Source organism: Achroia grisella, unplaced genomic scaffold, assembly GCF_030625045.1.
Source record: "Achroia grisella isolate CSIRO2021 unplaced genomic scaffold, CSIRO_AGI_Agris_v1 utg2904, whole genome shotgun sequence".
Lineage (NCBI taxonomy): Eukaryota > Metazoa > Arthropoda > Insecta > Lepidoptera > Pyralidae > Achroia > Achroia grisella.
The window spans coordinates 176,540-248,628 of record NW_026712779.1 but is presented as its reverse complement, the minus strand read 5'-3'; the positions used below and the strand labels follow the sequence as shown (position 1 = coordinate 248,628).

Below are 72,089 nucleotides of genomic sequence, written 5' to 3'. Positions count from 1 at the left end.
AAGGAGTATAAAGATACCCTAACCTTATCTTTTTTTTTTTTTTTTTTTTTTTAACGGGTGGAAAAACATCAAAAGACCGTCACCCCGCCGGAGGGATGGCGAGGTGGTGTGTGGGACTTGTACCCACTAACCCCCCACACGGTGTACCTACGAGCGCCTATGCCGGAGCCAGGGGATTCGCAAGTGCATTCTACCCCAGCTCCGACGGCGACGGCCCGCCCTGTAGATGTTGTAGGGCAGGCCCCATCTCGTTTTGTGGTTAGGGCGACCTATTTCGCCCTACTCCATTGTGGAGGCGTGTGGGTACACGCGCACACCTCCGGGGCCTTTGGATTGGGGGACTGCCTCCCTCAAGGCAGTCACCCCGGCCCCAGTGGGGGATAGAGGGGGGCGGAGTTGGGTACGCCCCCACCTCTAGGCCTGGCTCTTCTGCGGCGGAGGGAAGCGGGACGATCTGACTCCCGCTCCCTTTCCGCCGCCTCCTTCCGCGAGATGACTTCCTCGCAGAAGGAGCTCACCGCCAGCCACGATCTCTCGCTACTGACCATCCTCCGAACTAAATTCGGCAGCGAGAGATCGTCCCCCACTATTCGTGTGAGGACACGGCGCTCACTCTCAAACGCTGGACATATTTCCAGCGTGTGTTGCGCCGTGTCCTCTACACCTCCGCATTCGTGGCAGCCGGTCGTCGGCTCCTTCCTCGCCACATGACACAGATACCGCCCAAAGCAGCGGTGCCCGGACAGTATCTGTGTCATGCGGTACGTCAGTGGCCATATCCTATTCATCCACCTTTTGAGGGTGGGACGGACAGCCTCGATGGTCCTCAGGCCGGCTGACGGGTTCATCAACCTCGCCCGCCATTCGATCCTGAGGATCCGCCGAGAGTCGGACCTCCGCGCCACTGACGCGTGGAGCTCCCCGCCAGCAGACCCGCCGCTTCCCCGGATATGGTGCGGTAGCGTCTGATGGCCCTGATGGCCATGGCCCTGTGTGGCCTGTTAAGGCAGGCCACATTTTCCCTCGCCTTCAACACCCTGCCCTTTGCGACTATTAGGGAGGCGCTGAAGTACCATCGCGCACCTCCCTATATTCGGGACGTGATCGGGGCCTATCTCGAAGACAGGTCTGTGCTATGCACGGGGCGGAACGGCGTTGTAGTGCCGAGGGAAATGCAACGCGGTGTTCCACAGGGGTCGGTTCTGGGCCCGATCCTGTGGAACATCGGGTATGATTGGAACCTGCGGGGCGCCCTTTTAACGGGCACTGACCTCGTGTGTTACGCGGATGACACCTTGGTCACTGCCCGGGGGCGGGACCTACTGGAGGCTACCCGCTTTGCCACGGCATGCGTGGCGCTGGTCGTCGGTCGTATAAGAAGGCTTGGGCTCCAGGTGGCGTTGGAGAAGACCGAGGTCCTGTGTTTTCATGGGCCTCGGCGTGCGCCACCTCCGGATGCCCAGCTGGTCGTCAGTGGCCAGAGGGTGGGGGTCAAGCCCTGTATTCGATACTTGGGGCTTGACCTGGACAGTCGTTGGAGCTTCCGCGTTCACTTCCGGAACCTGGTCCCTCGCCTCATGGCAGCCGCCGGCGCTCTTAGCTGGCTGCTGCCAAATGTGAGGGGCCCGGGAGAAGGTTCCCGCCGCCTATACCTCGGCGTGGTGCGGTCCATGGCCCTGTACGGGGCCCCCATCTGGGTGGGGGCCCTAGGTAGGGAAAATGTGGCCTGCCTCAACAGGCCACACAGGGTCATGGCCATACGGGCCATAAGAGGCTACCGCACCATAACCGGGGAAGCGGCGGGTCTGCTGGCGGGGTCTCCTCCGTGGGACTTGGTAGCGGAGCTCCACGCGTCAGTGTATCACTGGCGCGCGGAGCGACGTTCCATGGGGAGGCACCCGCTGGCCACGAGATTGGAGCGCGGAGGTCCGACTTTCGGCGGATCCTCAGGATCAGGTGGAGAGAAAGGCTGGCCAGTCCATCGGCCGGCCTGAGGACCGTCGAGGCTGTCCGTCCCATCCTCAAAAGGTGGATGAGTAGGCGATGGCCACTGACGTACCGCATGACGCAGATACTGTCCGGGCACGGATGCTTCGGGCGGTATCTGTATCATGTGGCGAGGAAGGAGCCGACGACCGGCTGCCACGAATGCGGAGGTGTGGAGGACACGGCGCAACACACGCTGGAAATATGTCCAGCGTTCGAGAGTGAGCGCCGTGTCCTCACACGAATAGTGGGGGACGATCTCTCGCTGCCGAATTTAGTTCGGAGGATGATCAGTAGCGAGAGATCGTGGCTGGCGGTGAGCTCCTTCTGCGAGAAAGTTATCTCGCGGAAGGAGGCGGCGGAAAGGGAGCAGGAGTGGACTCGTCCCGCTTCCCTCCGCCGCAGAAGAGCCAGGCCTAGAAAAGGGGGCGTACTCAACTCCGCCCCCCTCTATCCCCCACTGGGGCCGGGGTGACTGCCTTGAGGGAGGCAGTCCCCCCAATCCAAAGGCCCCGGAGGTGTGCGCGTGTACCCACACGCCTCCACAATGGAGTAGGGCGAAATAGGTCGCCCTAACCACATAACGAGATGGGGCCTGCCCTACAACATCTACAGGGCGGGCCGTCGCCGTCGGAGCTGGGGTAGAATGCACTTGCGAATCCCCTGGCTCCGGCATAGGCGCTCGTAGGTACACCGTGTGGTTTTTGGTGAGTACAAATCTCACGCACCGCCCCGCCCTCCTTCCGGCGGGGTGACGGTCTTTTGAAGATTTTCCACACGATAAAAAAAAGAAAAGGCCACATTTTCCCTAACTAGGGCCCCCACCCAGATGGGGGCCCCGTACAGGGCCATGGACCGCACCACGCCGAGGTATAGGCGGCGGGAACCTTCTCCCGGGCCCCTCACGTTTGGCAGCAGCCAGCTAAGAGCGCCGGCGGCTGCCATAAGGCGAGGGACCAGGTTCCGGAAATGAGCGCGGACGCTCCAACGACTGTCCAGGTCAAGCCCCAAATACCTAATACAGGGCTTGACCCCCACCCTCTGGCCACTGACGACCAGCTGGGCATCCGGAGGTGGCGCGCGCCGAGGCCCATGAAAACATAGGACTTCGGTCTTCTCCAGCGCCACCTGGAGCCTCCTTATTCGGCCGACGACCAGTGCCACGCTTGCCGTGGCAAAGCGGGTAGCCTCCCGTAGGTCCCGCCCCCGGGCAGTGACCAAGGTGTCATCCGCGTAACACACGAGGTCAGTGCCCGTTAAAAGGGCGCCCCGCAGGTTCCAATCATACCCGATGTTCCACAGGATCGGGCCCAGAACCGATCCCTGTGGAACACCGCGTTGCATTTCCCTCGACACTCCAACGCCGTTCCGCCCCGTGCAGAGCACAGACCTGTCTTCGAGATCGGGACCTACCTGAGACAGGTGTTGGACGAGTCGGCCCGCCAAGATTCTCTCGAAGAGCTTGCCGATCTCGTCCAACAGCACTATGGGGCGGAACGCCGAGGGAACCACCGAACCTGCGGGGTGCTCCGCAAAGCGGAGCACCCCGCAGGTTGCAAAAACGTTATCTCGGTGCAAAAACGTTATCTCGAGCAAAAACGTTATCTCGAGCAAAAACGTCATCTCGAGCAAAAACATTACTAGAGACTAATATCGGTTGTTGTTCTTTAAGATTCAAATTTTCACATGTTAGTCCTTTACAGTACCTTTCATATCATAAAAATATTCAAACAGCTAAATTTAAAAAATACGGAAGACCTTTGGGGCCTGTCTGTAAAAGTAGTTAGTTCTTTCATAGATATTGTTGCTCCATATCTAGCCACTATTTTTAATAAATGTATTGATAATGGCGTTTTTCCACAATTCATGAAATTTAGCAAATTAATCCCACTATATAAATCAGGAGATAAATTTGAGCCAGGGAACTATAGACCTATATCTATTTTGCCAGTTCTAAGTAAGGTGTTTGAAAAGAAAATGTTAAATCAAATGTTACAACACTTCAGGGTTAACGGACTGACTGACTTGACGGCTTCACAGTCAGCAATATGCCTTCACCGCCGGCAAGTCTATCACTGACGCAGGTGTAGCGCTAATAACACATATTTTCGAATCTTGGGAGAAGTCACAGGATGCACTCGGAGTTTTTTGTGACCTATCAAAGGCATTTGATTGCGTGGATCATAAAACGCTTTTGTACAAGCTCGAACATTATGGTATAAGAGATAATGATCTAAAATTAATGAAAACTTATTTAGAGGATAGGGTCCAAACTGTAGATATTGACGGTGTAAAATCTAAGGGAGCTAATATTAAGATGGGCTTTCCACAAGGGTCAATCTTAGGCCCCTTTCTCTTTTTAATCTACATAAATGACCTTCCCTTTATGGTAGAGAAAATTGCAGATATAGTGCTGTTTGCGGCTGATACTTTGTTAGTGTTTAAAATTGGACGTCAAAGAAATCAATTAGACGATGTAAATTGTGCTATGTCTGCAATATTAAATTGGTTCACATGTAATAACCTATTATTAAATTCCAGCAAAACAAAGTGTATAAAATTTACACTTCCTAATGTAAGACTAATAAATACACAGTTATTGCTTAATGACGAAATAGTAAATTTTGTTAATGATACAGTTTTTTTAGGTATAACAGTGGACTCGAAATTACAATGGGGGCCCCATACTTCAGAATTGGACAGTAGACTCAGTTCTGCTGCATATGCAATTAGAAGAATTAGGCAATTAACAGACGTGGCGACGGCTAAACTTGTATATTTTAGTTATTTCCATAGCATAATGTCTTATGGCATACTGCTGTGGGGTAAAGCAGCCGATATAAATACTATATTTGTTTTATTGTTTTACAACAGAGAGCCATACGTTTTATTTATGCTATGGGTTCAAGAGAGTCATTACGTCAGTGCTTTAAAGAATCAAATATCCTCACCGTCACTTCACAATACATTTATGAAAATATCATGTATGCACGGAAGAACTTAGAGAGTTTTAAAAAACTCAAAGACTGTACAAGTAGAAACTTACGCAATATAAATAAGCTAATTTTACCTAAATGCCGTCTGCACAAAATTAGTAACTCATTCTATGGTAATTGCGTAAGATTTTATAATAAACTGCCAGAATCTGCATTAAATCTGACAGAGAGGCAATTCAAATCTTATATTAAACAATTTTTATGTAAGAAAGCCTATTACAGGATAGAAGAATTCATAGATGACAACATATCAAGTAAATAATTAGTTTATTAGCATACAACGTTATAATTTAATTTTCTCATTGCTTTCTTGATTTAATTGATTGATTTTAGAAATATGAAAGCGTAGCGGTTTTTGTATTGATTGCCGCATGCATTCTTATGTAAAATGTGAATACTATAACTATCAGATAGCAATTGTGAGTAGCTTTGACATAGTCTAGTGTTTTGAGTAGTCATGCTCACTAAAATGTCCAGACTTGTGGCGGCGTGGTGGGCCGGGTCAGTGGGCTCCCTAAGATATGGTCGAGCACAGTGATGGCTGGCTCATCCGTCATACTCGTGAACGGGTGCTGATTGTAGAGACTGTTCTGCTCTAATCACTATGACTGATTTCCTCTTATTAATTGTTGGTTATATATTCAATATTTTTTCTATTTGAGTATTTAATAGAATTAGTGCTAATTGGTGGTTTGTATTCACACACTTAAACTTAAAAATGTAAAGTAATAATAAAATTATTTAAAAGAGCAACACGCAAGTTTCTTGCTCGTTCTTCTTGTGATGAGACAGCTTTCCGAACGAGCGGTAGATTAAAAAATGTAATGACTATTCAAAAGTGCTTCAATGTAAGTTTATTTGAATAAATGATTTTCTATTCTATTCTATTCTATTCATATAGTCGGGCAGCTTGAACAGTAAAAGATTTAGTGTACCGGTGACTAGTATGAGAAGGAATTGTAAGTAGTAACTCTTGACAAGAGCGTATATGCTCACCGGTTCGAAACCGGAATCTCTCTTGCAGGTAAGAGGGCGAACAGGGGTTAAAAAGGATTTGGAACAAAAGGGTAAGGATATGAATATTTCGACGAACACGGATAGGAAGCCAGTTGAGCTGCTCGCGGTAGGCCGAGACATGATCAAACTTACGCAGTCCAAAAATAAACCTGATGCATAGATTTTGGAGTCGTTCCAGCTTGTCCAGTAACTCCTCAGATGGGTCCAGAAAGGCACTATCGGCATAATCCAACAAGGGAAGAAGGAGAGATCGAGCCAGCAACAATTTAGTGCCCAAAGGCAGAAAAAACTGCAGGCGTCTGAGAGAGTGGAGAGATGAAAATAATCTACGGCTTATCTCACCTATGTGAGGCCCCCAAGTTAAAGTCTGATCCATGATTATTCCCAGATTCTTGACGGTGCAAGAGAAAGGAATATGGTTGCCGTCGAAGACAATATTAGGAACATGCACAGATCGCAAACTTGAGATGAAGTGGTGACTGCCGACAATAATAGCTTGCGACTTCGCTGCATTGATTAAAAGACCGAAATTTTTAGACCAGGCAGCGATAGAGCATAGATCATCATTAATACAATTGATTGCATGAGCTATATTGTCAACAGGAGCAGCGGCATATAACTGAAGGTCATCGGCATATAAATGAAAAGAAGAGGAGAGAGAAGCCGTGATACTGTTAATGAAAAGAGCGAAAAGAATAGGTGATAATACTGCACCCTGTGGGACACCTGCCCGAACATCAGCCCAGTCTGAGCAGGAATCGTCTACCTTCACCAGCTGACGCCGGTCAAACAGGTAAGATCTGAACCAAGAAAGAGCAGGAGATGAAAAATTCAATGAACGGAGGATAGCAAGCAGTAGGTCAAAATCAACTGAGTTAAAGGCACTAGTGAAGTCGAGTAGAACAAGAACTGTTAAATCTTTATTTTCGATACTATGCCTCATATCATCAGTGATCTTGACAAGTGCAGTAACAGTGCTGTGAGCATGCCGGAACCCGGATTGGTAGCGCCTCAAAAAGTTAATATTGTCAACAAACTCAGACAGTCGCAGAAGAACAAAGTGTTCAAGAATTTTGGAGAGGAATGGGAGAATAGATATAGGACGAAAATCGGATATAGAAGCTGGATGGGATGTCTTAGGAAGGGGAATTACGTGACCATCCTTCCATGAAGAAGGAAAGGTGGCGGTGGGTAAGGAACAGTTCAGTATGTCCACAATAAGAGGTGCTAGCAAGTTCTTATTAAGATCAATCATATCCAATCCGATACCGTCACTGCCGAGAGCTCTAGACTTGATAGAACTTAGAATCTTTATGAGATCATCGACAGATATTTCCCCCAAAGTGAATGGGTCATCATGTGAATGAGGAAAGTCAGTTTAATTATGGGATTTAGATTTACAGGAGGAGAAACAAATGACAGGTTGATCTCATTAAGATTGGGAAAGTTGATACCACACTGACGCTTCCTGATGCAGATAGTACGCAAGTAATTCCAGAGCCTACCGGGAGGGCAGTTTTCAATATTGGAGTGGATATGCCTGCGCCTAGCCTGCCGACACAACTTATTGCACCTATTACGTAAGGTTATATAGCTTTGGCGATCACTGTCGGTAGAACTACGGCGCAACCTGATTTTGGCTCTATCCCGTCTGCTCATGAGAGCTTTCAGATCCATCGTTAGCCACGGAGCAGGACTATGTTTAAGGCGCACTTGTTGTACAGGAGCATGCTTGTCATAAATACTTAGAATCAAGTGTTCAAATGCAGCCACTTTAGAGTCGACATCGCTTGCTGTGAAGATGGGACTCCAGTCTGCAAGACGAAGATCGTTCTGCAAGGCCTCAATGTTTACAGCATCGAAATTGCGACGCAAAACGACCCTATGACGGCGTTTAGGAGTACGGAGTTTAAAGGATGCGTAAATAAGATCATGACTCGAGAAAGCGACAGCACAAAACTGACCATGGGATTGAACTAGGTCAGGAGAAGATGTAATAATAAGATCAAGAAGGGAAGGTGGGCCGTTGTGTGGAAAGTGAGTAGGAAGGAGAGGGAGTAAATTAAGATTAAGAGAGTGGAGTAGAGATAGCAGCATTTTCGAACGGCAGTCATTTTGATGAGGCATGTGTTGAAATAACCCATAATAATAAGATGATCAAAATTGGATCTAAGTTCTGAAATAATGTTATCAAAAGAATCAAAATAATTGACATGTAAGGATGGGCTATAGTAAACACCCAACAGAACTTTAGTGTGATGTAAAGAAATTTTGATAAATAAATGTTCCGGGCCATTAAGATTAGGAGAAGACTGAGACAATCATCCTTTGCGCTGGAAAAACTGTGTGTTGAAGAAGAGAGAGAGAAATATTCGTTATCCGATTCGCTATTTAGTGTATGTGACATGACTACAAATATACATATAAAACTAATAAATATATACAAAAACAAAATATATCAAATTATACAACTAATATAATAAATTCCGCATCAGTCCACTCGCCGGCAGCTGAATAAAGTTAAAAAGGCGAAACCGATCATACATGTATGGATATGAAGAGCATGAATATAAGAAAAAAGTAAAAAAAAAATCCAATCTAACTACCTACTACAATAGCAGTTGTGCAGTGACAAACACTACTAGAATAAATACAACCATTATTAATATGAAAGTAAAAGTACTAATATTGAAGAATTAAAATTAAGTGCTCATAAGTGACGATTGTTTTAATAAAATAGTTAGTATGCTTCCAAGATCGTAAAATTATGTATAGATTATTTAAAGCTGATAAAACATTGTCACTTGTCATTACGGTAAAATAAGATGTAAACAAATTATGACGGCTACAAAAAATAACTCACCAATTATAGAAACCACATACAAAGAAAATTAACATTACAATTACCCGCAAGTGTGAAAACGCTGCTCAAAAACTTTTTTAAGATGTAGAAAACTACAAATATATAAGTTACGGCGTCTACAATTGAGCATTCAAATAAAAATAATAATTATGAAATATGAAAAACAGTGCCAACAGGTGTTATTTACCACCATGTATTGGCTTGCTCTGGGCACGGGATCTGGTTTGAGGTGGCTTGTTTCCAATTCGTGTATATGAGGCACTCGCAAACTTGGTCTTCGCTCCGTGGCTTCCTGTGATTGACTCCGTCTCACCAAAAAGAGCTTTAATAGAACTGAATTCCTCCATTGTAGTGATCTTCTTGCGTGAGCCATCTGGGCACACCACTATGACTTCGCCATTTCCAGTCCAGCAGCCTTTGATTCCTAGGGTCTTGCGAGCCTCCAAGAACACAGCATGTCGTGTACTTGTTAAAAATTCTGATAGCGTCAAACCACTGCCACAAAGACACTTTTTAGCGGACCAAACTTGAGAACGGTCAGAATTGTTATTAAACCGCACAAGGATTGGTTGGTGTTTGTCTTGTACCTTCTTGCCTAGACGCATGCAGCTACCAAATGATGCCGAAGATATAGTGTTCAGCTGAAGTTTGTGCTTACATAAACTTTGGAGGTATTCTGAGATGTTCTCATCATCTGCCTCGACTACACTATGAAGCAATAAGATATTAGATCTGGATCTCATTTCAGAATCGTCAAGAGTCATCATGACAAGTTCCATCTGAGCCTTTAAACTGGACACGGTTTTCCAAATAAGACTTTTAAAAGTGTGAAACTCACTTGACAATGATGCAATATCAGTTGATGAGCTGCGGGCATTCAAATCATCTTCAAATGATGCTAGTTTGGTGGAAAACAGCTGAGTGAGGTCGTCCATATTCTTGCGAAGTAGTAGTAGGTGATCCATAGTGAAAAGTGATTGTTACTTTTAGAGAATTATAAAGTGAAAATGTGGGTGAAAGAAATATAGCTGCCGGTGTGAACTAATAAACTAACAGGTATTCGTACGTCACGAAAAAAGGTGACTAAGAGATATTTATGGGCTAGTATGAATCGCGACATTAACTTATGGGCTAAGATCTGCATTCATTGTCATAAATCGAAGATAGGTCGTCATACGATAGCATGATTATGTAATTTTTATACTTGTAATCGATTAGAACATATTCATGTAGATCTTATAGGTCCTTTGCCGATAACCGACGAAGGTTATAGATATTGTTTAACAATGATAGATCGATTTACTAAATGGCCGGAAGCTATACCAATTAAAGATATGATCGCTGAAACGGTCACTAAAAACGTTTATGACCACTGGATCGCTCGTTTCGTTGTCCAATTAAGCTTACCAGTGACCAGGGTCGTCAGTTCGAAAGTACATTATTTACAGAGCTTATGAAATTGTTAGGTATTAAAAGGGAACGTACTACTCCTTATCATCCACAGAGCAATGGGATGGTAGAGAGATGGCATAAGTCGCTTAAAACTTCTCTTACAGCACGCCTTAGTTCTAAAGGGCATAGCTGGGTCGACGAGTTATTCACAGTAATGTTAGGTTTACGTAAAGTGAGGATCGCTGCATATGGAGTTTTTGCCACATTTTATTGTTTCTTTCTTCGTTTATTAATGGTATTTTTAGTTATTTAGTTAGGTTAGTTACGTTAGTTATCTTAGTTAGGTTTAAGTAGGTTAGTTAGGTTAAGTAGGTTAGTTAGATTAGTTCTGTTGATTCTTTTATTGTGTTGTGCAGAGGTGTTTTTTTTTTTGTGTGGTGGAGTTTCTCCGGTCCGCTCCAGGTAAACCCTGGAGCAGCTCGTGGAGGCACTAGTCCCCACAGTACCCGCCCGACTTAGGTCGGGCGTGGCACCGCTGTTGCCGTTGGGTTAAGGGAGTTGGCTGATCGTAACAGCCCCTTCCTTTTCCCGTCCCCCGCCGGGGGGACGAGGAGTGTCTGTCCCTGCCCAGGGACCTCGCGTTTTGGTCCATGTCGGACTCAATAACGCTGGAGGACGCCGACACGGTCCGTTCGGCGAGATCGCGGTCCGTCTCGCGGGCCAGGTCGCGGGCGTCTCGTCCCTCATCGGCATCGTCGACGCGATCGACGCGCTCGACGCATTCCATGCTGATGGAGGACGAGTTGTCGGGCTGCCTGGTCTCCAGCGAGGACGGCCTAATGAAGGCGGCCGTTTCTAAACGGCCACGTGACAATGGGTCCCCTCCCTCCGGGGCGGTGGGCGGAGGTGTCCGCCCATCCAAAATACCCTGCCCGCCGTCTCCGGCGGGAGCGTTGCTCCGCTTCCGTGCGGACCAGGGTGAGAAGAGGCCAACGACGTCGACAGAGTCCCGACAGGCAGATGACGACATCGTTTTCGCCCGTCCACAGGAGGTATCCTCGGGGAAGAAGGCCCCAAAAAGTGACCCAATCTCGGTGGCCGCCTTCTCGTCAGATGCCAGGCAACGGTTGTCGCTGGTTATTAACAGGGTCAAGAGGTGCGGGAACCTGAAGGGTACCGACCAGAAGGCGATGACGGAGGAGATCGGGGCCGTCATGGCGTTGACGGAGGCCTTAGACCCGAACTCCGCCGTGGCTGGCGACTTTTCCTCGTTGGCTGCCGTTCAGCAGAAGATGGAGGCGGAGGCCAAGGAGCTTCGCAAACAAAATAAGGAGCTCCAAGGCCAAATCCGGCAGCTCCAGGAGCAGGTTCGCCAGCTCGCCGAAGTGGTCTAGTCGGGGCCACGGACTTCGTCGACTCCTTCCCCGACTCCAAAGGGACCGGCAGTGGGGAGCGCTTTTGGCCTGGCCCCTGCCCCGAGCGACACCGAGATCCTCAGGGCAGACATGATGAGGGCGACCGAGGTCATGATAGAGGCCCGGATAGGGGAACGAATTGAGAAGGGCATCCAGGAGATCAAGGCTGCCCTGGGCCTCAACTCCCCGGCGGCCTCAATCCGCCCTGAGCACCGCCCGCCGCTGCAAAGCGACGGGCAGTATGACATCCTATCCCGGATCCCCGGCGCAGGGGGACCGGGATTCAGGGACGCCCCTCATCTACGGGGGTCACGAGGCGCCGAATTCCCGCCGCTTCCAGCGGGTCAACCCGCTAGCCGACCTGCTCCGGGCAACCAACAGACGGGGCCGTCGGGCGCAGGACGCGCGCACGATGGATGGAACACGGTGGTGAGACGGGGCGGCAAAAACCGCAACGTCCCTGAGAGGCAGACTCAAAGTACCCAGAGTACTCAAAGGAGTTCTGGGGCCCCCTCTCAGGGAAAGAAGGGTAAGCCGGCCCAGTCGTCACCATCCAAACTGCGCGCACCCCGCTCGGCGGCCGTGGTAGTCTCCTTATGTCCGGAGGCGGAAGCGGCGGGAATGACCTATTCAAAGGTCCTCAAGGAGGCGAGGGAGAAAATTGACCTCGCCTCCTTGGGCATAAACAGCCGGTTCAAAACCGCTGCCACTGGGCCGCCGTGGCGCAACACGGCGAGTGCATGGCGGACGCCGTCAACGTCGGGGAGATTCGGCGCGGCGCGTCGGGCCTGGGCACCTGCTGGGTGCGGGCCCTATTGGCCGCGGTTAAGAAGGTGACGACGGCAGGGCGGATCCGGATCGGCTGGGTCTCGGCCGCTGTGGAGCTGCTGCGGCAGAAGCCACTCCGGTGTTACAAATGCCTCGAGAGCGGGCACGTGGTGGCCTGGTGCTCGCACGCGGAGGACCGGAGTGGCTTGTGCTACCGGTGTGGGGTTCCCGGCCACAACGCGGCCGGATGTTCGGCGGCCCCACACTGCGTGGTTTGCGCAGCGGCGGGTCGCCCAGCCGACCACCGGGTGGGGGCCAAAAAGTGCCCCCAATCCCGGTCCAAGAGAGCGAGAGGATCCGCACTGTCGTCGGCCTGCGGCAATGGCCGCCGGGGAGAGGCTGAGGTGATGGACACCGGTTAATAATGGCAGTCCATCGCCTCCTGCAGGGGAATCTCAACCACTGCGCGCGCGCCCAGGATCTGCTTCTGCAGAGCGCGGTGCAGTGGGGAGTTGCAGTGGTCGCCGAACCATATCGCGTCCCACAACGCGACCATTGGTTCGGCGACCCCTCTGGCCTGGTGGCCATTGTCGGCGCGGGCAACCCCGCGACCCCGCTCGTCAGCCGCCTATTCGGCGGAGCGGGGTACATAGGAGTGAGTTGGGGGGAAACCGTCGTTGTCGGGACATACTTCTCTCCGAACAGGACTCTCGCCGAGTTCGAGCAGTTCATGGACGGGCTGGGGGCCGCTCTGGAGCTATACTCGGCCCGTCCAATGATGGTGATGGGGGACTTCAATGCAAAATCCACGGCATGGGGCTCCCCCATCACCGACTCTCGAGGCAGGGTCCTGGAAGACTGGGCGGCCGCGGCCGGCCTGGTGGTGTTGAACCGAGGGTCGGCCGCCACGTGCGTGAGACAGCAGGGGGAGTCGCATGTCGGCGTATCCCTCTGCAGTCCAGCGATCGCACAGAGGGTGCGGAGCTGGCAGGTGTTGGATGAGGTGGAGACTCTATCCGATCATCGGTATATTCGGATAGATGTTCTCCCCTCACCCGTAGCTCCGCACCCTGGTCGCCAGGAGAGGAATGTCCCACACCTCCCCCGATGGGTGTTGAAACGTCTAGATAAAGACGTGCTGATGGAGGCTTCCATCGTCCAGGCCTGGGTTCCCATACCGGAGGGGCCTGTGGAGGTCGACGAAGAGGTGGGCTGGTTCGGTGAGGCTCTGTCGCACATTTGCGACGCGGCGATGCCCCGAGCCGGCCCTCGACCTCCTAGGCGTCAGGTGTACTGGTGGTCAGAGGAGATAGCGGCGTTGAGGGAGGAGTGCTCCGCCGCCCGCTGCCGGTACACCAGGCACCGCCGACTCAGGCGGGGCCGCGACGTCGACGAGGAAGCACAGCTGTACGAGCAGTACAAAGAGAGGAAGAAAGCTCTGCAGCTGTCCATCAGCAGGGCCAAGGAGACAGCCAGGGAAGAACTCCTGGAGACCCTGGACAGGGATCCATGGGGGCGCCCTTATAGGTTCGTCAGGGGCAAATTACGCCCCTGGGCGCCCCCGTGGCAGAGGGTCTCCAGTCGCAGCAGTTGGAGGGGGTGTTGGAGGAGCTGTTCCCGAGACAGCCTCCCTTCACACCTCCTCCGATGATGCTGCGTGGCAGTGATGGAGAGGCCCGCGGCGTCAGCGCTGCTGCGGTTCCTAACATCACCGAGGAGGAGTTCGCCGCGGCCGTGGATAAACTCCGGGGCAAGAATGTCGCCCCGGGTCCGGATGGTATCCACGGCCGCGTCCTGGCCTTGGCCCTAAACACCCTAGGGGACCGACTCCGGCGCTTGTTCAACGCGTGTCTGGAGTCGGGACGGTTTCCCAATCAGTGGAAAGCGGGTAGAGTGGTCCTGCTCCGCAAAGCGGAGCACCCCGCAGGTTCGGTGGTTCCCTCGGCGTTCCGCCCCATAGTACTGTTGGACGAGATCGGCAAGCTCTTCGAGCGAATCTTGGCGGGCCGACTCGTCCAACACCTGTCTCAGGTAGGTCCCGATCTCAGCCCGAAGCAGTTCGGGTTCCGAGAGGGGCGCTCGACGATAGACGCGATCTCGCGTGTGCGCTCCCTCTCGGAAGAGGCGACGTCCCAGGGTGGGGTGTTGTTGGCGGTCTCGTTGGATATAAGGAACGCCTTCAACACCCTGCCCTTTGCGACTATTAGGGAGGCGCTGAAATACCATCGCGCGCCTCCCTACATTCGGGACGTGATCGGGGCCTATCTCGAAGACAGGTCTGTGCTATGCACGGGGCGGAACGGCGTTGTAGTGCCGAGGGAAATGGAACGCGGTGTTCCACAGGGGTCGGTTCTGGGCCCGATCCTGTGGAACATCGGGTATGATTGGAACCTGCGGGGCGCCCTTTTAACGGGCACTGACCTCGTGTGTTACGCGGATGACACCTTGGTCACTGCCCGGGGGCGGGACCTACTGGAGGCTACCCGCTTTGCCACGGCATGCGTGGCGCTGGTCGTCGGCCGTATAAGAAGGCTTGGGCTCCAGATGGCGCTGGAGAAGACCGAGGTCCTGTGTTTTCATGGGCCTCGGCGTGCGCCACCTCCGGATGCCCAGCTGGTCGTCAGTGGCCAGAGGGTGGGGGTCAAGCCCTGTATTCGATACTTGGGGCTTGACCTGGACAGTCGTTGGAGCGTCCGCGCTCACTTCCGGAACCTGGTCCCTCGCCTTATGGCAGCCGCCGGCGCTCTTAGCTGGCTGCTGCCAAATGTGAGGGGCCCGGGAGAAGGTTCCCGCCGCCTATACCTCGGCGTGGTGCGGTCCATGGCCCTGTACGGGGCCCCCATCTGGGGGCCCTAGGTAGGGAAAATGTGGCCTGCCTCAACAGGCCACACAGGGTCATGGCCATACGGGCCATAAGAGGCTACCGCACCATATCTGGGGAAGCGGCGGGTCTGCTGGCGGGGTCTCCTCCGTGGGACTTGCTAGCGGAGCTCCACGCGTCAGTGTACTATACTCGTGAGACTGCATACCGACTTAGCCGACTTGCTGGTGAGGATTGCTGGAGAACCGAGGAGACCGAGGATAGTGGTGTTTATTCTTGAACTGAGCGGACTATATGTTTTGTGACTCAAGGCTTACCCAACCCTGACTTTAAACAACCATTCTTTTATTTTTTTTTTACTATGAATACATTTTTTTTTAATACTTAATTTGCCGTATTTGTTATTTTTTAACATTAACAAACGCGACATCGTACCATAATAATAATATACTTATAAATTATCACTTACGTAGCATATATCATTTCACTATACATATATTACTATACAATAAATCAGTGTATAACATCAAGCGCTCACTACGGGACGTATCTTTTATTTATCATCCCCGTAGATTATCAATTATAACTATCAATTATCATTATCAACAAGTGTAGGAACAACCCCTACATTTTTTTTGGTCCTTCGAGCAAGGAACCAGTTTAAAATCAGAACATTATTTTTTATTCCTCGGGAGACTTGACTTTCGTGCCGCGTAGTCAAGGACGTCTCAGACATTTCTATACAGTGGTGTGCAAATAAACATTATCAGTGCCCATTGTGACTATCATCAGCAGCTTATATCATCTTCGAGCGATACTGCTCGAAACGTCAACATCAAAGAGCAGCGGTCTACGCCTCATTTACAAACAGATAAGCATCAAATATCAAGTAAGACTATTCTAATTATTATATAATAAAAATGGAAGGTTTATACAAACGCCAGTCTGAAATTCTTGAGAACATTAATAAGATCAAAAGTAATTTTACCAAAGATCCCGCCTCAAGAAAGACTGTAGACTACATTCAGCGTCGTCTGGATACTCTAGATAATTTCTGGGGAGAGTTTCAACAAAATCATTTACAACTCTCGGTCCAACCAGATGTCAAGTCCGAATATTTTACGAGAAATGTTTACCAATATTGTCAAGAGCAGTATCAGTCCATATGACAGATATTATCCACTTATTCAAAGGAGGATAAGGCTACGCAACCAAGTGGTGAAATTGACAACTTAATAGCATTACAACGAACGAATTTTAGAGCATTTAATCGATCAGTAAAAAACATTAGCATAAATACCATAACAGAGAAGTGGGAGATTGAAGATGAGCTTAGGAATGTACAAACTAAGTGGAATGTTATTGACAGTTTACACCTTCAAATAGATCATATATTACAAGGCGGAGATATATCATATGAAGAAGAGTTTAGCGAATACGAGCAATCATATAAAAAGATTAAACGCGAGTTAAATATGAAATTAGCGTCCATAACCCATATCCATTTATCAACACCTCAAATAGAGATTCCATCATTTACTGGAAATTATACCCAATGGCCCACATTCTTAGATTTATTCACTGAAACCATTCACAACAATAAATCCATTACTAAGGCTCAGAAGATGCAACACCTTAAAGGAAAACTTAAAGGTGAAGCTGAACGATTAATACAACACCTGCATGTATCCTCTGAAAATTATGATACAGCATGGGAAATTTTAACAAATAGGTATAACAACCCTCAAATTCTTTTTACCAACCAGATAGAGATATTTTTAAATCAGACAGTAATTCCAAAACAAACTTCATTTAATTTAAAAAGATTGTATGACACATCCACCGAATGTATTCATGCCATTCACAATTTAGGGATCAATACTAATACGTGGGATCCATTACTTGTTCATCTTCTCTGTAAAAAGTTAGATAGCCAAACCTATAGCGATTATAAAGAAGCACGTGACTCTCCTAGAGAGTTGCCATCATTAAATGAATTCATGTCCTTCATCGAATCCAAATTCATAGCTCTGGAACCTATTCAGGTTGTAGAGAATAGCGTTGTGAAACCACAATCGCAACAGAATATCATTTCATCATATCAACCTAGAAATACTTTAAATAAACCTAATTATAATAAATCTAATAATCATAATCGTCGAAACTTCTCATATAACAATTATCATACTATTACAACACATAACAATTCTAGGTGTCCATTGTGCAATTATCATCATCACATATACATGTGTCACAAATTCCTTAACATGACACCGGACATTCGATTGAACACACTTACGAAATTAGGTTACTGTCATAACTGTCTTTATAATCATTACGATAAAGATTGCATTTCCACAAAACGGTGTAAATTATGTACAGAAAATCATAATACACTAATTCATGACGCATGTATTGCAAAATTACCTTCGCCGCCGACTATTGCCACGCCAACAACTTCGCAGACTAAGCATAAGGTCAATCACGTGGCGAGTAATAATGAAGAAATTTTATTGACTACTGTTTTATTAAATGTAGTATCCGCGGATGGTAGTTATATCAAATTACGAGCTCTTTTGGACCAAGGGTCTCAAATCTCATTGATATCTGAGAACGCAGCTCAAATATTAGGATTAAAAAGGAATCATTATCATGCATCAATTTCAGGAATAGGTCCCGGATCTAAACAGAGTAGGGGTATTGTATCATTAAATTGCCAGTCTATTTATGGCGATTATAAATTTGAAACTCAAGCGTTAATTATATCAAAGGTGGTAAACAATTTACCTTCTGTATCTTTTAACAGCCAATCATGGCCACACTTACAACAATTAAATCTAGCAGATCCCGAGTACAACGTGTCTAGACCAATTGACCTTTTGTTGGACGCTAGTGTCTATTCACAAATTATCATGGAGGGTCTTATCAAGGGTCCAGCACAGGCACCCATAGGACAGCAAACCAAACTAGGTTGGATATTGTCCGGTAATACCAAAACATTCAAGTGTCATGTAGTTATACATGACCTATCAGATTTATCAAAATATTGGGAGATAGAAGGAATTAATCAATCCACATCTGATCTCACTGAAGCTGAGCAGTATTGTGAGGATTTATATCAAAATACAACTATAAGATTGAGTAGCGGTACATATGAAGTAGCGTTACCTATGATACCTAACTACCAAAATCAACTAGGGTTGTCCAAACCCAAGGCCATCGCACAGTTCAAGCAGTTAGAAAACAAACTGTCTAAAAATCAAACTTTGGCAGAAAATTATAAACATTTTATTTGTGAATATGAGCAGCTTAATCACATGACTTTGGTCGAAAATATAAATAATTATGAAAATGCTTATTATATGCCGCATCACGGGGTAGAAAAACCCGATTCAACAACTACTCAGTTGAGAGTAGTATTCAACGCATCATCAAAAACTTCATCCGGTAGTAGCCTCAATGACCTCATGTACAGTGGTCCTAATTTACAGCGAGATCTGTTCACACTTATTTTAAACTGGAGGACTTACAAGTACGTCCTTACTGCGGACATTGAAAAAATGTTCCGCCAGATACGCATTCGACAGTGTGACCAGCACTTACAATCCATCATATGGCGTGACTCACCCCACCAACTACTTCGTGAGTATCATCTTACTACTGTCACGTACGGCACAAAGGCAGCTCCGTATTTGGCTATGAGAACCCTTAAACATCTTGCTAGGGATGAAAGCAGTACATATCCCTTGGCAGCGCCAGTAGTAGAGAACTCTCTATTTATGGACGACTTACTCAGTGGAGGAAACACCTTATCAGAAGCTAGAGAGTTACAGAAACAGCTTATCAGTATGCTGCGCAGTGGGGGGATGAATCTACGCAAATGGTCTAGTAATGCTCCAGAGTTATTGCAAGATTTAAATCCAGATCAAATAAATAGTCCATATGAATTTAGATGTACTGAATCCAGAAAAACACTAGGACTGAAGTGGCATCCATCATCTGGCTCATTCACTTTCAATCATCACCTAGACTATCATACTTTACACTCTATCACAAAAAGACAGTTATTATCCGACATATCGAAGTTATTTGATCCACTCGGCTGGTTGTCACCACTTACAATTAGAGCAAAACTTATTTTTCAAAAAGCATGGTCATCCGGTATAACAGAGTGGGATCAAGTATTACCAACAAATTTACAAAATGAATGGTTACAGTTAAAAGGTGAATTACAAAATATCAATAAAATTATCATACCACGATATTTCGGCAATACATACAACTTATATCAATTACATGCATTTTGTGACGCGTCAGACAAGGCGTTTGCTTGTGTCATATATGCGCGCTGTATCAACGATAAGGGCGACGTCACACTAACACTCATCGCCGCCAAAACGAAACTAGTACCATTAAACAAAAAGGTATCATTGCCACGTTTGGAATTATGTGGCGCTTTACTCTTGAGTCAGTTATTACAAAAGGTACTAGAATCAGTACCAAATCAAAATATCACAATTCAGGCATGGACTGACTCCATGGTTGTGTTAGGTTGGCTACACGGAGATATATCAAAATGGAAGCCTTTCGTAGCCAACAGAGTTAAGCAAATTCTTGAGGTGATCCCATCATCACGCTGGCATCCTGTACGTTCAGAAGATAATTCAGCTGATTGCGCAACAAGAGGTTTATCATTTGATCGTTTATCAAACCATATTCTGTGGTGGGAAGGGCCAGAATGGCTACGTAATTTTAATCATGAACATATAACCGATAATATTTATCAATCTACCACTATCGAACAAAAAAATATTAATGTGCATGCAGCTTTACATAATAATATAATTAAAGACAATTCACTTATTATAGACTTATTAAATAGGTACAGCTCCTTAACACGAATTGTAAATATCGTCGGCTGGATCTCACGTTTCATTTCGCGAACACGCGAAAAACAATCTCATACATCATATTACAAATCATTATCATCATTAGAAATAAATAAATCATATAATTTAATTGTAAAGGAAGTACAAAAACATGACTTTGAAAATGACATACGTCATATTAAGCAGACAGGGCGGGTACACGCCAGTAGTAAAATATCTAGTTTAAATCCTTATCTAGACGAATACGGGCTTCTAAAAGTAGGAGGTCGACTACAAAATTCAGCAATACGCGACTCTGCAAAACATCCTATCATACTATCGAGTCATAATCTTTTCACAAATCTTCTTATCAACCAAGCTCACATAACAACATTGCACGGAGGTCCCAGATTAACTCTATCATTCATTCGTAATACATATTGGATTATTAGTGGTATCAGAACTGTGAAACGACAACTTAGGTTATGTGTTAAATGTCGTCGTTTTAATCATAGCAGTAGCAGTCAAATAATGGCGAACTTACCCCAGCCTAGGGTGAGCCCGTCTAGACCTTTTACCCACACAGGTGTCGACTTTACCGGACATATAGAGCTCAAGGCAAATAAGGGTCGAGGTATTAAAACAGTGAAAGGTTACATAGCAGTCTTCGTATGCTTATCAACGAAGGCAGCACACCTAGAGTTGGTGTCAGACTTGAGCACCCCTTCATTTTTAGCAGCTTTTCGCCGTTTCGTCGCCCGTCGTGGTACCCCTAATCACGTGTACAGTGATAATGGAACTAATTTCATAGGTGCAAACCGTATCATGAAAAAATAATATCAAGAGATTCTACATACTATTAATACCGACTTTTTCAATAACATCAATCACATGAATGTCCAGTGGCATTTTAATGCTCCCGCCTGGCCGAGCGCGGGTGGGATCTGGGAAGCTCTCGTTCGAAGCCTAAAATATCATTTAAAAAGAGTAATAGGTGAGCAACGGCTTACCTATGAGGAGTTTACAACTCTTCTTTATCAAATAGAAGCGTGTCTCAACTCAAGGCCGCTTTGTGAGTTAACAGAAGGCCCAGAGGATAATTACTTGACCCCAGGTCACTTTTTGATTGGAGGTTCACTATTATCAAGGCCACAAACTGAACCTCACTCCGTTACATTAACAAAACGCTGGCAACTCGTACAAAATATGAACAAACATTTCTGGAAGAAATGGTCATCAGAGTACCTACAACAGCTTCAAGTCAGGTCTAAATGGAGGCGACCATCTCAAAACCTGAAAGTAAATGATATGGTTCTTGTCAAGGAAGAGAATATGCCACCAGGTAAGTGGGCTCTAGGCCGCATACAAAACGTTCACCCTGGAAGTGACGGGTACGTAAGAGTTGTTACCCTTAAATGTAGAAACAAAATCATTCAGCGTCCTATTACTAAATTAGTAACTTTGCCGGTTAATGACAACACATTTAACCAAAACTTAGAATCGCATACATAAATCAATGACGACTCCACAAATACACAGCACCACTAACACACGCACTCTACCAATATTCATAACTAACATAAAATCAAAATAATATTTGATTATTCATTTATAATTATTTGTACCATAATATTTATAGCTTAATTTATAATAGTAATCTTTTACAAGTAAAACATGAAGGTCTGATTTATGGCGTGGGTTATGTAACGAAAACGCTAAACTACTATAAAGAATGTAGAGAAGCTCGCAAACAATCAAATATCAAAATATCAAATAGACAACAATTATGGAGTCGGATTACAACAAAACAAAAATAATTGTACAATGAGGATACATTATCCATCAGAAAATATAATAAGGGAAATTCACACAGAAAAGGAAAGAGGTTTTTATAAAGATTATTTGATTCCTGAAGTGAATATTTATGTACATTTATCAACAAAATCTCAAACTACGTAACGTTTCTTGTGTTGTGTAATTAGTGTTTAGTTATAGTTTGTTTAGTTGTAAGATAAATATTGTTCAATCACCTTATAGCATGTAAAATAACTTTATATCATTTAAAATTAAGATTCATTATTATTTTTGTTTAATGTTCGAATATAGCAATTTTTTTTCTTTTTAGAGGGGCAGGATGTACGGAACACCGTACCATAATAATAATATACTTATAAATTATCACTTACGTAGCATATATCATTTCACTATACATATATTACTATACAATAAATCAGTGTACAACATCAAGCGCTCACTACGGGACGTATCTTTTATTTATCATCCCCGTAGGTTATCATTATCAATATCAATTATCATTATCAACAAGTGTAGGAACAACCCCTACAAAAGTTGAACAGAATATTTAATAATTCACAATACTTAGTTATACATTCGAGTACACAAATTCATTACGCATATTTATATTCTATTTAAAATGGGAAAGTACCATAGTAAAGAAACTAAGGAATTTGACAGCTAGGTAGAGATGTTACAATCGCAGAATCAAATCATACACGAGGACAACAATAGAACGCTTTTTATCTGCTGCATAGTAATTGGAATTTTGGGAGTCATAATTCTATATATACTGTTGAACCGCTGTCGTGGTCACTTCAAGTCCTACATACAGAAAGAAATAGCATTTAAAATCAATCAGTGTGCAGAATCCTGCTGTGTATATAGAGTTCATAATGTATCCGGTCAACATTCGTAAAAAAAATCCTTATCGAAGACTATGTGTAATAAGAATCCAGTGTCGAATTCCAGTGTCAGCATACAATGGGTATTGTTTAAATGTTTGTTAGTAAGAATAAGTTGTACCGATTTGAAATAAGATTTGTAATGTGTTTATTTTACAAAAATTTTTTTTTTTGAAAATTTAGTTTGTAAAATTTTGAGGGGGGAGTATTGTAGGTATGCTGTGCACACACACATACATATTGTTTACACAGAGATTGAATTACATCGCGTGGCACAGCGCACCTACTACATGTCCCTTCCCAGTCAGATATACGATGTAGTCCCGTATCAGCTTTTCAATAGCATTTATAAGACAGGTGATATACCAGAGGACTGGTTGAAATCTACCTTCATCACACTACCAAAAACAACTAACGCCAAACAATGTAGTGATTACCGAACAATTTCTCTAATGAGCCACGTCTTAAAGATCTTTTTAAAAATAATACACGCAAGAATCTGTAGGAGAATAGAAGAGAATATCTCAGCTACACAGTTTTTTGGCTATCTAGTCCTGATGCAACGATGTTGGGATATGAATAAACCTGTTTACGCCTGTTTCATCGACTATGAGAAAGCATTTGACCGTGTCCAACATTTTAAACCTATCCAAATTTTGGAAAAGATTGGTCTAGATGCGAATGACATTAAAATCATCCGCAATCTGTATTGGAAACAAAAGGCAAATATAAAAGTAGACCAAAAAATCTCTGCAGATATAGATATTCTTCGTGGTGTCCGACAGGGCTGCATACTCTCACCGCTGTTATTTAATATCTATGCGGAAAATATTTTTTCAGAAGCTTTGGAAGACGCGAAAGAAGGCATTGTTATCAATGGTAAACCTCTTAATAATATTAGGTATGCTGACGATACCATAATTTTGGCTGTTACTCGGGATGATCTGCAGAGCCTGATGGACCGCGTTCAAAATGTAAGCACAGCACATGGTATTAATATTAACATCAAAAAGACTAAATTTATGGTTGTAAGTCGTGCAACTCAGACTTTAAACAATGTCATATTTTTGAAAGGTAGTCCACTGTAGAGGGTAAAGTCTTATAAATATATCGGATGTATTGTGGATGAACAAGGAAACCATAATACGGAAATCAAATGCCGTATCGAAAAAGCGCGAAATGCATTCATGAAATTGAGCAGTCTACTTTGCAATCGATTTCTAAAAATAGCGACTCGAATTCGATTACTGCGCTGCTATGTCTTTCCTATTCTCCTGTATGGTGTTGAAGCGTGGACTCTTACACAAACGATGTGTAAGAGAATAGAAACTTTCGAAATGTGGGTTTACAGGAGATTGTTAAAGATATCGTGGAGAGATAGAGTGCGAAACGAGACCGTTCTCCAAAGAGTACAAAAAAAGACAGAAGTACTTAACACCACCAAACACCGTAAACTGCTATGCCTGGGTCACATAAAGCGGAATGAAAAATACAGTCTTCTGCAATTAATAATACAAGGAAAAATTCAGGGTTGCCGAAGACCAGGCAGACGCCGTACTTCCTGGTTAAAAAACCTCAGGCAGTGGTTTGGGTTGAGCACCAGGTCCCTTTTCAGGACCGCCGCGGACAAAGTAAAGATCGCCATAATATGTCTTCGCTAACACATCGGAGTTTCAAATGAAACCCAAATTTACTTTTAATATTGAATTCTAATAATTATTTTTAACAATTTTGAGGAGACCGAATGATTTTTTGTAGACGAAGAAAAAATGAGAGAATACAAAATAACGCAGGTACATCGAAAACAAATCCAATACGCCTGTGAACATTTAAATAGCAACTTTTTGCAGTTAAAATAGATTGCGTTCAAGAGTGTTGAAGGAGTGCCGGAACATCTTCCCGCCACCTTGAAAGGCTTCTTTCAATATTTAAAATCCTCTTCATTTGGTAGAGGACAAAATCGAACTAGAGGGCGTCGTAGAGATCCTCCTGCAGTTTTGACATCAGCTACACGCGAAATGCCGTCTGGTCCAGGGAATAAACGTAATACTCGTCCCAGTTTCCAATACAAAGGAGGTAAGTAATCTTCTTGAATAACGACTAAGTCTCCAATTTTCAATTTTGCAGTATTAGTTTTCCATTTTGTTCTTTGCTGCAGCTCCGATATATATTCTTTCTGCCATCTGTTCCAAAAATGCTGACGTAATTTCTCAGTTCTTTGGTATCTTTGCAAATTGTTTTCTTTGTAGTCTTGTAGATTGGGGGAAGGCAGTGCACGCAACGGTCTTCCAATGAGAAAGTGCCCTGGAGTGAGACAAAGGAAATCTTCGGGAGAGGACGATAGAGGATATAGGGGACGGCTGTTCAAAATCGCCTCTACTTGAGAAAATAAAGTTAAAATCTCTTCGAAAGTTAGGTGACTATTTCCGATCACGCGTCTTATGTAATATTTAGAATTCTTTACGCCGGCTTCCCAGAGCCCGCCAAAGTGAGGAGAATAAGGTGGTGTGAATTTAAATTGAATTTGCTCTTGATTGGCAAAATGACGTAAAGAATCTTCATTGTCCTTTAAAAAATTATTTATTTCTTTAGCGGCAGCAACGAAATTACGGCCGTTGTCACAGAAGATCTCTGCTGGCTTTCCTCGACGCGCTATAAATCGTCGAAGTGTCATAAGGAACGCATCTTTTGACAAGTCACTGACTCCTTCTAAATGGATACATTTGTATCGTAAACAAATAAACAAGCATAAATAGCACTTGATAAGTTTATTACCCCGACCTTTACGATTAATTATGTAAAATGGACCGGCAAAATCTATACCGACCGACAGAAAGGGAAAATTTGGTGTTACCCTTTGTAGTGGTAACTCGCCCATTTTAGGATGGAGAGTAGTACCTCTAGCACGTCTGCAAACTACGCACTTATTAGCTGTTCGTCTTGCCAAATGTCTGCCACCGATAGGCCAAATCATTTCTCGAACCGTAGCTAAAAGAAGCTGTGGTTCAGCATGCATATTTTGCAGATGTTCTTTTTCGAAATAAAGTTTAGTTAAATGATGAGTTGAATGCAATAGAATGGGATGTTTTTTCTCATACGGATAATCAGATGTTTCTAATCGACCGCCGACTCGCATTACATTATCCTTGTCCATAAATGGAGATAAAGGTAATAATTTTGATTTAGTACTAAGCTGTTTGTTTTTTAGTAATAATTCATATTCAATAGGGAATGTTTGTTTTTGAGCCATAGCACAAAGTAATATAAAAGACTCATTAAATTCTTCTAATGACAAATTACCGTATTTTTTATTTGTAGAATTTTTAGTATTATAAATAAAACGTCTAACATAAGCAAATATTCTTATAATTTTATCTAATTTTGAATATCTTTCAAATTTTATTACAGGTTCAGCAACAACTACAGGATTCGACTTCACTTCAGGTAAGTTTACAACTATTTTATTATTTTTTAATTTGGGCCATTTTGTTTTATTTTCAGATAAAAATTGCGGACCAAACCACCACAGCTTCATAGACACCAGCCTGCCTGCATCAACGCCCCTTTATATCTTATCCGCCGGATTGGAATCAGTCGGAACATAACGCCACGATGATGCTACAGTTTTTTCCTGAATTTCGTTTATGCGATTAGCAACAAAAGTTTTTAACTTGGTAACATCACTATTAATCCAAGAAATTACTATACTGGAGTCATACCAGTGGATTACATTATTTGGTTTGTATCGTAGGGATTCTATAACCGTTCCACTAAGCCTAGCCGCTAAAAGAGCAGCACAAAGCTCTAAGCGTGGCATAGTTATTGGTTTTATTGGTGATACTTTAGATTTGGAACATAATAATTTAACAGATACCCTATTATTAGCGTCTATGGATCGCATGTAAATACATGCACCGTATGCTGCCTGAGAAGCATCACTAAATGAGTGTAGTTCTATTTCGATTGGATTATTGCATAGAACTAATCTTGGTACTTGAAATTCTTTGAGATACTGTATATTGTCACAATATTTTTGCCAGCTCTCTCTGATAGTTTGTGGTACAGGTTGATCCCATTGAATCTTTTCTTTCCATAAATTTTGCATAATAATTTTTGGTTGTATGATACAAGGGCTTAAAAGTCCAAGAGGATCAAATATTTGGAATGAAATTGATAAAATATTTCTTTTAGTCACCATGTTACATTTAGGTATATTTTTTAGTGGAAAATTTAGACTATCACTAGAAGGATTCCAGCCAAGCCCGAGGGTGCTAGTTGATTCACTAATTGTCAAATTATCTTGTGAATTAGATGAATTATTTTCAAATATAATTTTAGAATTGCTTTTAAATTTTCTTAAATTAAAACAACCATTACTTAATGCCTTTGTTACTGAATGTTTTATGTAGCGTAATTGCTCTTCATCGTCACAACCTGTGATGAGATCGTCGATATAAAAGTCCTTTTTTATAATGGTTTTGATAAGTTCATCATTCTGCTCCTCACCGATTTGCCAAATACATCGAGTGCTTAAATAACTGGCACTTGCAGTCCCGTAAGTGACAGTATTAAGACTCAATGTTTGTATGGGTTTAGACTCATCTCCTCTCCATAATATTAGTTGCAGCGCCCGATCATTTTCGTTTACTTCAACTTGGCGATACATCTTCTCTATGTCGCCACATAAAAGATATTTATATTGTCTGCTTCTAATTAATATGGAGAAGAGAGAATTCTGCATATTTGGACCCACCATCAAAATATCGTTGAGAGCATATCCGGATGATGTGGAAGCAGAACCGTCAAAAATAACACGGAGCTTTGTGGACTCGCTACTTTCCTTCATGACTGCATGGTGACATAAATAATATGAATTAAGTGATTTTACAAAATTTAAATTTGATAAATGACCTAACTCTGTATACTCATTGATAAATTTTGCGTAATCGATTTTTAGAGATGGATTTCGTCTAAATCTTCTTTCTAAATTTAGTAGTCTCCTTTTAGCAAGATTATAGGAATCTCCAAGACAATCGGGAGTGTCATGTAAAGGTAATCTGACGCAAAATCTACCTGTATTTAGACGAGTCGTGTTTGATACGAAATGTTTTTCGCATAGTTTTTCGTTTTTGCTGAGAATTGACCTTTTAGGAAGCTCTTCGATTTCCCAGAATTTAGGATTGATATCATCTATATCATTGTGTGATGATTTAGTTAAAGCATGATTGCAATATATTTTGTTATATTTTTTATTTTTAGAAGGAATGGGACCAGATATTATCCAGCCAAATTTTGAATTTATCAATTTAGGACCCCTTTCGCCGATACACCGAGTTTCATTACCTATTATTTCCCAAAAGACATCAGCTCCTAGCAGAACATCGATACAGGCAGGTTTGTGAAATACAGGATCGGCCAGAGGCAAGTTTTCAGGTAAGTTAATATTTTGTATATTTATAGGAGCTTTAGGAATCTCACTTGTTATTTTGTCTAAGACTAAGCACGATAAATTTAGTTGATAAGAACTGTTTAATGATTTTAGTTGCGTTGTACATGTTTCTATAATATTATTTGTACAGTTATTACCTATGCCAATAACTCTTATAGTATCTATATGATTTGAATTTAGAGATAATTTTTCCTTTAGAGATTTACTAATAAATGAAGACTGACTTCCGCAATCCAAAAGCACACGAATTTTCTCTGATTGGTTTGTAGATGGATTACAAACTTCCACTAATGCTGTAGAGAGTATAACTTGATTTGGTGTTTGATTATGAAAGTTAACTACTGTATCATTATCTCTCACAGCGGCGTTACTTTTAGTCTCTTTTAGAGGATTATGAAGTAAACTATTATGCCTTTGCTTACATATTCTGCAAGGTCCCATACGACAATCACTTAATGGATGGCCTTGTCTTAAACAATTTGGACATAACTTATATGTGGACACTTCCGTTAATCTATCTTGTATGCTCTTAGATTTGAATACGGAACAATCATATATTTTATGATTTTCATTACATATGATACATAGGTATTTATTACTATTTTGATTAATACTAGTAAAAGACTTTGTATATGAAGTACGATTATGATGTGAGCTTGGAGAATTTATTTTATTTGTATTATTAATAGGTATAGAATGACGAGAATTTGTGGGTATATTTTTATGAAAGTTATTATCATTTTTATTATGAGTCAAAGACTCCAAGACATTGGCACGATCATTTAGAAATTTATAAAATTCTTTAAAGTGGGAACATCGTCGAGAGTATTTCTATGTTCCTCCCATTTAATTAATGTTATATTGTCCAATTTAGTAGACAACATATAGATCAATAATATATCCCAGTGATCTGTCGGTTGGTCTAAGCAGGCCAACGCACGCAAGTTTTTAGTTACATGATCCACTAAGAATCTCAGCGATCTGTCAGATTCGCGACCGAGTGGTTGTATACTAAATAATGATTTAAGATGATGATTAATTAATGATCTTTTGTTATTATACCTATCGCAAATAATTTTCCATGCCTCAGAATAATTAGCAGATGACACTTCGAGATTAGAAATAATTCTAGCTGCATCTCCCTCTAAATATGATGTAAGATAATGAAACTTATGAATGGGTGAGATACGACTATTGTTATGAATTAAGCTTTCATAGGAATCACGAAATTCTAGCCACCGCAAATAAGAACCGTCGTACTTAGAAATTTGGATTTGAGGGAGCTTAAAGCTTGTTTCTTGATAATCGTGAAAGCACTGAGACTGATCTTTAGCATTATCAGTATGAGCCTCGACTAAAGTTTTAGCAGTTGCGATGCTAATTATAATATCACGTTCAATATTGTCACGTTCTTCAATTTCGAAATCAATATTATCTGCATTTAAAACTTCAATGTCGCTTTGTAAGTTATCAAATTTTATAGACAACCCTTCAAATTTAGTTATTTTGATGTTTAATTCTGCCAATTCAATATTAGAATTGATCTTGATCTTTTAATTGTGACAAATAATTTTTAAATTTTGTTATCTGTCTCTTTATTGAGCTACGCTTGGTAACTAATTCCTTTAAATTACTTCGTATTGTACCTAATGAAGATTGTGATAATGGCAACGCATTTGTCTCTTTATCGGTTATTTTGCAAAACAAGTATTAGTTGTTATTATATTGAATTAGGTTTAAGTATAATTTGTGACTATTTATAATTATTGTAATCAAGTAAGAAAGAAAACAAATAAAATTCTCACGCTCCTTGCTTTGGCTACCACTGCTCAGCGAAACCGGCGATGCTCACGCAGCTGCTTAACGTCGCGCTGTCACTCAATGCACAGCTCAACCCCGTTAAAAAACCTCAGGCAGTGGCTTGGGTTGAGCACCAGGTCCCTTTTCAGGACCGCCGCGGACAAAGTAAAGATCGCCATAATGATCGCCAACCTCCGATAGAAGATGGCACCTATAGAAGAATGTACAATATTGATGATGACAGGACTATATACTATAGAATCCCTGGTCATACGGTCGTACGGTCGGACGGCGAAGTAAAAATGCTCGGTTGTTTGCATTTAGTAGGAAGGCACCTATCAGGTCGCTGTCTCGCTAGTGAATGCGGACCGCTTTTTTTTCGGACTACTCTAATGCTGTTGGCCGCAGCTGGCCTTTACAGCTTCACCGGACATTAGGGGGCGAGTGCAGATGGTACTCCAAACCCGCGGAAGGACTTATGGAGCGGCTGAAGGCCAACTCCTGCCTGACGGATACGACTTTAGTCTGAGGGCACTACTAGGGGTTCGAACCTCGGCTCAGGCCGTCGTAATTTCGATCCCCGTTTGAATTGGACGGGGGATCGATTGGAGGGGCGCCCGGTTGAATGCGCGATATTGTGTGTTTGAGGTCGCCGTCTTCGCCGGCGAGGACGGTGTCGTGTGTGTGTGTAAAAGTGTGGTCGGGGTGGAAGCGGACCGCTGTGCGGCCGCGCTCTTTATATAGACGCCCGTCGGGTGGCCTTCCCTACTGCAACTGTACGTTGCGTGTCTTTATTTTCTATCACTTTTACATATTATTATTATTAACAAAATTGATCTTATATACACTTATATACACATTCTACTTATACTAATTACTTATATTTAGGGCAATAAAAAACACTGTTATATATTTTATTAAGGATAAAACTTATTTTCTAATGGATTCCGTCGTGTACGTTAAACTAGGTGTGTATGTTAGGGGCGTGTGGTCGAGCAACCTCCAAGTACGGGCCTGCCATTGGGAGGCTTCCCCATCCTCGTGGATACGTCCGCGGGGAACGGTGGCCGAGCAATGGTGTGGTTCTGGTCCGCCCTGGGCGGGATAGTAGTCGTTCCTTCGGGATACTGCTACTACGTCGGCCGATAGTCCGGCAGGTTGGGCGGGTTGGGAATTCCTATGCCTCGACAAAAGTCGAGGATCCCGGAGTCAGGAACCCGCCCAACTTCTTGTTTTAGTCTTCGTGTTGTTTGTGTCTTCTTTTGTTTTGGTTTGTTTTTTCTTCTTTTGGTTCTTGTTTTAATTTATTTTGGTTTTAGTTTGTCTTGGGTTTTTGTATCTGTCTTTTGTCTTTTCTGTCCTTTTTGGTTTCTTTCTTTCTTTTTCCGTTTCGTTGTAGGTAGGAGTCCGGGACCACACCCGTAAAAAGGACTAACATGCAATGGCTGAACGCAAAAATCGAGTACCCCAGGGAGGTACCGGTCGCTCTGCGGCCGGAGAATCCTCCCCCACCGCACTGGATTTGCCGGGGGTGGGCTGTCCCGCGTCTTCTGGGGGAGACACGCTCAGTCGTAGGAGGGAGTGGGAGGAAGAGGTGATGAGGTGTGTCGAGGCCGTACGGGGGATTGAGGAGCTGGAGATCCACGTGGCCGGCATGGACTCCGAGTGCACGGAGTCCGGATTGTCGGTTGCGTCGGAGGACTGCCGCAACTCCCTGTCGGTAACGACGGAGGACTGCCTGAGGGTGAGCACGTCGCCCAAAAGACTTAGGCGTAAGAGACGTGTCGTCGAGAAGTCGCAAGACCTTGACTCCGACGACGACGTCGAAGTGGTGCAGATGGAGAAGCGGGCTGTGATCCCGAAGATAGGTGGGAAGGGGAAGCGCAGGCCAGCCTCCCGCATTGAGACATAGGGTTCGGCCTCTGCCGGATCCTCCAGGTCCGTCTCCGCGGCGAGGACTGCCGTCCACTGGTCAACCGTAGACGAGTCGTTGCGCGCCGATGAACTGGCCGCCAAAATAGAGGACAGTGCCCTTCTGGTACTCGCCGCCATAAAAAAGTCCGGCAACCTGAAGGGCACTATTGTGAAGGACGTAAAGGACGCTGTCTCTGCCATCCGTTTGGCGTCTGATGTCCTCAAAGAGCGGTCGACCAGCGCGGAGGTAATGGCGCTCACGAGGCAGGTCGCCATGTTGCGCGTTGAGCTGGAGGATACGAGGGAGCTGTCCAAAGCGGCGGTTCAGGAGGGCCTGAAGGAGAGGCGAGAGTTGGTCGCCCTCCGGGTAAAAGCGGGTTCCTTCGCCTCATTAGCCGAACAGCTGGAGCTAATGAAGGCGGAGAGGGAGGAATGGCAGAGGCAGGCGCGGGAGAGCGCCAGACAACTAGAGGACCTTAAGAGGTCCAACGCTCTAGACCGCGCCGCCCTGCATAAGACCATGCGCCAGCTGGAGGAGGCGCAGACCGCCGCCGAGCTACCGCCGGTGGTGATTGCGGGGACGACGGCGGAAGTGAAACCAAAAGGCGCCACGCCCCGAACCCTGTCAGAGGACGCCGAGAACCGGATCATCTGGCGAGTAGGCGAAATGATGAACACCCGCTTCGCCGAGATGGAGGAGCGGATCTCGGCGAAGCGAACGCGGCCGCAAAAGGCCGCCAAGAGTACGCCTGCTGTCGGACACACCAGCGCGCGACAAACGAAGGCGCTAAGCGGCGGCCACAAGGAGGAACCGCAGCGGAAGCCTTCTGCGCGGAAGGTGAAAGCGCGCTCCCCTCGGTCATCGGCGGTCATCCTGATCATGAGGCCGGGAGCCAAGAAGAGGGGCGTCACCTACGGATCGGTGCTCACCGAGGCGAAGGCCAAGATATCCTTGGCCCAGCTCGGTATCACCGACCTGAGGTTCCACGTGGGAAGGACCGGAGCCCGTATTCTAGAAATACCCGGCGCCAACACAGGCGAGGCGGCAGACGCGTTAGCCGCCTGGTTGGTGGAGGTCCTGCCCGAGGACGTCGTCCGGGTCTCCAGGCCAGTTTTTTTATGGATGATCATGGAATGGTGCACCCGCCTGCGCTAACGGTGTACGCTGGCGGGCCACCAGTGGAGGATGATAAGATGAGCATGAGGTCAGGTCAGTTAGCCCATCGTGACAAATTCATCAAGAATTTATCACGATGGTTTCCAGGGGGAACCGCGTGGAGGTCGACCTGACATGGTACATTGCTAGCAATGAGATCATCAGTCCACATTACTAACTATCCCCTTTCCCCCTCTCCAGGCCAGTTAAGTCGGCCGAACTGAGAATCGGAGACCTGGACGACTCGACACTGGTGGCTGACATTGTTGTCGCTGTGATGCGCGAGGGGGTTGCCTGGAGTCCGCGGTAAAAACCGGGGAAACTCCCCGGCCGGCTTAGGATCGGGTAGGTGATGGCGCGGGTACAGGCTCTGGACCCGCGACCTCAGCGGTGTTATCGGTGCCTTCTTACCGGCATTGTGGGCGTCCGATGCACCGCCGGGGAAGACTGCTGCGTAATCTGTTCCCGCTGCAGCGAGCCCGGCCATAAGGCCGCACGGTGCGCTGCGCCATCACCAAACTGTCGGTACTGTGCCGCGGCGGGTCGGAAGTCCGACCATAGAGTGGGCGTCACGAATTTGTGTCGCCCGCCTAAGGCCCGAGCCGCGTCGCGGGCCACAGGTGGGGGGGGGGGTGTGCATCGACTCCAAAATTGACCCTAGGGTGGAAGATTGTTAGGGCAATCCGAAGCTCGCCGGCGAGGTTTTAGGGTCTGGCGGTGGCGTCCAGACACGCCTGCACGCCTAGATGGAGATCCCTTCGATGGGTACCATGCCGGGGTCTTGGGCGAATGCTTTGCGTTCCCCTGGCCCGGGCGATATGATTCAAGGAGGAATAGTCGTCAGGTTTTTAGCAGGTAGGAGGCCGGCAGGATCCGTTCCTCCCTAAGGGAATGGTTCTCCATGATGGATTTTCCTGACTTTGTAAAAAAAAAAAGGTGTGTATGTTAAACTAGGTATAACTTATTTTTTATATAGGAGACGTTTGATTCCATCATACGTTTGATTTACATATTCCATCTTTAATTCATACTAGCTGTACCCGCGACTTCGTCCGTGTAAATGATGAAAAATATTTAACTCAATTAACACAATATAAGTCAAATAAATAAGTTTCATCGTTTTAGCTTCAAAAATATTAAAATATAAAAATAAATATTTAATCAATAGGCTACAAAATAAATTTCAAGCTTCTAGCTTTAAACATGACGATACATCTATATAACCTTGGATCTACCCTTTTAATCCTCTTGCAACCCTTTTTCACATTAAAAAGTAACCTATGTTCTTTCTCAGGATCTAGTCTATCTATGTCTGTTTCAAATTTCAATTTAAATTGGTTCAGTAATTTTGGCGTGTAAGCGAGACAGACAAAGTTACTTTCACATTTATAATATAAGTAAGGTACTTAATAAACTAACTCTAAAAATACAAAGAAAAAAGTTTAATCGTTTAAGCTTCCACAACCACACAAACGGCAAATTTCCACAATAACTTTCAAATTTTACAAACATTGAATGTCATATTTATTGATATTAAACAACACCCTAGAAATGAGTCTCAAACTTCTAGTTTTAAAAAATGACGATTCTTCCATACAGCGGTTCATTGCAACCCTCTTACAATCCTTTATTCACATTCAAAAGTACCTATATTCTTTGTCCGGGTGTAAACTAACTGTGTACGAAATTTCATTTAAATTTTTAATTTACCTAAGGGTAAATTTTTTACAAACAATGAATGTCATATGTATTTATATTTAATCAACAGACTCAAAAAAAAGTTTCAACATTCTAGCTTCAAAAATTAAGATATTACATAAAAACTTGCATCCCCTATTTTATTTTACCCCCTTAAGGGTATTTTTTTACAAACAATGACTGTCATATGTATTTATATTTGAAGGAATTATTTCACTAAAACAACCTTCAAAACTCAAACGCACAATTTTTATTCTCAACAAACTTTTTATTCCACTAATTTTAACAACTCTCTAATACTACTGATTACAGACCACAGACTAATAACATTTTAGATTGTAATATATTTGTTTTTTTTTTTAATCAACTTCAACATTCACCGCCGCCAAGGATATGCCCATATCCTTGTACGTATCATTCTCAGTTGAAATCAGGAAGTCTACAAAGTTTAGACATCGAACGTTGCATAACACCTGTGGCTGTACGAACATCGTAAACTCTAGCTAGGCCATCGGAACTCGGATACTTCTTTTGTATTCGACCAAGGCGCCAACTGGATGGAGACGCTCTTGAGTCTTTTATTAAGACCATATCTCCAATCTCGAAATCTTTTTGAACCCTCATCCATTTCGGACGTTGCTGTAATCGAGACAAATATTCAGTTTGCCATCTTGACCAAAAATCACGCACCATTTTCTGCGTCAATTGCCATCTCGTTATATTGGATACATTTACCTTTTCATAGTTTCTGTCTGGTAAAGTTATAGTAGGCTCTCCAACAAGGAAATGTCCGGGTGTCAGATACTCGTAATCATCATTAAGTGCTGTTAGTGGACGCGAATTAAGACAAGCCTCTACTTGAGTCAAGACTGTGTATAACTCCTCAAAAGTAAGCGTAGTATCTCCTAGTACACGCTTAAGATGATACTTCACAGATTTCACCCCAGCTTCCCATAAGCCTCCAAAGTTAGGAGCGCCAGGTGGTATATATTTCCAAACAGTGCCTCTATCATCCAACAAAATTCTCAATTCTTCAGGAAGTTCGTTTTTACCCTGTTTCCACATCTCAAATAGGGTTTTCTCTACTGATATAAACGTAGTTCCTTAGTTAAAATGACGAAATAAATGCTTCTGTTGTCATGTCACTGACTAACTCAAGGTGTATGGCTTTTGTTGCCATGAAAATAAATAGGCATATATATTATTTATATGCTTTAGCTCCTCGTCCTTTGCTCATTCGACATCGTATCGGACCAGCATAATCGACTCCACTTATTGAAAATGGGCGAGATGGATTCACTCTAACGTCAGGTAAGTTTCCCATTAATTGATTACTAGTAGTAGCATTATATATAGCACATTTTTTGCACTGTCTATAAAATCTCTTTATTCTTTGACCGCCATTTATAATCCAATAATTATTTTGCAGGTATGAAGTCATTAATCGAGGACCTCCATGCAGCGTCTCTTTGTGTGCATCATTCAACAGAAGTGGTATAAGTGGATTATCTCTGGTAAGTATGACAGGATGTTTTCTTTCATATTTCAGCTCTGCATGCTTTAAACGGCCACCAACTCTCAGAACATCATTCTCATCAAGGTAAGGACATAATGGTAATAATCGACTACATCTTTTAATAATTTTCTTCTTTTTCAGGGTTTCTATTTCATCTGTAAAGTCTATTTGCTGAGCTATTTTAACACAAACGGTAAGTGCCTTATCTCTTTCTTCACAATCTATGCTTTTATGTTTAATATTTTCTCTTTTTACATTTTTCATCCATCTTCTACAAAAGGCAACAACGTTCAATAGTTTCTTCAGTGACGAAAATCTATTCAATAAGGTAAGTTTAAATTCATCATCTTTAGTTTTTATAACTGTCGTATTATACATTTAATCTGAACTCTTTTTTCCAACTCTGTTTCAGGAATTATATCTTTTGGTAACATAAAATTAGACATTTGCAGAAATTCTGGACCTTGCCACCATAAATGACTCTCTTTTAGTACACTGGGTAATAATCCTCGTGATGCTGGATCAGCGGGGTTCTCTTTTGTATTAATGTACAACCACTGAATATTCAAATTGTTTCTAATTTCTATAACTCTATTTTTAACAAATGGTGTCCATTTATTTGGATCGCCTTTTATCCAGGCCAATGTTACTTTGCAGTCAGACCAAGCAAATGTTTTACTGGTATCAATGGAAAGTATTCTCATAACATGTTTAAGTAATTTACTTAACAATGCTGCTGCACATAGTTCCAAGCGCGGTAAAGATATTTGTTTTACAGGCGCAACTTTAGTTCTTGCCATGATCAACGTTGTTTGGCAGGGATTTTTATTATTACTCAATACTCTAGTATAAACTACGGCCGCATATGCTGATTGCGAGGCGTCTGCAAATCCATGTAACTCCACGTCCACATCACTAGGACGTTCATTCCATCTAGGAATCTTGATTTCGGACAGTACAGGTAAATCATTTTTATATTTATTCCATTCTTCTTTCAGATCATTCGACAGTTCTTTATCCCAATCTACTGGTTTTAGCCAGAGCTTTTGCATAAATATCTTTGCTTTAATTATGGCAGGTGATAACCAACCCATAGGATCGAATAAAGAAGCTATCTGGCGCAATATATTTCTCTTAGTAAGTAAATTAGTATTTTCGCTTTTCATATAAGTAGGTGCTATTTTTAAACTGTCCTCATTTGTCTCCCACATAATACCCAAAGTCTTCACAGTCTCTTTATGATTTATATCTAATACAATACTATTCACTCTTTTCTCAGGATCTATTGAATTCATAAATTCTTGACTATTTGAAGATATTTTTTGTAATTCAAATTTTCCTTTCAATAACATTTCTGCTAACTCTTTTTGTGCATTTATCGCATCGCTCACATTATCAAAACCAGTTAATACATCGTCCATATAAAAGTCTGAATTCACAATTTTCGAGGCAACAGGATACTGTGTATTTTCATCTTTAGCAAGCTGTCTCATGGTTTTTATTGCAAGGTAAGGTGCTGAAGCCATGCCAAAGGTAACTGTCAGTAATTTATAGGTTTGTATTTCATTATTTTGATTAAATCTATATAATATTCTCTGATATTTTGTGTCTCTCTCTTGTATTTTTATTTGGCGATACATTTTAATAATATCTGCCACAAAAACTATTTTATGTGTTCTCCATCTTAGGATAATATCTTTTAACTCTTCTTGTAAATTAGGTCCAATCAAAAGCTCATCGTTAAGTGATACTCCTATTGACGACAGGCGACACATATAAGCGGCGTCTGACCACAAATTTGTGTAGATTAGGTAGACAATAAGTTGTGTGTTGAAATTTAACTTAGAAATAATATTAGTTTTTAAAAGTGCTGTTTCCATAAGACATCGATTCACTGTTTAAAACTACGATAACGGTTGAACATGTGTTTGGGTACCAGCGTTCATTTGGCATTCATTGTTTATAAACACAATGAATATTTGTTGGCCTTTTGTGATAAGATAACACCGTTACTATTTTCTAGCCATCGGGTTTATGATGACCGTAGGGTTTCTTATTGTAAACATATTCTTATTGTAGACTAACGGACGGAACACGGTAATTCATGTCTTTATGAATATTGTCCAATCCGTGTTTACAGTGCATTGTAATTAGACAAGGAAATTGGTTATTGCACCAATGTTAAATATTCTTGGGTGGAGTTGTAAAATGCAATGCATTCTTTATGAGTAACTGTTAGTTTGTGAGAATAAAGAAGTAAGGGAATTTCGGCAATGTGCAAAGATATTGTTATGAAGTCGTATAACGTTGTGCATTGTCTGATAGAAATAAGGTCTTGGTTTATTGCCAGTTCGATGTTGTCTATTATATATATCTCTTAGTCGTAATATAGTTATAATGCAGTGATAATACTGTTATAATAGAGGGACTCAGACAGTCATAGTCGGATTGTTATATGCCGACGGCTGTCATAATCGAACACAGTACGGACGGCAGTTATAGTCCGTTATTAAAAGTCAGTCGCGGTAGTCGTAGGTATAGCGTTCCTATAGACGCCATACAGTCTGAGCTACTGCGGCTGAAACTTGAATGTAACATCGAATACGGTTATAACTTAATTGTGAAACTTCTGTGGAGAGAATAAACAGGCTTCGAGAGACAACCGTTTCTTTCATCGATACAGTCCACTGCTCTCCCTGAGGAGCTGTCGCCAACAACTCCGTTTGTACCTCGACACGAAGCATCAAATACACGCACTTTCGATGTTGTTTTATCATCTCTGAAAACTGCGTGATGCGGTAAGTAGACTGTATCTTTCTCTCTCTCATCTTTTACTAATTCCATATGGTTTAATGTTATATACTCTTTTAACACATTATCATACTCTCGTTTTAAGTTTTCATTTCCAGCCAATCTTCTCTCTAAACCTCTTAATCTTCTCATTGCTATTTCTCTAGAATTTTCAGGTAAGATTGGATTGTCTCTCACAAATGGTAAGCTGACTACATATCGTCCTTGTTCATCTCTCATGACTGTTTTCTCATATATTTCTTCTGCTCTAGCTTCTTGGGAGGTAAGTGTATTTTTATTCTCAGACTCTAGTGACTCACATTCCCAAAATCTCTGTAGCATATTATCTAACGTTACACTCAAATGCATACTAATAATTTGGCCCTTATTTGGTAATCTCTCAACAGCTTCGCCGCCAGATATTATCCACCCTAAGTAAGTTTGTTGGGCGATTGGTTCTCCTTGCTTTCTCTTTAAAACTCCACTCATCAAAATATCTGTGTAGACATGAACACCCAATAAAAGGTCTACATTTCCAGGTGTATGGTAAGTTGGATCTGCTAACTCGATGCCACTGAAATGTGTCCAATGCTCATAATTTATTCTTGTAGCGGGCATGATATCTGTAACATGCTTAATTATATAAGCAGTACACTTTAATTTATAATTTTTATTCATTCTAGAGGATAACTCAATCTCCGCCGCGTGCTTGAACGGGGTAGACATCTGTCCAACTGCTGATACCTGACCTTCTACATCTTTACATTTCAATTGTAATCTCTTTACAACTGCTTCACTTATAAATGATTCTTCTGAGCAAGGGTCTATTAAAGCTCGTACAATCTGTGGCCCTCTGCTCGTTTCTAAATTCACCAAAGCAGTAGCAAGTAATGACACACGGCCTCGTATTGACACATGTGAAAGAATATTGTGTTGACTCATTGTTTGATTATCTGGTGTTCTAATCTCTTCAGTCTCATTATTAATAGTCTCTAAATTTGGTTTAGTTATATGTATCAACGTGTGGTGCTTTCTATTACAGATATCGCATCTCATTCTATATCTACAAAATTTTACACTATGACCAGGACGCAAACAATTAAAGCATAATCTCTCCTTTTTAATGTACTCTGTTCTCATAACTGGATCTAGCTTAATAAACTCTTTGCATGAAAATATGTCGTGATTCTCTTTACACTTTCCACATTCTGTATTTCTACTTCTATACTCTGTATTTCTTTTTACAGCATTACTAGTTATTGTAGCAAACGATTTTGGTTTAATTTGAGTTCTCTCTTTCATATAAGATGTTTGAATCATTTCTGTTACTCTAAATCTTCCTTCTAAATATTTCTTAAATTTTTCTAACGTAGGTAATTCTTCAACAGGTATTGTTTGCAATTCTTCTTCCCATGTTTTTTGAGACTCCGAGTCTAATTTATTACTAATTATATGTATTATTAATGGATCCCAATTCTCAATATTAATGTTGTTATTCTTTAAATTATTTAAACATTCATTTGTTGTATCTAATAAATCTTTTATGTTCTTTGATGAAGCTGTAAATATTCGTCTCTGTCCCAAAAGTCTAGTCAAAATTGAATTTACTATTATTCTTTTATTATTATATCTATTAGATAATGTACTCCAGGCGATGTCATAATTATTTTCGGTAATTTGTATGTGTTTCAAAAGTTGTTCAGCTTCGCCAGTTAAACTGGACTTCAGGTAATGCATCTTTTGTATTTTACTCAAATTTTTATTGTTATGAATTAATGATGTGTACAAATCTTTGAATGTTATCCACTCGCTATAATCGCCTTGGTATAGGGGTATATTTATTTTGGGTAATTTTACGTCTTGATTTACATATTTTGTACATGGCTCCTGGACTATATTTGATGACTCAAAACTTTCTAACATCTCTGTGATATCTGCTTTGCAAAACAAAATACTCTTCTTCGCATTTCGAAAATAAATCCTTTTCAAAATATTCATGCTTCTTTCTTTGTTCTAATGTAGATGTCTTTACTATATTTCTATGTGTCTCATCAAAGATATCCCAATGTTTCTCTAAACTTTCTAATCTCACTTTCAAGTAACTTTTATTTAATCTTGGCTTCGGTGTTTTCTTAAAATTAGATATAGTTTTTTGTAAGATAGAATAATTATTTTCTTGAAGCACTAATAAATTTTCCATTTTTCTAAATATTTTTTATGCACTGAATAAATATTAAATGTTTTTAAAACAAAAAAAAATGTTTCGATATTATAAGTCAATAATCACTATTTCAAATAAAATATTGTGTAATAGTTACTTTATGAACTGAGTCCAACGGAACGTCTGTACCGGTATTGTCTATGATCTATTTTCGCGCTCACTTAATTACACTGTGCTCAATGTATTTATTAAATGTTCAATTATTTAATAATATCACTCAAAATACAAGTTCTTTTTTATTTCAAACTTATCCGGATCGTAAGGACCACTTAATATGAAGGAATTATTTCACTAAAACAACCTTCAAAACTCAAACACACAATTTTTATTCTCAACAAACTTTTTATTCCACTAATTTTAACAACTCTCTAATACTACTGAATACAGACCACAGACTCATTACATTTTTAGATTGTAATATATTTGTTTTTTTTTTTTTAATCAACTTCAACAGTATATAATAATAATAAATACCTGTCGTATAGTGTGCAAGTTTTTACAGGAAAATATAAGAAAAACTTAAATAAATACATTTAGAATTACTTGGTCAGTGTGACCCGTAACTCTAAATATATCGAATAATTACGATTAAAAAAAAAATAAAAAAATAATCATAACAGTATAACTTATGAAAATGAATCATAATGATGATAATAATAATAAATATCTCCAGTTAAAGGGAGATACGATATATATACATATATATATATAGTATATATATATTAACTCTATTTATTGCCAACAATAGTACAGTGATACAAACTCAGCTATTGCTGGACTGATGTACCCCGCTGATTCTATTACATACTAGCTGTGCCCGCAGTTGCATCCGCATGAAATTTATAGCCTATATGTCATTCTGATGTATTAGCTATGTTACTGTAAAGTTTAATCAAAAACCGTTCAGTAGTTTTTGCGTGAAAGAGTAACAAACATTCATCCATAGTCACAAACTTTCAAGTTTATAATATTATTAAGATTTGCAATATCTACAAGTAAAATACAAATATTTGTATTCATGAGTAAAATTATTTGTATCGGTCTCTATGTTTTCTATAATAATAATCTCAGGACAATTCACACAGCACCATCTAGGCCCCAGTTAAGCTAGCTAAAGCTTGTGTTATGGGTACTCGATAACTGATACAAATACATAGATATTTTTTTCGTAAATACATACATATTATACATAGAAAACACCCAAACCGACACAAACAATCATACCCATGAATACAAATGTTTGTACCGTGTGAGGAATCGAACCCGCGACCATCGGACGTAAAGCGGTGTGCTAGACCGCTAGCACTAGCTATATGTAGATGTAGTAGTATTGAAATGCACAAATTGTCTAATACCCATAACATAAAGTCTACCTAGGACTAGATGGCACTGTGAGAGTTGTTCAAGATATTAAATTCGATTTATTTTTAAACTTTGTATCAATACTAAGTGAATCTATATCCTTAATTTATAAACGCTACAAACAAACTCATAATTTATTCTGAATATTTGGCAACGGAGCTCCTGCTCTACCAATTACTTCAGAATTAATTAAGACTTTCTCATCAATAAGATTAATTATATTTATCTTTAACAATACAAAATAACTGTTGTTATTTATTATTAACTTTATTGTTAATGTTTATTCAATCGGATACTTGAAATATATATTTTTATAATTAAATCTAATTATAAACCCCTCCGATCGATCCCCCGTCCAATTCAAACGGGGATCGAAATTACGACGCCAGAGCCCAGGTTCGGACCCCTAGTGGTGCCCTCAGACTAAAGTCGTATCCGTCAGGCAGGCCTTCAGCCGCTCCATAAGTCCTTCCGTGGGCTTGAAGTGCCATCGGCACTCGCCCCCTAACGTCCGGTGAAGCTGTAAAGACCAGCTGCGGCCAACAGCGTTAGAGTAGTCCGAAAAAAACAACTAATTGTAATTGTATTTCAATATTTAGCCCAGTTCCTACCCTAGGACTTTTCCCAATGTTTATAAATTTACGAGAACATATTATTAAGTTCATACCTATATAGAAATATATATGAATATAATAATATGCCTTTGTCACGGAAAAAGTTCCTTTTAACCTGTAAAACACAAACACATTCAAAATGTGCTCTATCGTTTTCTCTATAATCAGTATCATAAACATTATTCGTTAGGTCAAAGTTATATATCACTATTGTAAAATATACCATTTATTCTTGCCGATTCTGTTCAGATGAATCTGCATTCTTCATTTTAATATACACAATTTTAGAATCATATATCTTTATTTTAACAGTAAGTGAACATGCCCAATAATAGTGAAATACCAGATTACTTTTTTAACTGCTACATTGGTATTATTAAGAACATATTTGTATAGTGATTTTCTATTTTTACCAATTGGTTGCTAGTTTGAATTTTGACTCAAAGTATTTTGAGTTTTTTTTAATAAATGTACGTCAATTTTTGACTTTTCAGTCTTAGAAACAGCGTTAAAAATAATACTTATTGAGATGCCGGTAAGCTCGCCCACTGCTACGTTGGATTCAATATATTATATGTAGGTAAATAAAGTATAATGTTCTCCACAACGTTGACAATTGATAACGCATATAACTACCCCATCTTATGGTGGAAAGGGGACTTTTCATAGTATGGACTGATAACTTCATTGACCTCCACACAGTTCCTCCTGGAAAACATCGTGACAAATTCCTTATTAATTTGTCCCGATGGGCTAACTGACCTGACGTCATGTTCATCTTAACATCCTCCACTGGTACCCAGCCAGCGTGATCCCTTAGCGCAGGCGGGTACAGCATTCCATTAACATATATTAAAAAAAACTACCATATGGGAATATAGTCATAAAGGCACATTACTTTATCGTTTAAGCTGTGGTATTACGTCAGATATTACACATTATAGTAAGTACAATAGTGTGCCATTACATAACAATATAATGCCAGTATTATAGTAATTTCTATAAGCTAGAATTCCAAAGCTACTGCTTTTTGGCGCAGTTAATTCGATTAAAGAAGGCACCAAGCTCGCGCTGGCGTCACTAAAATGCTTATTTCCACTTTACCAAATCTTTTTTACTGTTATCCACATTATTACTATCACTAGAAGTGACTCCATCTATACTAATATATAAAATTAATGGATTTATGTTATTCTGTTTAATTCCGCTGCAGTTATAAATACATTAAGTAATGGAATGGACTTCCGCTAAATAACACCTATTTCGATTAAATATATAAAATTAAAATGTCTGTTTGTAAATTCAAATTAACAGCTCTTCGATTTGTGCATATCAAAGTGCCGTATACACTTTGATATGCACAAACTAAATACTGATGTATAACAAAATAATTTATGTTTGCCTAGAACTAACTTGTAGACAGCCTCGGTGATCTAGCAGTTTAGCACACTGCTTTAGTTACGATGATCGCGGGTTCGATACCTGCGGTACAAACATTTGTATTGAAGATGTTTTATATATATATATATATATATTATGTATATGTATATAAAACGCACTGTCAAGACCAAAACACACTGTCAACACACTGGAAGATTACGAAGAATGAAATCCGCAAAGAACGGAAGTAAGGTACTTGACTGGTCTGGGTGTTTTCTAACTAGTGACTAGAAGGCACTGTGTGAATTATATTAGGTGATTATTATTATGAAACTGTATTTAGGTAATGGTTATCATTTTATATTAAGTGCTTATTTTTTATTGGTATTATATATGTAATATAATACCAATGTTAATAAAATATTATACATAAAAAATTGGTTTGAAGAGTTAGAAATTCAGGCTCTTCTATTTCGCTTTAATTCCATAAGACGGCTACTAAGCCAATATAAAACTTCGTCATTCCCCATTTGTTCTAGAATTGAACCAACCTTGTAGAAACTGCGCTGGATTTGAGTTTTATTAAAGTTTTAATGTATAAATATTTTTGTTATTTAATTAATTATAATAATTAGATAGAAAATACTGTCATTTTGTTGTAGAAATATATAAGAAATGTATTCATAAAGGGATAAATATATAATTATTATATATTTATGGTAGACAGTAAAGTGACATATATATAATTTTGTTTTATAGTTTTTCATTAGAGAATACAAAAAATAATATCAAAATAGTTTCTCAACATCATCATTACATAGTATAAAACAAAGTCTCTCGCTGTCTGTCCATCCGTATGTATGCTTAAATCTTTAAAACTACGCAACGAATTTTGAAGCGTTCTTTTAATAGATGGAGTGATTCAAGAGGAAGGTTTATATATATAATACATGTACACCTGTGCAAAGCCGGAGCGAGTAGCTAGTATTTTGATAAAAAACGACTTTAATGTAGGCAAAATTAGCACGATTCCAATAGTAATATTACCTTGCCTTTATCATTATTTGGGATCGACGCATTATGCCATCTTCCACTGATCCCTATCGGCCATCACATCCGACTACTCTCCTTTTATAAATATCATCTTTCACATCCATCTAATCTATCCATCTTTTTTCAATCGTTATCTCTCATCCATCCATTGATATTATATACCATGGTCGTTGATCTCTCATTATATACGTTGATATTATATACTTTCTTTAAGACATGATCCTCGTTGTTATCTCTCATCCATCCATCCACGTTAATATTATATACTTTCATTAAGACATTGTCCTCGTTCTTATCTCTCATCCATTCATCCACATTGATATTATATACTTTCATTAAGATATGGTCCTCGTTCTTATCTCTCATCCATCCATCCACGTTGATATTATATACTTTCTTTAAGTTCGTTCTTATCTCTCATCCATTCATCCACGTTAATATTATATGCTTTCTTTAAGACATGGTCCTCGTTCTTATCTCTCGTCCATCCATCTACATTCATCTCTTTAAGACATTCTTCCTCCGCAAATCTCCATTCTAAATAAATCCGTTTCATAGTAACTGATACATATATATCAAACTTTATTATTACAAAATACCTAATCAACAAAATGCGTACGTAGAATTAACAAAGATATCTCGAATCAGACAACCAAAAGAACTGTTAGTTACGAATCCGCATCCCTTTTCAGTCACTTCAATATGAATATGAATAAGACGTCTGTATAGATACGCTTTCTTATTTATAAAAGTATAATATTAAAAATGCGAAAGTGTATCTGTCGGTCTGTCAGTTTCTCATTACCTTTTCACGATTAAACGGCTGACCGGATCTTACGTGAATGTAGATTATATGAGCAGGAGGGACATGAGGCTATACTTTATGATAAAAAGACGTCCAAAATCGCCGGTAACCGCTAGTCCTACCACATACATCACCCACATAAAATAAAGCAAAAAAAGCTATTACCCTCGAGTTTGAGGGTAACAGCTAGTAAAATCTCGTAAAATAAATACAAAAAAATCATATAAGCACCACCAAGAACTCGAACATTAATACCATATCTTACGAAATATCCATAACGTCAATGTACCAAGTAAGACAGTAACATAAACAAAAGACTATCAAAACTCCATCGACTAAGAATCGAACGTAGGACCCTAATCGTATAAAGCAGGTGTCTACCACTGCTCCGTAAAGTTATTCCTATATACTCTACAATAACGACCATAACGCTGTGAAATATCATATTATAGCTTTCTGTTTTGTTCTTGGAAGTTTAACGCTAAGTTTGCGAGGAGCAGTCAAGAATTTTGTAAAACATCTCATATTATATTCTTGAGGAATTCTTTGCCTTTGATGTTACAATGGGGACATGCTACATAAGGAAAGATAAGTGTTTAAAAATCCATAGAGTATACATACATATTTATAGGAGTTATTTAAAAAAAAACACGAAATAATTTATGTAAATAAAGGTAATTGAAAATTAACCTCTCTCGACGTTTCGAATAGGTACGGCTAGTGCCCGTGGTCACAAGCTGTCTGTAGTAACATCGATGTCACTGGCGGTAGGTGCTAATAGTATTTTTACTACCGTCAGTAGATTGTCCAATGAAAGATCGCAACACACAACACAGTATCAGTACTTTGGCGTCGGAGCTGGGGTGGAAATGCACATGCAAATCCCCTGGCTCCGGCATAGGCGCTCGTAGGTACACCATATGGATTTTGGTGAGTACAAATCGCAACACACAACAAAAAAAAAGTATCAGTACTTTGCCCCTCCGATCGATCCCCCGTTCAATTCAAATGGGGATCGAAATTACGACGGCATTAGCCGAGGTTCGAACGGTGTCCTCAGACTAAAGTCCTATTCGTCAGACGAGAGTTGGTATTCAGCCGGTCCAGATAGCACTCCAAACCTGCAGAAGGACTTACCTTCCGTGGGTTTGGACAGCCATCTGCACTCGTCACCTATCGTCCTACCTGTAAAGGCCAGCTATGGCCAACAGTATTATAGTCAGAAAAAAAATCAGTATCCTTATTGACTTATGCTACCAAACCTTGTTTGACCCAGTAAACAATATAAATAATATGTATTAGACATGAAAATTTTAAAATAAAAATATTTATAGGTGGCCTGTAATTAAACAGACAAATCATATAATACTAATATTATAAAATACTATAACTCACAAACTGTGTGAGAATAGTTAATCGAATATTTCTTTCTCCTTCACGCAATAACTCCTGAACGGATTTCAATTAAATTTGGTGCACGGGTAGATTATATCCTAGGTAGTGAACCAGAGTATTATTTTATCACGCTTTTATGCATTTCATTTTTATGCTATGCCACAAGATAGAGATAGTAGCATATTTCTCTTCTAAGTCTATTAAAATACACTCCTACATATAGTTGGAATTAAGGAAGTATTAAAAGAAAATCCATCATCAAATTAAATCGTATCGGTTTTTTTTTATAGATCTTTACTTTGATATCGGTTCATAATAACATCTTAATGTATTAGACAATTATGAACGGAATGAATAAATGATTTTAATTAATCTGTAATACAATTATAATTTTATTAAGAATGACACAGAATTCTTTATGAGCGAACTGTAACATCTGATACCGCTTTATTTAAAATGATATCTTTTGCACGGTTCACTTTACCAAAACGGTTCTATTTTAATTATTTTTTTAGATTCTGACTATGATGCCGCTGCCTACTAACTACCCCTCTGGGGTTAATAGTCGTGACGGTATGTTTATGTCTTAATTCAATCCTCACAAGGAAATATCCTTCATTTTTCTAAATCGGTTAGAATCCAACATAAATACCAAAAAAACAACAAAATGTCCTATTGTGTGTGACGAATATACAAGTAAAATAATTATCTATCTATCTATCTATAAACAAAAGAAACTACCAACAAGCAAGTCGGTGGAAAACAAAAAGTCAAGCACGTGTAGATTTAGTATGCCCTCAACATTTCTCAAGTGCTGAAGGGCACTTACGTACAACGAGCGCCATTGTTTCTACTTGGTTTGAAGAAAATGAGGTATTATATATCAGATATATATATGTACAATGAATACTCATATAAATACATAGTTCTTATATCTTTCAAAAGTACTGGAAGATAAACAACTTTATGTACTAGGAAAAGTGTATTATAATAAAATATTAGTAGTATTATAATAAAATTTATACGATATATATATCAAAGGCAGTATGGTTATAGGGTAACATACCCACACTCGAAGTAAGACAGAAGATTGCATTAATGGAATATGTAGTCAAAGTCATGGGAGGTGAAAAATGTAACCAAGCGGTATTAACATCGGTGTCCATAAGAGCGCCCAATAATTACGTCCAAGCACGAAGACGAAACTTGTTTGATGTTCCATGGAGAAGAACGGAGCTGGCCAAACAGGCTCCTATTTTTCTGGCATTGAGTCTACTCAATGGTGTTGTTAGTCGTTTTCCGGATCTAGACATATTTACTAGTAATTTGCTGGAGTTTCGTAGGATGGCAGTAGATTATTTAAGTAGTATGGAAAAGTAAGATTATTATTATTGTTATTATTTTTATTTTATTTTTTTTTCTTGTGTAATTAGTGTATGTATTAGTAACTAGTGTTTTATAAGTGTGTGTATATATATACAATCTTCCTAAGTGGGCATATTGGGAAACTGTAAAGCTCACTTAGTGTGACGTAAATAAATAAATAAATAAAATAAGAACTATACAGCATTAATTTAACTATGTCTCTAAAACAATTCACTTTAGCATTTTAAACTACAACCAGCAGATCCTGTGTCAAAGAGCGAATGTCGTGGCTTTTTTTTTTCGGACTACTCTACCGCAGCTGGCCTTTACAGCTGCACCGGACACTGGGGGGCGAATGCAGATGGCACTCCAAACCCGCGGAAAGACTTATAGAGCGGCTGAAGGCCAACTCCTGCCTGACGAATACGACTTTAGTCCGAGGGTACCACTAGGGGTTCGAACCCCGGCTCAGGCCGTCGTATCGATCCCCGTTTGAATTGGACGGGGGATCGATCGGAGGGGAGTCGTGGCTTACAAAAACCTTCCCTTTTATACAAAGAAGATATGAGTGGCGGTTATTCGCAATTTAACGAGACCGAGTGAGTAATAATGAAACTACCTTCTTTTACTATTTTTAAAATATCAGATTTTTCGACAATATCGATGTGAACCCTAACAGTACTTACACTTAACTTTCCTTAACCTACACTACAGTTAAGTATATTTGAATAAAAATAAAATTCGTTCTTCCATTGTATAATGACTTAGAACAATTTATACAATGCCATCTAATCCCAAAACTAAACTGAACTTGATGAACTGCAACATATACGTAATTTTTGTTACTCTTATTCTAGCTTTATTCTTTCAAATAAGATATTATTTTTAACATACAGTTATATTATTGTTTTTCTTGTTATATGTCCCTTATGGGTAAAAGCCTCCTCGATCTTTCGCCAAGTCTTTGCATTTAATTGCCGTCTGCATACGATCTTTTCTCATATAATTCTTTACGTCATCAGCCCGTCTATTTTCAGTCTTTCTACTGATTTTTTGTCTGCTAGGCCTGGCCATTTTGTTGCTATAGTCTATCTCCCGTCTTTGTACGAAATGCCTTGCCCAGTTCCATATTTATTTTAAACTGAGCCTCTGTCAATTTAGTCTTCATTAGGGTGTCTGTTTGTTTTGTTTTTTGTATTCAAAGTTTCAAATATTTGTATGCACTTTCTTTCTTGCGTGAAAGCCTATCTGATGGTAAATGGTAGTCTATGGACCCCTGAAACTCCAGCGTTACGTATTCGTTGCTGACCTTAAGAATCACACACACGAAATTTTGCACACTAATCCTTACTAATGTTATAAATGTCAAAGTAGGGATGTTTGTTACGCTTTCACGAAAAAACTACTGAACCGATCATGACATTTTGTACAAATATTCTTGGAGGTATTAAAATAAACATTGATACTATTTATTAAAAAAAAAACAAATATTTTTTACTAATTTGGCTGTTATCATTACACTACCCTACTTTGTAAAATATTATTTTTTAATTCCAATAAAGAAATATTATTATTATTATTCACTGCGAGCAAAGCCGCGGGTAAAAGCTAGTAGTTGATACAAAGAAGTGCAGAATGTTATTTTTTTTATTAGGCCTAATACTACTTTTTTTTATTCAATCAATAATAAAAAAACACTACATACACTACCATGTAATTGACACATAGAAGTATAGTACAATAGAACCTTAATAATGTACAAACTTATAATTTAAATTAATTACTGTTGAATTTTGACCATTGGGCTATATAGATAAATACTCAGCTCTCACACTCGCATATATAAATGTTCTTATCGTGCAGGAATCGAACCGGCTTCAAAAAAACCCTTCCGCTGAAAAAATCCTACATATATAGGACATGATGTTAAAAGGCATGATTTATAGACGTTCATATTATGTACTTTCAACATTTTCATTTGTTTCTGACAAAACTGCGAATAACGTGTATGAAGCGCGAACAATCTGAAAGAAAAATCATTTCATAATAAAAACAATAAAAGCCGTCATTCTCAACACATGCCGTATTGTAAGGAAATTTCTTTCGTCATCACTTTTATCATAGTCATATGACTTTTAAACTCCAGAGATGGATGGACTGTGTGAAAGATGATATGGTAAGAAAGGAAGTAAATAACCCGATGACTGCGAACAGGGATGAATGGAAGCGAAAAACATATTACACCGACCACAAATAAATGGGATAAGGAAGAAGCAGATGATGATGATAACTTTTAAACTCATCCACGCTTGGCTAAGGCCCGCATGTTTGAACGAATTACACCCGTAAAAAGGGAAATATATAAACATGTACAAAGTAATAATAATATACATTTATTTAGTAAAAAAGTGCTAACATTAGCATATATTAAATTAACTTGGTAGTATGTATATCATCATTGCCTTGCCTTTATCCCATTATTTGGGGTCGGCGCAGTATGTCATTCTCTTCCACTGCTCTCTATCGGTCGTCATATCTGAACATACTCTTCTTTTATTCATATCATCTTTCACACAATCCATCCATCTTTTCTTAGGGCATCCCCTCTACTAAGAAATTTTTGCTAAAAAGAAATCTTCGTGTTTTATATCGTTCTATAAACATAATTTTAATAAAAAAGTATTCATAATAGCTATGATTAAATTTGAATGTGCGACGAAGTATCTATTACTTATAAATTTTGATATTGTAATCAGATTTCCAAAAAACAAAGACTAACTGTTACGGTATGCATACTATATAAGGGAAAAGTAAATTTAAATAAATAGCTATTGGCACATTGTTTTTATAGTGTCAAAGGAGTTATTGTATTTAGTTATTTAGTGCATAACCTATAATAATTGTATATGTCAACAATTCCAATGACATGTTTATTTTCATTTAATTATTAATTATTATTGATTAATTAGAATGCCCTAAATATGATAATATATAAAAATTTGCATTCCTGTATACAGGTTGAATACTGGACAATATATTTATTATTGTATACATCTATATAAGCACTGTATTCTACGAATAAATGATTTGATTTGATTTGAATATTGTATTCAAATAAGTTATTAAAGAAATTAATGTACACTAATGTAAAGATAGTCTGATTAAAAATGTAATATATATATTTCGATCTCGGTTACCAAATTCAAATTTAAATTTAAAACTCATTTATTCATATAATACAGTTTAGCTGTTTATAAACTTCAAATTTTTTATATTATATTTTTTTCCCTACCGTCCAGTGAACTGGTATATAGATGGTGTATAGATCCAATTGAGAGGAACTGGCAACAAACTCAATTGAATTACTTTTTTTTTTAAAAAAAGACAGTTTATTTACAATGTATATTTATATGTGTATATGTATATGTTTATTTATAGCTGTCTATGTCTAACATTAAATGAAAATCCTGTGTATGAACAACTATTGCCATGTACGCTCGTCATTCAAGTGATCAGAAGTACTTATATGTTTTATCTGTTAATATTAACTTACCGTAACCATAGTGCTCAAAGATAAGGGCACGACTACAGACACCCGAGTTTCAATAGGTTCTGTCCAGCGTATCATGGCGATGAGCAAACTGTTCCGGAACGGAGGTGACACCGATATCCAATCACTCAAATACACAGACGAACACACCGATTGACTCTAAAAGCAATGTAATATACTGTGAGTAAAGTATTTTAAAATATACAACGGACTGTGTTCTGAGCAATTGTTCGATATGATGCCTACGGCTACCTTTTACCATCACACCGCTCGCCATCGACAGGGAGTTCATCCCCACACGCTAGTACCTAAGTGGCCGGGACCAGTGCGGTTTCAGAGGAGCTTCCTCCCGCATACACTTAGATTGTGGAATGAACTACCTGCAGAGATTTTCTCACAAGACTATAGCATGGGGTTTTTCAAGATAATATTAGGGTTTCTTAAGAGTCAGCAACGCGCACGTGACACCCCTGGTGTTTCAGGCGTCCATAGGCAACGGTAACCATTTACCATCAGATGGGCCATATGCCTGTTTAGTAGTATACAAAAAAAAACTTGTGAAAGAATATTTTTAATACTAATATTTTCAACGATAACTATAAGATTTAAATGTCATATAAAACACTTCTTTTTTCTTTTTTTTCTTTCAAAAAAAGCAAATTGAAGAGTTCGTTAACGATAATAATATTTTTATAGAAAATCTTAAAATTCATAGCGCTGACAATATTATATCATTGCACTAAGAATGAGTGCGTAGCGGTTTCTATGTTGATTATCGCATGCCTCTTACTTGTTATCATGTAATTATTGATATAAAAAGAAATATCTATTCAAAAGAGCAAAACACAAGTTTCTTGCTCATTCATAGGATCAAAAATATGACTATTCAAAAGTGTTTGTAATGAGTTTAATAATAAAGTTGAATAAACATTATTTCTATTTCTATTTCAATGGATCATAATAATCACATCCCTTCCATTTCCATGTGGTGGGTAGTTTATATTACATAAAAAAATCGCATACTAAGAATCTCCGTATTCCCAGTTCAGAAATACATGGTACCTATAAATATTATCAGTGTTGGATTACGAATCCGTATAAAGAATAAATAAAAATAAAAAGTGGACTTTATTTTTTGAAAGGAAAATAATGATCGGAAAAGGAAGGAGAAATAAGATTTCGCCCAGGAAGAACGTTATCCACATTCCGAACACTCCAAAGTAAGTAATGTAACACCAAACTTACTCATCTTCACTCAGGATCGTCCCGATGTATAGTACAGTTTAGTGGCCACGCACTCTAGAGTGTATGTTTTAATAAAAATAACTATATTGTTTTAATTAAAACAATAATTTTCTTGTTTTAAAATAGTTAAAAATACGGAGAGTCCTTTTTATTTTCCTATTCTTATTTTATATATATCTTATCTTATTTTCAATTGATTTTTTTATTCTATATTCGATATTTAAGTTACCACATGTTTTTATTGGTGGCCAGTGTTATCAAACACTTTGCTCTAGTAAGCAAGCCGGTGATACTACCTGCTTAGACTAAGTTCGATATACGGTACAATCTATACATATAAATAAAATTGGAGTTACGGTTAACGGTTATTTCAATAATACAAACAGACGTTTGTAATATTGAAATAACCGTTTTTTACTACATGCATGTGAATATAAATACGGTACATAGACCAAAATATTTTTTTTTACAATTTTTGTCTGTCTGTTTGTTTGTTCAGGCTAATCTCTGAAATGGCTGGACCGATTTTGACGGGACTTTTTTTAGCAGGTAGCTGATGTAATAAGGAGCAACTTAGGCTACTTTTATTTTAGAAGAATAAAGTTAAATTCCACGCGGACGAATTCGCGGGTACAGGTAGTCAGAAATATAAATATAAACTTTACCTCAAACTCAACTAGACTTCCGTAATAACAATATAAAAATAGTTGCACTTGGTACATGATGATTAAAATCATTATAAATATGAATGCTACTGAGAGTTTGTCTGTCATCTGAAAATAATTAAAAAATTGTTACCAACTGCAAAATTTAAATACTCCTTATGTTTGACGACCTCGGTGGTCTAGTGGTTTAGCAGACCGCCTTACTTCGGAAGGTCCCGGGTTCGATTCCTTGCAAGGCACAAACATTTGTAGTCATGAGTATGATTGTTTATATCTGTCTGGGTGTGTGCTTACTAAAAAAAAGTTATATCTCTGTATTTGTATCAGTTATCTAGTACCTGTAACCAAATCTTTAGCTAGCTTAACTTGGCTATAGATGGCGCTGTTTGAATTGTCCTGAGATTATAATTATTATTATATTATTATGTACAAGAGAGATTCATATCAATGGACGACATAACCCAAAAATATTAAATGAAATATCAACAAATCTGATTATAGCCATACGCCTGATTGCAGATAGAAAAGAGAAATAATAAAACAAGTTACCAACTATATTTGGCTATATACTCGACAAGTTTTGGCCGTCAATTCCCATAACCTAAATAATATTTAAAAAAAAATTACATACGCTGCTCATAACGTATATGAGAAAGCAATAGCATCCAGTCATTGAGGCAAATTGGAATGACAATGCGACGTTAAATACAGAATTCACATTTCTTGTAAACCTGAAATGTAAAAAAAAAAAACGAGAAAGAAACTAAGGCATATACGTAATTTATATCGTACACGCTATGCAATGTGATTCAATTCGATCATATAGACAGTATTATCTAGATTTAATGTAATTTAAAAGTATAATATTTGTTATGACATATAATCTAAATATATGTAACTCAAAGGTGACTGACTGATATAGTGATCTATCAACGCATAGTCCAAACCACTGGACGGATCAGGCTGAAATTTGGCATTCAGGTAGATGTTATGACGTAGGCATCCGCTAAGAAAGGATTTTGATTAATTCTATCCCCAAGGGGATAAAATAGGGGATAAAAGTTTGTATGAAACTTTGTCAATTTTAAATGATAAAGTTTCATATCGATAGGGCTGAGACTTTGCATGCATAAATATACTATGACGTAACATCCCCTAAGAAAGGATTTTGATAAATTCCACCCTTAAGGGGATAAAATAGGGGATGGAAATTCGTATAAATCTCCTTAGATTTTCGACTGATTGAACTGAAATTAAAGATTGGAGCTACTATGATGAAGACGTTGGCTTAAATAGGATTTTAATAAATTCAACCCCCATGAGGATAAAATACGGGATGATGCAGGATATAAATGTATTAGCTTGAACCTATCAGTACCTAATGTAACGAATAAATTACATAAGACGAATAAAATAATTTTTAGTTCTTTAGGCTACTTTTATTATAGAAAAATAAAGTTCACGCGAATGCGGTCGAGGGAACAGCTAGTACTTATATAAAAATGAAAAAGAGAAAATTTCGTCTGTCTATTTGTCTGTAAGAATATCACACTATCTCTACCCGTGGGTGTAGTAAAAGGCGAGTAAGGGATTCATCGACCAGTGGACGGGCAGAAGCGTTCTACTGAGTAACTACCATCACACTGCGATCGCCAACCCGCATGCCAAGCGTGGCGATTATGGCAATATCCCCCCTTGGATTTATACCCAAGGCCCCGACCCCCAGTCCCCGGCAGCCCCGCTAGTCTTGACCACGGTAGCGGTCATAGAAACGGCGGGGCAGGGGGTGCGAAGAATACCTGGGTAAGACCAGGCTATCACAAACAACGACCTTTTCAATCATGGTGGAGATCTTTGGGGGAGGCCTTTGTTCAGTAGTGGATGTCTTCCGGGCTGAGATGATGATGATGATGATGATTTGTGTGTTAAGATTTCACATAAAAAAGACTAAAGGGTTAACATGAAATATTTGACAACATATAGACTAAAGAAAGCTCAGAAAAATATGCCTCAAAGAGGTGAAATAATTATTTTTGCAATTACCTTTCAATATGCAATTTAATTATATAATAATAAATGGCGCCAAGAGATGCTCGGTTTATGATGCTATTTCATTATCATGAATAGATTTCATGTACATTGTGCATATCAATCTTAATCTTAATTATTAATATTATAAACGCGAAAGTTTGTGAGTATGGATGTTTATTACTCTTTCGATTTCGATGAAATTTTACAGTAATATAGCTTACGCATCGGAATAACAGATAATATTTAAATGTTGAAATTTAACGCGAGTGAAACAGCGGGCACAGCTAATCATCATCATCATTACACAGTATAAAATAAAGTCGCTGTCGCTGTCTGTCTGTCCCTATGTATGCTTAAATCTTTAAAACTACGCAACGGATTTTGAAGCGGTCTTTTAATAGATAGTGATTTAAGAGGAAGGTTTTAAATATGTATAATATATTTACACCCGTGCGAATCCGGGGCGAATAGCTAGTAATATTATAAACGCGAAAGTTTGTAAATCTGGATGGATGTTTGTTACTCTTTCACGCAAAAACTATTGAACGGATTTCGATAAAACTTTACAGTAATATAGCTTATGCATCAGGCTACATGTTTTATTCAAATTCATATATTGAAATTTAATGCAGGTAAAACCGCGGGAACAGCTAATATTTGTATAAACAGAAGTCTTACCAAACAATTCGATCATATTTATCAACGTAATATACGAAACGTTCTTTCAGTGCAGTATTTTTGATATCTCTAAACGCAACTTGGTACTGTAAGCTCCCATTTTTCTTATAAACGCCATCGAACATATGTTCTATATTGTATTTTAAAATTTTCAACTGTACCATTGCTTGTGCGTAGTAAACTGCTACAACACAATCAAAGCTGACATGTCCATATGTCACATATATAGAGATGTTCGTTTCTAGGATCATTGCAAAGAGAAATCTGTAAAACCAAAATTGAAGCCAGTATTGTTATTAAATATACATATACCTACATAAAACTGACCGATTTGCAGTAATGTATCGGTCTAACGATTCAGCATACCGCCTTAATTCCGATAGTCGCGGGTTCGATTCTTCGCGCGGCACAAACACTTGTATCATGAGTATGATTGTTTAGGTATTTGTTATGTATAATATGTATGTATTTACGAAAAAAAAATCTACTATATATAATATATTTGTATCAGTTGTCTGGTACCCATAACACAAGTTTTAGCTAGCTTAACTCAGGTCTAGATGGCGCTGTGTGATTTGTCCAAAAAAATAAAAATCTTTCGAAAAGTCTTGCTATGTTTCAATATTTCTTTCCATGACAAAGAAAGAATAATTTCAATAATAAATCACGTAAATATATATTTCTAGTACGATTTTCCGCAAATACGGCTATGGTTATGATAGTTCCATTGCTTATACCTAGTAGTGTTACATTTTTATATTCTTTGCGGCCATTTTTCTTATTTCTGTTGACACCAATTGTTACCTATGTTATTATATTACTGCAAGGGCAAAAGAGGTAACGACCAGTAAGTTAGGGTAGCGGAATTAAAAATATAATATGAATAAAATACCTTGCATAAAGGCACTCCTTTTAATAATATATTTGAGCTATTATATTATATTTTTTATATTGATTTATTTTAACTTCAATGCACAAAACAATATGTACATATGGCGGACTTAACACCTTGCGGCGTTATCTACCAGGCAACCATGAGTGGTGCAGAGAAAGATTTTTGGCGGTGCACTAATATTAATGAGAAATGTAAAATGTAAATATATATATATATATATATATATATATATATTATATGAATAATAATAATACATGTTAGAGTTTACATCATTATTATAGAAAATTCTGATATTTTAAAAAGATATTAAAAAAAGGTAGTTTGTGTAACAACTAATGAAGTAGACCGAACTAAGTTGTTAGTCATAAGATAACAGTTACCCCGCTTCTCTCCCTACTGCACTGACTTCGGTCTATAAATACGAAAGTCGGTAGTTGAATAATTCTCTTTTGTTGAATAAGTCACGGCATTCAGTCGACGAGCACAGAACGTGCCGGTTGTATTTCCGATAATAAAGTGGATTGTATTAGACACGGGTTTATCCCGGACTTAGTTGGGCCTGGGGGGAAGCTGCAAGTAGTGAAGGTGAGTGTTAATGCATTCTAAGCAGGCCTTTTAAACCTACACCCGTGTTACAAGTCACGGGCGCTACTTGGGGTTTCTCTTGCGGTAGCCGGCTTCAAAGCCTAAGTCGTCGTCATAATTAGTGCTTCTTACATACATAAATATTTTCACTTTTTCATTGTCAGACTATGTTATGATATATGATATGTATATGGTATATTTGATGATATTTTATTTTATATTTATTTATAGATTGATATATATTATATACCGCCTATAGTTTTTCTCTGCACAGCCTGTGGTTGACTGGTAGAAAATGTACTTTACCTTGGTATTTTGTGCATTGAAGTTATATAAATTAAATAAATAAATAATTAAGTTAAATAATAATATAAATAATTAAGTCATACCCACTTAACGTACCTCCTACCTCGAGAGAAATAAATATAAAAAAAATATATAGTTGTGTATCATAAAGTATATGATTGAATTGAAATATTTACCTTGGCCAAGTTTTAGTATCGATTGGCAGATACAAGACTAACGTCTTATCTTCATATTCTATGCGCTTCATCACATAAGAAAGTATCCAAACACAACTACCCAAAGCCAAAACAACGTACATGAACATGGTCAGTCTGTACATTTCCTTCTTATTTTCCATTAAAAACTTTTGATCCTTTTCATTTTTCGCGCAGAAATATGGTCCTAAAATACAATTCTTAATTTAGATCGGGTGCTGTGTAATTTGTATTAGAATATATTTTTTTTTATTATTATAAATGTCAGAATAAAAAAATAACAATTTTAGGGACTTTTATCATAATATGATAATGACAGTCCCATCGTATCTTATTTCTATTCTTATCTTCTACTATACAATGATACAGGATCAAATAGTATAACGTGGCACATACCAACATCAAACCGATTCAGTCTAAACGTGACGTGGTCGTGTGGAATGAGTAGTCATGCTCACTAAAATGTCCAGACATGTGGCGGCGTGGTGGGCCGGGTCAATGGGCTCCCTAAAATATGGTCGAGCGCAGTGATGGCTGGCTCATCCGTCATACTCGTGAACGAGTGCTGCTTGTACACTGGTCTGCTCTTATCACTACGACTGATTTAATCTTATTGCATGATTATATTTGACCCAAAAAATTAGTGCTTGTTGGTAGTTTGTATTCACACGTTTCGACTTGTAAATGTAAACTTACAAGGATTATTTAAAAGAGCAACACACAAGTTTCTTGCTCGTTCTTCTTGTGATGAGACAGCTTTCCGAACGAGTGGTAGATAAAAAACAAATTGTTATGACTATTCAAAAGTGCTTAAATTAAGTTTATTTGAATAAATGATTTTCTATTCTATTCTATTCTATTCTAAATTTTTTCAAATACATTCCCTTTTCACTACGTCTTGGATACACTCCATTAATATTTTCGTTATAAGTAGAAATTACGTGATATTATAAATGCAAACCTTACACCATCGTAAATATTTTAGAACTAATCTTAATAAGAAACATTATATAGAAATGGATTACCGTTAATAACTTCGTTTAGTTTAAGCAACTTAGATGTTTGCAAGAGTAAAGTGAAATACTTGAATATCATATTAATATGCGGAATTAGTAATATAATTGTTTCAAACACAGCATCTTTGTCGTTACACTGAAATCAATAGAAATTTTGAAATACACTTAGGTGGTGGAATGAACTTCCTGCCGAGGTTTTCTCACGAGACTACTTCATGGGGTTTTCAGGTTACGAACACTGATTAGACTTTGATTTTGCAATAGCATTTGCTGGTGGTCACTCTATATTAAGGTTTCTTAAGTGTTGGCAATGCGCACGTGACACCACTGGTGTTTCAGGCGTCCATGGGCTATGGTAACCATTTGCCATCAGATGGGCCGTATGCTTGTTTGCCACCATAGTAGTATAATAAAATGGAATATTTTAAAGTTGTTTAAAATATAATTAAATAAAGAAATATTTAAAGGAAGTATTAATGAAGCTATAGCCAGAGGCCAGAATCTTGTAAAAGACATGTAAATTAGAACCCTGTGGCTTTTTCTTTCAAGTACAAAAAGAATGTCTATATTAATAGATACAAACAATACAAAACACTATATTACAGAAAAATTATATGGCCTTATACTTTAAAATGATCTCTTCTATGCAACTTGATCTCTTCCCAGAACAGTTTATATTATTTAGTAACTATTTATTAGATTAATTTAGTAATTTAGATAGATAGATAATTAATTAATTGCCAACATAGCGTAACAATTGACAAATAATACACAAAATAAGAAATAAAACAATAACATACAATGTTGGCAATAGGAGCTGCCTCAGCTATTGCTGATATAAGTACAACCTCAATGAGGTGCACCTACACAGTGCTATTTTCAGGCAGCCGCCATTACTCATTAAAATAAAATTAACATTATTTAATTTTTAACTATATACATATACATATAAAATTATGATATTTATGAAAACAACAATTATTAAATAAGACCTGGACTGCTAATTTGCTATTTCCTGTCGACTTGTGAAGAAACTTAGAATGTAGATAGTACTTGGAAAGGAGAAAGGTAAGAATAGAAGATAATGTAATGGAACAAATACTTAATACAGTAAGAAAAATATAAATTCATATGATTGAGCAAGTAAATTATTATTATTATAATATTAAAAGCAGTGGGTAGGTGTGAAACAGTAAAGACACAAAATTTTTGATCTTAATTATTTAATTATTTATTTCTAAATTACTACTTATTTACTCATTTTTTTTATGCACAAAGTATAATAGTATTAGTGATCTACCTGCAGTAGTATTATCTCCTTTACACTAGTCACTTTTAACAACTTCAATGGAGTCTTTGCAGCAGTCAATGGAACAGATGATGGAAAACTTCAACACAAGGATGGCAGCTTTCCAGGATGGTCTTGATAAAGCCGGTGCCTCACCGGTTAGCTTGGCCTCGCTTGCTTCTGATTTCTCACGCTTCAAATCCTTAATCGGTGAGACACTTCGAAACCTTCAGCAACAGGTGCGGGTTATTGCACAACAGCAGGATCGCCTTGAAATGAACAGTCGTCGCAAGATACTGTTGTTACATGGGATTTGTGAAAACAGTGACAGTAATTTAACAGTTGAAGTAACCAAGATCCTTGCTGAGAAACTTAAAATATCCATCCCAACAAACAGAATAAGCCGTACTCATCGCATGGGGCGAATAACCAGTGGAAAACCTCGCCCCATTCTGGTCAAATTTCATAGCATAGAGGATAGAAATAAAGTCTGGATGGCGAAAACTGGGCTCAAAAGTAGCGGCATCACAATATCAGAGTTTCTCACTAAAGTAAGACATGAGGCTTTCATGAATGCTCGTAAACACTTCGGCGTGTCTAAGTGCTGGTCACACAACGGGGCCGTGATGATCATTGGGGCAAATGGTCAGAAACATCGAGTCTGTTCAGTTGGTGAGGTTAACAGACTTATTAATTTGTCGCCGATTGCTACTAAAAATGTGACGATTCCAGCAGCTAACCCGCCAGCGTCAGCCCTGAAGACATCGGAAACGGCAGGCTTAACACGTTCCAAACGTTTTGTGAAGAAGTGATTTGTTTTTGTACGCTGTTCAGTGTTCTATTATTATCGGTGGCAATATTATTCGCGTTATTCTGCTACACTCGTAACTTTTCGGTGGGTAGATTCAGTAGGTAAATATGTTTTATTATTATTTTTTTTTTTATTATAGTCTTACGTTTAAATTTAGAAATATTTTCGAGTTTACCCGTTTTAATATTACACTTTATATATATCAATCTACTTAAATTGTATGACAGTTGCAATATGCCAGTTTGATAGATCTGACATTTGACGGAGCTGTCATTATACCAATTATCTATGGTAAGTTGGGCCAAATCAGGCTTAAATATGCCAAAAGTTCTTAAAATTACTATAGCAATTGGATTTTTTTTTTTTTTTTCTTTTATATCAATAATAATAATGTTGCCACCTATTATAAATTGTTGTGTTTATTTTCATATTATCATTGATTTCTTTTTGTATTTCATTAATCTCTTACTCCTACTACTGGCGGGTAGATGCGTTGATAAATTATTTGCTTTTCTTATTATATACATATTTAGTAGAATATAACTATTTATATTCTATATTATTTTATATATATATATATATATATTTTTTTTTTTTTTTTTCTTTACACATATTTATGGATAGTGACTCTGATAATTCCTTTTATTCCGTATCGTATTCATCTAGTGAAGGTAGTTTTCACAGCACACCTATTCCGTTAGATGAATTCTTAAATACTACTTTTACTGACCTCCCCAGGAACTTTAATGCAGTTCACATAAATGCACAAAGTATTCCTGCACACTTTACCGAAATGCTTGCTACATTTAATATAAATAATCTCCATGCTATCTTCGTTTCCGAGTCATGGCTGAAGCCATGTCTTCCTTCTGTCTCCTACACATTACCTGGTTTTCACTTAATACGTTGTGATCGCACCGGTAGGGGTGGTGGTGGTGTGGCCATATACCTTCGTTCCGATATTCCCTTTATTTTAATTAATTCCTCTCTCAGCACAAATCCTTGTAATGAATCTGAACATCTTTTTATCGAACTAACGCTTTCTCATTCTAAAATCCTTCTAGGTGTTTTTTATAGCCCGCCTACCGTTGATTATTTCCCCTCTTTTGAAAAACTCCTCGAAGACCTTATACCTACCTATAAGCATACTATCATTATGGGTGATTTCAACACTTGCCTTTTAAAAAATGACTCCCGTGCGAATCGCCTTAAATGTCTAGTCAATGCTTGTAACCTAAATATCCTACCCCTCCAAGCCACCCACTTCTTTCCTAGCTGCATTCCTTCCTTGCTTGACTTAATCCTAGTCTCATCACCTGATCACGTTGCTAAATTTGGTCAACTCCCTGCAGATGCTTTCTCTTTCCACAATCTCATTTTCCTTTCCTATAAAATTCGCCCTCCTAAATTTAAACGTAAGATCCTTATGCAGCGCAATTTTGGTGCCATTGACATAGATTGCTTGCGTAGGGACGCGTCGGAATGTGACTGGTCTGGTATAGGTACTCTATCTAATATCAATGATCAAGTTGAACATTTCAATAAACTGGTTTTAAACCTTTACGACAGACATGCTCCTATTCGCCCTGTCAGGGTTAAGCATTTGCCTGCTCCCTGGCTTACGGATGAGATCAAGACCTTCATAACTAAAAAAAACAACGCTAAGTCTAAGTTTAAGTCGGATCCTGACAAATATCGGGATGCTTATATTAGGGCCAGGAATCTCTGCAATAGGGTGTGTAGAGAGGCTCAACGACACCACATTCAAAAATCTGTCGAAAATGGTGATCCAGCCAAAGTCTGGAAATTTCTTAAATCACTGGGGGTTGGAAAACAATGTAATGATAATTCAGTGCATAATATTAATATTGAATGTCTCAATCAACATTTTTGTTGCTCTCCTACTATAGATATATTTGAAAAATCTACTACTTTACGTAACCTTTCTAAAATTTCCAACTCTAATTATACTCCTTTTATCTTCGATCAATTGACCGATTGTGATGTTGAGAAGAGCTTGCTCTCAATTTCTTCGAATGCCGTAGGTACCGATAGCGTTAGTCGTAATATGCTCTTGCCTATCCTTGATATCCTTTTACCCACCATTACCTTAATCTTTAATACGTCTCTTTCGTCAGGTATGTTTCCTTCAGTTTGGAAAGATGCGTTTATTGTTCCTCTTCCTAAAAAGAAAATTCCTAGCTCATTCGCAGACTACCGTCCTATTTCTATACTCCCTTTCCTATCCAAAGCTCTAGAACGATTAGTTCAACAAAAGCTTAATTCGTTTCTATCTAAAAATAATATTCTGAATTCTTTACAATCCGGTTTCCGATCTGGTCATAGTACGACTACCGCTCTCGTGAAAATCACTGACGACATTCGTTTCGGTATGGAGAACTCTAAACTTACTGCTCTCACTTTACTTGACTTCAGTAATGCTTTTAATACTGTAGATTTCGATGTTCTATTAGGTCTATTATCCTCTCTCAACATATCTCCAATGGCAATTGACTGGTTTCGTAGTTACCTGTTGGGGCGTCGGCAGCGTATTCGCATCGATGACGTTCTGTCTGCATGGTGTGACACGTCTGCTGGCGTCCCTCAGGGTGGTGTCTTATCTCCTCTTTTATTCGCCGTATTTATTAGCTCAATCACTTCCAAACTTCAATCTTCCTACCACCTTTATGCAGATGATCTCCAAATTTACTCTCAAGCAACCCTGGGTGATATTAGTCAAGCCATTACTAATATTAACGAAGATCTTGCTCGCATATCTGTTTGGAGCAAATCTTACGGTCTCGTAGTGAACCCCAAGAAGACACAAGTTATTCTTATTGGTAGCCCGAGGTATATTTCTAAAATCACTTGGAATGACCTACCGCCTGTGGTTCTCGATGGGGTTCTAATAGAATACAGTAAATCCGTTAAAAATCTTGGAATTATCTTTGATAATACTTTGTCTTGGTCTCATCAAATTTCCGAGGTTAGTAGGAAAATGTTTGCAGCAACAGGTGCCTTGAACAGATTGCGTAATTTCCTTCCCTTGACACCAAAATTGCACTTGCTCACTCCTTGCTCCTTCCTATCCTTGATTACGCTGACTCCTGTTACTTGGATCTCACTGAGGAGCAATTAAACAAACTTGAGCGTCTTCAAAATTTATGTATTCGCTTCATATTTGGTCTTCGGAAATATGATCACATTTCACAGTTTCGTATTCAACTCAAGTGGCTCCCAATCCGTTTTCGTCGCAATCTACATATCCTATCTCTCCTTTATAACATTCTTTTTAACCCCGCCACTCCTGATTACCTTAAAAATTGCTTCCTATTTCTCAGTGAGAGTAGTTGTCATTCCTTGCGCAGCATAAACAATCTCCGTCTTAGATTTCCCAATCACTCCACTTCCTTCTATTCAAAATCATTTTCTGTCCAGGCTGTTAGGTTGTGGAACTCGCTTCCCGCTCCTATTCGGCGCGCTCAATCTCTTGCTAGCTTTAAAGCATCAGTAAAAACTCATTTCCTTTCCCTTTAGTTCTACTTTTCCCTTTTCTTATAGTCCCTTTCTTTCCTTCAAACTTTTCGTGGATATGTGTATTATTAAGTTTATGTATGTTTATGTAGGTATGTACATATGTATGTCTATATATATTTATGTATATTTGCATGTATTATTTATACCCATCTTAGTTGTGTTGTCATTTGTACCACCTACTCTTTTTCTTATATTTTCACTGTCTACCTAAAGGTTGCCTGTAAGAGATTGCTTAGCGATAAGGCCGCCTTTTGTACTCGTCATTGTTATACATATTTTTATAGTAATTAATATTTTCTGTAACTGGTGCAAAAAAGTGTAAAAATAAAATAAATAAATATTATTTATTATTATAATTATTATTATTATTGCATTACTATACATACAGTTAGTACGATATGACAATAACCAATAGTGACCAACATAATCAAAAATAATGCGAGAAATTGATGTATATGGTTTAGAAATGCTTTAAATCGACTTTTTGATTTGTTTGGTTTAAAAAAACCGGTCCAAGATAATCCTTTATATACTAAATGAAAAGAATCAAAAGGCGAAACTCTCTCATCAATTTCAGAAGCCATGTTGTGTCCGTTTTCTTAAATTTCCGATATATGACTGATGGATTTACAAATTACTTAATTAATTTCAACGAGCTCTGTAATTAGCGTCGATGATACAGGTTGTTCTACAATAAAGTTAGTTTTTAAGAAGGGTATATTAAGGTTTATTAAGGGTCGTACACTTAGATTCTGGAATGAACTACTTGCCGAGGTTTTCTCACGAGACTACAGCATGGAGTTTTTCAAAACCCAAAAGAAGGGTATATTAAGGTTTCTTAACGGTCGGCAACGCGCACGTAACACCTCTAATGTGTCAGGCGTCCATAGGCTACGGTAACCATTTACCATCAGATGGGTCGTATGCTTATTTGCTATCATAGTAGTATAAAAAAAGTAACTTTTTAACAATAAAATTTATCTATCTAAAAACCGTGAAATGACGGAGTCAACCTACATTTCTTATTATTAGTACTTACAGGACCATCACTCAAGAATCTTTCTTTAAACTCTAGTTTTACAGCACAATCAATTAGATTTTAGTTTTTAGTGTAATTAGCTACTTATTGTACTGGCCGATCCATTGCCATTTCAGTATGCCGATCCTTCTGGCTATATAGGTCTCCATTTCGTAAGATTGGAAGCTAAAACTCTTTCACTGTGATTCCATGGGCCGTGTATAGTCCGCTGTCCGCCTTCATGAAGGAACACTACTAACCGCACAGAGTTACGTATTTCCGCTACCATGGCAGATTACCATAGTGATTGTGGTGTGGCACAAAGTTTATATTAATATTTCATTTATGTTTTATTATTTTCTACATATGTTAGTCTTTAAGGTACCCCCTTACCTTAAGGGGTCTCCCTTACGGGTCTAGGTAACGAATTTTAAATAAGGGCGAGCACAATAGATCTATATAGGTCACAGTGTTACAGGTCTTAGCACCTGATAGCCAAAACCGTCTAATAAAAAAATAAAATAAATAGTCCTTAAGGTATATATAATATGGGCCAATATTATTATATAATTATATTAAGTTGCCCGAAATAAATAAATAAAAAAAAACTATATATGTTTTTGACAGACTCTTCAAAGAAGAACTCTAATTACAAACCAAAAAAAAATTTATATATGATTTTCATTTTTACTAATAGCACTCGTTTCAATATTGGCCTATTGTTACGTCTTAATTTTTGTACGCTACACCATTTATACATTTAAAAACCTTTAAAAATTAATCTAATCGTTTCGGTTAGCGCACATCATGTAATTATTATTTGCTACTGAGTAATAACGCTAAGTGATATGCAGGAAACCATAATAATAGGCTTTCACGGTTTACAAAGTGAGCTTTTGTCATTGATTAAACTCATGTTAATTTTTTAATAGGTATTATATTGATTTTATATGATTTAAAAGAAAAAAATAAAGTGATTATATCCGATATACTATCATGTATAATTACATCGGGAATAAATAAAGCAATTTCACAATTAAAAGAAGATATTAAACAAGAAACAAAGTTTTTAAATAAATAAAGAAAGTCAGACATAAACAAACTAAACATCAAAATAGACAACATACAATAGAAAACAGAAGAATCGAAAAAAGAAATGAAGGATTACAATATAAATTAAAACAAGCTGAAATGCAATTAACTAATGAAAATAATCTTAAGAAAATAGTGATTTATGGAGTTTCTGAGTATCACGAAGGACCTGAACAGGGACTTGCGTATTAGACTAATAGAAACATTTCGAAACACCCTCAATGTAGATATAACAGGTTATATTGAGTAAACATGCAGATTAGAAAGGAGAACAATTTTAATGAAGTAAAACAAAGGTAAAATATATTAAAAATAATGCAAGCCTATTTTCAGGGAACTGGACTGTTTGGTTCAAAATACTTAAACAAAAAAGCTAGTCAGGAAAGGAAATAAATGCGAGACGAAATGTTAAATGCGCGAAAGAAAGGGCAACAGGCTGTAATAAAAAACAATGTATTATTTATGAAAAGAAAGAAAATCAAGAAGATAGAAATACGAATAACAGATTTAACTCTTCCTTTCGGAAACGAACTACATTTTGACATATTATTCCAAAACTTCCAAACTACAATATCTGTAATTTTTGTTAACCTTTTTTTGGTCATATACTGCACGTATTAATCATCATTGCATAGTATAAAACAAAGTCGCTGTCGCTGTCTGTCCATCCCTATGTATGCTTAAAGAGGAAGGTTTATATATATAATACATGTACGCCCCGGCTTCGCACGGGTGTACATGTATTATATATATAAACCTTCCTCTTGAATCACTCTATCCATTAAAAAAAACCGCTTCAAAATCCGTTGCGTAGTTTAAAAGATTTAAGCATATATAGGGACAGACAGCGACAGTGACTTTGTTTTATACTACCTAATGTAATGATTATGTCAACCTTTATGGTAATACTAAGGAATGCAAATGAATAAATAGTTAAATAAAATAATTTTGTGCAAGTACAAGTGTTAACAAGACAATTTATTTTTAGTTTTTCTATATATATAGACTAATGTCTGACTGGCATAAGTCAGACATGTAAGAATGCACGAATCCAAAATAGTCTTTTTTATGTTTATAAGTTATAGTTCCCTTTTAAAATATCTTTTTCTGTCCAGTAGTTTACAATTATTTTTTTATACCACGTAAGTGGCAAACAAGTATAAGGCCCGTCTGATGATGAACGGTTCCCGTAGCCTATAGACACCTGAAAACATCCATGCAATGTATATTAGTCTGTTTAATTCGTTTTCATTGATATTTTCTATATTCACACGTTTCGACTTGTAAATGTAAACTTACAAGGATTATTTAAAAGAGCAACACACAAGTTTCTTGATCGTTCTTCTTGTGATGAGACAGCTTTCCGAATGAGCGGTAGATAAAAAAGAATGTTATGACTATTCAAAAGTGCTTAAATTAAGTTTATTTGAATAAATGATTTAGTATTCTATTCTTTGTGTTAAAGGACACTAAACTAAAAATCTTATATATAAAATTCTCGTGTCACAGTTTTCGTTCCCATACTCCTCCGAAACGGCTTGACCGATTCTCATGAAATTTTGTGAGCGTATTGTAGGTTTGAGAATCGGCCAACATCTATTTTTCATCTCCCTAAATGTTAGGGGTAGTCCACCCTTAATTTTTATTTTTATTTTTAGGCAAAATAACGTTTGCCGGGACAGCTAGTGTAATATAAATACAATTGTTTAAACCAAAATTCTATAAGCTGAAGCACAAAGCAATAAACTTGATGTTCATTAGAGTCGTCTGTCTAACAATGTTCCTTTAAACATGAAACACTCGCTTCTCTGCCTTCCGGTGTATAAATCAAAAGGAATTTATTATGAGCCCACCATATGAAATCTGCGCGTCTTTCATTTTTGGACTGTCACTCACGTATGCAATTTCCTTCTCGTGAGACTGTACTTTTGTTATTATTTTAACCGACATCGAAAATCGAGACAATTGATGTTAATTAAATTTATAACTTAATTAATTTATGACGGCCTCGGTGATCTAGCGGTATAGTACTTCACCTTGGTTCCGATGGTCGCGGGTACGATTCGCACGGTAAAAATATTTGTATGCATGAATGTGATTGTTAGTGTGGATGTTTTCTACGTATGTTATGTATGTATTTACAAAAAATATTTTTAAGTATTTATATCAGTTGTCTAATACCCATAACATAAGCTCTGCTTAGTTTGGGGCTGGATGACGATGTGCGGATTATCCAGGATTATTATAATTACTTTAACATTAATTAGAATTCTGTGTTTTGAACCAAAAAGGCTATTTTATCTCTGTAAATTTTGCGAATATAGTCCCGGGCAGGAGTTAGTATAAAATGTATATTCTTACCTTAACAAGGAATTGAATCTGAGACTTAAATATCTCTCAGGACTTCCTTAGAAAAAAACCCATTAAAGTGAAATGAATGGAATTCTAAAATTACTTAAGTAAAGCTAAGTGCCATGTCAAATAAGAGGCTTTTGTGGAAACAAAGCCTTTCATAGAGGTATACAAGTTTAGATTTTTTTGTAGGAATACTGCTCACTAAAATTACTTTTGAAAGGTGTCAGTTGTCATTAACTTTTAAAAGTCACTTTTGCCCCTTTGCGTTTCCTGTAAAGACAATTAAAACTAAAAAGAAAGTCACCTTTGCATTTGCAATCTAACTCCTAGCCATTTCAATATTATAAATGCGAGAGTTTGTCTGTTTATCTATTTGTTTGTTTATTCACGAGTAAACGGCTGAACAGATCTTAAACTTGATAGGAAGTTAAGCCTGTAATTTGATGGTGTATATAAGCGATCAAATGTGCAAAAAAAGCAGACGAAGTGGCAGTAGTAATGAAAGCTTAAAATTTTAAACGGATTTGTATTATATTGAGTGGATTGTTTAGATGTTTCTAAATTCGAGTTAGAAAAAGTCTTAGTCAAAAACTATTTCACGGATTCAAACGAAATTTGGTACTCAATATTCTAGCTTAACACATTTCTATTGACTAGTGCCCAGGATAAAGTTGCTTTTAAGTTAAAATAAACATCATATGTTTGACTAGCTTGAAGTATTATTCTGACTCGACTGCTAGTGGCTAGTGCCCAGGGATAAAGCCAGTTTCTTTTAAATCAAAATTAATATAAGCATCTTTTGTTTGACTAGCTTTTACCTACAACGTTCTCTGATTTTTGAGACCAAATATAGTCTATTTAACCTTCCCGTAATATAATGTATCTAAACGTAAAACTATGCGTTATTTTATTTAGCAGTTCAGTTATAAATATTTAAAAATATACTCTCACTATATTACAACAAAGTAACGTAATCTGAATAAACTAGAGTAGTATTTCAGTTGAATTGTAATTAAGCAGGACAAAGGACGCAATGCATACAGCCTAATGGATGGCGAACGGTACACCGAAATGAACGCCACAGAATGGCTTTTGAATATTTTATACGTGTTGATTGGTTTCCCGCGTTTTGTCGCTTGTATAAATGACCAGTACAATTGTGATGACATATATGTAGCTTTATAGTGTAAAGAGTGGAAAAATATTTGGTGCACAAAATAAAATTCAACAGTCGTGTCCAAATCCATAATTGGATCGACGTCGATGTACATCAATTCTGTCACAGTCAATTCAGTTTTGTTTGAAATAAAATGAAATATATTTATTTGCATAATATATACAATAATAATAAACACATATAGAATATTTTAGATAGATATACAGACAATTTATTTCCTTGAACATTTATAGTGTAGATCTTATAAATGTTTAGATATAAATTTTTGCCTAATATCTTCAGAATATGTTCCGATTTCTGTTT

At 38.8% G+C, this 72,089-nt stretch overlaps 3 protein-coding genes across 3 annotated transcripts; 1 reads left to right on the top strand and 2 right to left on the bottom strand.

Moving 5' to 3' along the window:
• Positions 1 to 36,714: 36,714 nt before the first annotated feature.
• LOC131843226 (uncharacterized) lies at positions 36,715 to 37,884 on the bottom strand. Its single transcript, XM_059191832.1, has one exon. The coding sequence runs from the start codon at positions 37,882 to 37,884 to the stop codon at positions 36,715 to 36,717; it is 1,170 nt and encodes a 389-aa protein (XP_059047815.1).
• Positions 37,885 to 38,965: 1,081 nt separating this feature from the next.
• Positions 38,966 to 41,348, bottom strand: LOC131843225 (uncharacterized). The gene is made up of 2 exons (XM_059191831.1): positions 41,070 to 41,348; positions 38,966 to 40,645 (listed from the first exon to the last, which is right to left on the bottom strand). The coding sequence occupies exons 1-2, from the start codon at positions 41,346 to 41,348 to the stop codon at positions 38,966 to 38,968; spliced, it is 1,959 nt and encodes a 652-aa protein (XP_059047814.1).
• Positions 41,349 to 61,808: 20,460 nt separating this feature from the next.
• LOC131843228 (uncharacterized) lies at positions 61,809 to 62,608 on the top strand. The gene has a single exon (XM_059191835.1). The coding sequence runs from the start codon at positions 61,856 to 61,858 to the stop codon at positions 62,606 to 62,608; it is 753 nt and encodes a 250-aa protein (XP_059047818.1). The 5' UTR covers positions 61,809 to 61,855.
• The last annotated feature ends 9,481 nt before the right edge of the window (positions 62,609 to 72,089 follow it).

Bases quoted from the DNA above. Each gene is read 5' to 3' on its own strand.
- LOC131843226 (XM_059191832.1), bottom strand. From the start codon at position 37,884: ATGGCTTCAGCACCTTACCTTGCAATAAAAACCATGAGACAGCTTGCT.
- LOC131843225 (XM_059191831.1), bottom strand. From the start codon at position 41,348: ATGGAAAATTTATTAGTGCTTCAAGAAAATAATTATTCTATCTTACAA. The intron at 40,646-41,069 runs GTTAGAAAGTTT...AATAATTTAAAG, and splicing joins AAAGCAGATATCACAGAGAT to AATAACAACATTAATATTGA.
- LOC131843228 (XM_059191835.1), top strand. From the start codon at position 61,856: ATGGAGTCTTTGCAGCAGTCAATGGAACAGATGATGGAAAACTTCAAC.